The sequence below is a fragment of the Molothrus aeneus genome, chromosome 5 (assembly GCF_037042795.1).
Source record: "Molothrus aeneus isolate 106 chromosome 5, BPBGC_Maene_1.0, whole genome shotgun sequence".
Classification (NCBI taxonomy): Eukaryota; Metazoa; Chordata; class Aves; order Passeriformes; family Icteridae; genus Molothrus; species Molothrus aeneus.
In genome coordinates, this window is record NC_089650.1 from 18,305,844 (window position 1) to 18,373,996 (window position 68,153).

The following is a 68,153-nucleotide window of genomic DNA, read 5'->3' on the forward strand; positions in this document are numbered from 1 at the left end:
ATGCAATAGGCCTTGCATGGCTCCATGAAACTCAGATTAAACCAATTCTACCTCCCTGGCAGCTGGTGAGAAGGGAGACAGCAAAGTCAGTGAAAAGAGGCAAATTCAATGCTGACAGATTGCCTGTCTTTAGCCTTTCCTTTCTGTGTATCAGCCCAGTATAGTCCTTTCCCCTTTGCTTAACCACTTCCAGGAACAGGCTCTTCCTCTCCAGACCCCACAAATCCTACTGTAGTTTACCATACTATTTCCCTTCCAGATGGACACTGACCTCCCATCTCACCTTAGCCCTCTCAGCATGAATACAGAGCGTGCAGCACAAGGAGCAGGGGAAGAAGGTGTGTCCCTACTGTGACAGATGCAGTGGCTCCAGGGAACATTCAGGCTGCTGTATTGACATTACAAATGAATGCACACACCTTTGTGGTTTCATTAATGACTGTACTGAAAGATGAAGAGACATGAAAATGAATGCATCCTGCAAAAAAAGCAAAGACAAATAGAAAGTAATTTAAATAAAGCCCCAACACCAAAACAATGCACATAACAAATCTTTTGAAGTTTTGATTCTCTAAGGAAGCAAGTCCTTGTATCCAAAGAGGAGCCACCAGCATTGCTTATACATAAGACTAAGGAAATTATATGGGTGAGGCAATTGGCGAGCAGGCAAACAAGGTTCACTACACCTAAAGTCACTGTGACCTCGTGGTCACTTCCTCCACTTTTCCTGTTTAAGGGCAGCTTGGTAGCTGGTAACAGCCACAACACACAAGTGCTGTAATGTGCACAGAGAAGAGCAACACTGCCCCTGCAAAACAAGCAATAGGACTAACGAGGGCTACAAAAGTAGCACTGCCTGTATGCTGCTTCTCTTCCACAGGTGGAGAGCAGAGGTTTTAAACCAGGTCCCATTCCAGTTAATGCCAAATCATCTCAGAATCTAGGGAAAAAATATGAGAAACTGAAAGGAGTGAAGAGAGATTTATGAGTTGCAAAACTATGACAGGTAAAATTGATAATTGTTCACACAGATAAGTGCTGAATTTAATTCAGTACATAACTTGGTTGTAAGCTCATGCTCATTACTCATTCCTCTTACACTCACTGCACTTGACAAACCACAAAACTAAGTACTAAAACCCAATGAAACAAAAGAGACCCAATGAAAAAACTAAATCTAGCAGCTTGGACTGTTTTTCAGTCAGGAGAAAATAAGCAGACAAGGATGCATGGTGGAAATGAAGTGGGGAAAGCAAGGCCAGATTGGGTGGCTTCATGGGCAGTAAGTCCTTAGTACATAGCTAATCTTGCATTAAGCATAGGGAACTATACAAACATCCTAAAATATTCTGCACTGTCAAGAGCATTTTATACAGTAGTTAACTCACAGCCAAGAGGACACCTGAGGGAACATACCATGTACCCTTTTGCTGTTTCTTTCCCAGGGATGTAGGCAAAAGAATGCAAGATGCTCTGAGCAAAAGGAATAAGCAATATTTTTACAACAGTCAGACTTCAGTCTGAGACTGACTGAAGTTGCACTTCAGGTTTTAAAAGCTATAGGGATTGTTTGATTTTCTGATTCCCTTGCTACGACCTCTTATATTCCAGAGTACAAAGAAACGGTTCTGTCAAGTGTTAAGAATTTGAAGGGGTTGTGACTCTCTTAAATTTGCTATCAGCATTCTGACATTTTCCCCACCTGACCTGTTTAATCTAGGTATGTGCTCTAAAGAAATTGCTGGATTTTCTAGAAAAGCAAAAGGCTAAGCTGTCTGAAAGCACCCAATAAATGCCAATGTTTTGTGCTGGCTGGTTCCCTTTATGAACTCTGAAGAATTGAATGATTGAAATTAATTTTTCTGAGCATTTCTTTGCTGATGAAAAGTGCAGTAGAAGGGACTGTATGTTATTGTTGTTACCATTACAATTCCTATTATTATTACTATTATGTTTGTTCTGTGGGAGGAAAGAAACTTGGATGGATCTCAGCAAGGGAAGTCTGAATGATTGGTACTTCAGTAGCTTTATGTGCAAGTATCCTGCTAGATGTTCATTTTTGCAAATTCACCTGCAAATTCATTCTCTCTCATATACACACAGTCCTGACACAATCTAATACATATGAACCATCCAGCACTAAAAACATTAAACTGCAGGGGAGCTCAAATGCTTTCTCTTTCTAGGGTGCAGAATATTAAGCATACCATCCCCACCCATTTACTAGCTATCATTACCAAATGCTTGCTATCATCAAATACAAGGATAATTTAAGCTCTCAATTTTCAAAGCAATCTGAATCCCTGTTTCTTTGGGCTGCATGTAGCCTCTCCCAATCATGCTCACAGCTTCTTCTGGCTTGCTCCCATTCTGCCTCCACCTGACCCATAGGCCAGGAGCTCCCAGGAGCTGACTGATGATTCTGTTATGTCCATAGATGTTTTTGTACAGCCTGTAGCACAAGCAAGAAAGCTGCAGATTATAAAAACATGGGAACTGTGATTTTGTTGTGCTGTGCACTGTCAAATAGGGTATGAACCCATCACTGGGACCCCTAGAAACATCACCAATAAGCAAAGTAAAGGAGTAGGTCGTGTCAGGTTCAGCTCTGGCAAGATCCTGGTCATAAATGTGCAGAGGCACTTGTCCGCCGTGGTGATTCCTCCTTCAGTTATGGTCTGGAGGGCAAGGAGTGATTTTGGTTTTGCCAATAGCACACGTGTACATGCCTGAGAACATCAGCACGGGCTTTCTGCTCAGCCTGGGAGCTGGCCCTGTTGTGTTACAGCTGCTGCACTTGCAGACACTGAGCTGTGTGTACAGGCTGTACCCCTGACTTTGGATCAAACTACACTTTCACACAGCATAACAGGCATAGGCCTCTCTTCTCTTCAAATTCCTCTAGGCCTTACTGGACTGCAAATAATTACAGTCATCATTCTGTACTGGTTAGGACACAGAAGCATCAGCAGGAGCAGAAGGCGGGTCTGTAGGGGCGGGGAATGGCCTGTCTGCGGTGGGTCAGGGCTGACCCCGGCACTGGGAGCAGCAGTCTGCAGACAGACAGCATGTGACTGTGAGCAGCCTCTGCCAGAGTCACGGGGTGTCTGCCGGCACCTCAATAAAAAGGTACCTCTTGCATCAGTGGAGATGATGAGATTTAAGGTGACAGTGAAATGAGGTTTGTTGAACCTCCCATCAGGTCAGAGTGAAGAAGGGCTAACCGAGTGGGGAAAAGGATTCTTTCCTGACCTGGCTGTTTTCTGAGTTTTTTTTTAACCTCTGTCTTGAAGCCTTTGCAATAATGAATGAGCCCTTTAGAAGATGCTGGGGGCAATTTGCCTTTCTCTTGGCTGCCGCCTTTGGGCAATCGATAAGAACGGGTGCGAGGGGTGGGCGATGCCTTCGCGGGCAGTAGTCCCGAGTGGGCTGTGCAGTCGCACTTATCGCTGCCCCAGCTGTGCACTGCAGCTCCTCGGGGGATCAGTCTGAAGAGAGATGGGCCCGTTCATGTGTGTGTGCGACTAATCTCACGAAGGTGCAGGCTTTTTAATGTTTAATAACAGGATTTCACCCTTTCCCACTGACCCACCGCGGCAGCAACAAGCGGCCAACAGCCAGCCCGGGCTGCGAGCCCAGCCAGCTCAGCCTCCTACGGGCACGGACACGCGAGGGGAAGCTGTGCCGGGACCGCGCAGCGCCCGCACACACCAAGAGGAGGCTGTGCCAAGCTAGGGCGAACGTGGGCACCCCTGCACAGGTGGTGGTGGGGTCGGAGCCGGGCACAGATATCCCCCGTGTGTGTCCCCGTGTGTCCCCCGTGTGTCGCTCGGCCAAGTGGGGACGCGCTGCTCATCGATGAGCTCGGCAAGCCGGCGCCCCGCCCCGCGGGTGCCGCGTTGGAGGCGCTCGGCGCTCGGCTGGCCGGCGCTGGCGCGGGTCCCTTGTCTCCCTGTCCAAGATGGCGGCCGCGGGCGGCGGCGCGGCGGGAAGCGGCGGGGCCGAGTGAGGCGGCCGCGGTTCGTCCCCACCCAGCGGCCGCGGCTTGGCGCCGGCGGGCCTTGTCGCCGCTGGGCGGCCCCGCAGTCGGGGCACGCCCGGGCCTGCTGCAGGGGCGGAGCCGCGGGCTGGCGTGAGGCTGGAGCCCGCTCGGGTGAGGGGACGCGCGGGCGGGAGCGGGGCGGACGAGCCCGCTTTGAACGGAGGCGGCGGTGACGGGGCCCGGGCTCCGGGGGGTGTCGGAGCGCATGCGCAGGACGGGCCGGGTGCCGGTCCGTGCCCGCGGAGGGGCCGGTGCCGGGGTTGGCGCCCTCGGCTGCGCGCGGAGCTGCCGGCGGTGCCGCCTGCCCTGACGGCCCCGGCCCGGGGCGCTGGCGGCACAGGGGTGAGGGAGCCGCCTCCACAGCCAGCCGGCACCGGCACCGGGACCGAGGACCGGGGCTCCGTGCGGAGCCCCGGGGCTGCAGAAGAGCCAGGCTAGGCCTTGAACCCGCAGGCATGTGCGCTAAGGAGCGGGAGACGTGCAGGGAGAGCTTCCCCGCTGAGCCTGTGCCATCGCTGCTGAAACCCGGGAATTTGAAGCAGGGGAACCTAAGTGAGGTTTACAAGATGAGAGTGGTTATGTTTTGTATTTGCCGGATTGGAGGTCTGGGCTGTGAGCACCTTTGGGCAGTATCTACCAAGCTTTGTCCTTGCCAAGCAGATAAGATCTAAAAAGAGACTAAAAGGTATGCATGTAGGCACAAAGAAATCTTAGGCTCTCCATGTCATCCATTCATGAATGAATGTCTTCAGCTTTGTTTTGCAGAGCAGTATCTATATTAGACCCTTTCTGTCTTGAGCACAATACTCTGGTGTTGTGTGTCCTCTCAGTGAAGTCTGTCTGACAAGCAAACAGCACAAAATGTTGAAAACGTCTGGTTTAAGATCACTAGCCCACAAGTGGCAAGATGCTCTTTTTTATTGCTGAGTGCAGTGTTCTCTGCATGTACATAGGCAGTGCTCTTGTGTTTAGGTGGAATCCTTGTGTTTGCTACCAGCAATATATAATGGTCAGAACACTGTCTTGACATTCAGCAGTGGGTATTTTCTCAAAACCCGAAGAAATAGCATGTATTCCTATGAATTTAAACAGAAGCATCTCGTATGTACCCACAAGCCTGATTTAGTTGAGACTTTGTTGCATCAGTTAAGTAACCACTGTAGGATGAATGAGTTGTACATTGTCAGCCTCAGCCAGTTGTTTATAAAATCGAGTTGCATGGGGGATGTACAAGCACCAGTTCCCTGCTCCCAGAGTATTCCCGTGTAGCTTCAGTGTGGCAAGATTACCATGGCAGCTGGGATGAACAGGCTGCACGGTGTTTGTGCCTGGGTGTTTACACATGTGCACGTACACACAAACACACAAAGGCAGCTGGCAGCCATTGGATTAATCCCATAGGAGCAGAATGTCGATCTTGCTAAGCTGGTCAGTGGCTGAGGAACAAAAGCTGTTTGCTCTGGGAGAACCAGAGTGTGGCCATTCCACAGTAGCACTGTCCTGCTGCATGCCCCTAGCTGGCACAGTGGCTCCCTTAGAGGAGGCCTGAAACCTGGGGGGTAGAGGTTGGGTTGCTGCAGGCCTAGCTAAAAGGAGTGCTCATCCCCTCTCCCAGGCTGGCATTCAGAATGGCTGCAGTGGTAGCATTGGGAAGCACATCAGGAGGATACACACCTCTAATACAAAATGTGTGATCCTCTAGTAAAAAAAAAACAAAACAAACAAACAAAAAAAAAAAAAACCAAAACCAAAAAAACCCACCCACAACAAAAAAAACCCCAATAATTATTTTGTAATTTAATTCCTTCTGCCTGGTCCCTTCTTTTCCTTCACTTCATCTGAGACTCAAGGGTTTGAAATCTCTTTAAACATCCCACTCTTTGGCTCCTGACAAAAAATGGCTTTGACACAGGGTGCAGTTTTGTGTATCATGAAAATCAAACTCAGTTGTCTTCTCACCCTCTTTCTATTTTTGTAAATAAATTAGTTCAGTGATTCAGATATTTTATAAGAAAGGGTGGCATTTTCTATATTTAGAATAATACAATATCCATTTTGATTAATACACCCAAATCTATCAAGCCTGAAGAGTGACCACTCATTTCCTTTCCCACTGTCTCCCAGAGAATCCTTATTTGGTTCAGAGAAAGTTTCCCCATTTACATAGTGCTTCTTCTTTGTGGGAGGGTTATTTTCATCTCTGTTTCTCAGACCTTTTCCTATAGATGGGAACGGGGGAAGGAGCCCAGACGTGGCAGCTCATTCACAGGCTCCTGCAGGACCACCATGGCTTATGATGGCGCCAAGAAGAAAGAAGGTATGACTGCTTCATAATCTCAGAGGGATTTGCAAAAAGAATCAACAAATAATTTTTTTTGAAGGGTGCCCTTTGCAGCCCTTGCCAGGCCATGCAGTCAGAGTGGGAAAGAAGTTAGGTTGCTGTGGAGCCCTTAAATTTAACCTGGCCAAGTTACCGGACAATCCCAAGCCCTTGACTTTCAGGTGTAAAGTACTGGGATTAGAACTTGAGAGAGAAATGGGTGGTATTTCCTACTGCAGACACCCTGATTGGGAACTCTGCCACTGCAGCCTTTCTTCTCCCTGACAAGTCAATGGGACAGGGGATAATGATACATTTAGTCATGGCAACATTTCTAGATCCACTTGTCTTTAGGAAGGAACATACAGGCATTAGAGATTGGATCTGGAATGATTGTGTTAGAGCACCAAGCCCCATCCCTCTGGTCAGACAGTACAGACTGTTTGTTACCTTTCAGGCCTCTGTGCTTTTTGGGTTTTGTGCATCACTCTGTGCCAGTATCCACTGTTAGCTTATTTTATGACTGGTCCACTTGTCTGTCGTTCCTTAATGTGGTATTTCATTTCTTCCTTTTTTCCCATTTCCCATAAATCAGAGTCCCTAGAGAGTCACCGAAGTGTTGACGACGGGCTGGCACCTGGCAGGATACAGCGAGAGAAAAAGCGCTCGTACAAGGATCTTCTGCAAGAGGAGGACGAGACAGCAACTCAGGTAGAAACCCTCAGAGAAAAGGTTCAGGGTGTATGGATATGCATAAAGGTAGTGATGGGATGGGATGGGTCTCTTTTCCTTTTTTTTGATATGTTTTTTATTTAGAAATGCATGTAGAAGACAACAAGAGCAGCTAATCATGTCCTGTATTGTTCAGTAACTTTCCTGGAGAAAAGGAGGGAATCAATCCCTGATTCCAATTTTTTTGGCCTCAGAAAATGAGGTAGTAGGAGTGTTGTCCCTGTGTTGATGGGACATACCTTGCAAGTAAGAAAATGCTCTTAATAACTTCTTACACCCATTTTTAAAAATATGGTTGTGGAAATAGCCAGCAAAGGATGGACAGAATATTAACTGATGCACTGTTGTCTTCCTGATTCTGCAGACAGCCTGAAACGATAGCTCTTGAGAAGAATGAACTTGCCCTATTTACCTCTTTGGGCCCTTAACTCTTGAAATCACATAGTGGCAACTTAGGTTTCTTCAAAAACTTCTTTCCTCTTTGAGCTACAATTTCTGCTGTTAGCTCAGAGGTGGCTATCTAGTGATTTGGGGTTTTTTTTCATCTCAAAAGCAAATTTTTGTTTAAAATTAAAATCTTCTACCTTGTGGTTGGAATTCTTTAGAGGAGCTTCAATTTCTATTTCATAAATTGATCAAACCACAGATAATAATTAGGTGACATGGCATATTAAGGACAAATTTTTGTCCCATCATTCTAGTTGGTCACCTCTTTGTACCTCCTGTTACTTCTTTTTCAGCATAGTAAGCGTGAACTGCTCTCCTTTGTTTTCAAGGCTTGATAGTCTATGTATCTGAAGTTATTTCTTAGCTTTATTAAAGGGTAGATGTCAGTCTTTTATCAATTTATCAGCTGATCTTCAAGTGATGGCTTGCATTGCCCATCTCTCAACACTTTGCAAATTTGCTTTTTCTTTTATGTTGCTCCTCTCTCTTGGGGGTCTCCCTGCAGAGGTCTGTCTTTCAGTGTCCTTGGAGCCCTGTTGTGCTGCCGTGCCTACAGAAAGCTCTACGTCAATTAGGTGACCATTGTGCTGAAACCAATCCTGACTAATGATATTTTTGTATTCTCCCACCTATCTGTAACATGTGTTTCATCTTACTTTAAATCTACACTGTGTGCTCTGGGGGACAGAGTAGGTTTTCTTTTAGCATCTAGAAAGATGATACTGGTTCATACCTACAGATCCTTGATGTTACAGCAGTACAAATAACCCTTGATACCTCCTATAAATTTTTATCTGTTAATAGTCCATGTGACTCTGATATTATTTCCCTCCTTTTTGACAGCAATTTTTTTCTTCTTATTCCAGGACAGTGAGTTTTTTCCAGGGACAGAAGCTCACAAAAAGAAGAGAAAGCATTCCTCCGATGAGTTCTGCTACAGAGGTAAGGAAGTAATCAAGCAGGAGAAGGGGCTAACAGATCATGACTTTAAGGAAAGGAAGCTCTTAAACCAGTGTCATCAAGCTTTGTGGTTAGTATTTTATAGAAGGAGAATACATCAACCTGCATTAGAACAGCTAATCAGAAACCTGACACTGATCAGCACCAGACCAGCAGAAGATTAGGGAATTAAATTTTCAGAGTCTGGCTTAACAAATTGCCATGGTAGGGGGTAGAGATCTTCCATCCCTTTTTCATTGATAAGTTGTAGTTTGCTAACTCATGCCTTCACATTTGACACCGATTGCATTGAAAACTAATTATACTTACAGGTAATATAACTTCCTCTGGATTTAAAAAAATAGAATGTCTGAGATTGAAAAAGAAATGCTTCTCGGTTCAGGTACTCTCACAATTAATAAGTTGGCCGGAAAATGACAATTCAGCTCATAGAAGCTTAACACATTTAGGATTTATTATTGGTCCAGTAGAAGGAGAAAGCCAAACTGAAATTTCATCTTTCATCAAAATCTGTCTCCAGAATGAAAAAGCTCATATTTTCAACTCATTGGTTTCACCTTGGCTAAAAATGTCACAAAAACCGTGCACTTGAGGTGTAATTTCAGTTAGGTGTATTTTCATCAAAATATTTTATTTCATAAGTCACAAATGGAGTTTCACAAAACTTCAAGAACTTCCCTGCAGTCTCTCCCTTCCTTAAATTATTTGACCAGCTCAGATGTCACAGCCTCTGAATTGTGTCAGTAAGGCTGTGCTGAGATGGCTGTGGTTCTTTTTAAGCCAGGATGTAAATCTGTCACCTGTAATTGGAAGGCCCACAGGATTCTCACTTCCCTTCCTTTCCATCTTTAAGGGAATCATCTCAATGTACATTTCTTTTGATCTTTTTCAGGTGTCTCGCCTTTGGATCTACCATCAAAAAAGAAGAAAAAAGCAGCTTCTAGCCCATCCTCAGTTGATACAACCATGGATTTACTTAAGACTATCAACTCACCTTTAGCCACAAGCTCAAAGTCTTCAAAGAGGACCTCGGAAAAATCATCTCATTCTTCCTCTGGCCATTCTGAAAGCAGAAAGGAGCATCCCAAGAAGAAGCTGAGTGGGAGCAGTGGGGAGCACTCAGTGGATGACAGCAGCTCCCACAAATCTAAAAAAATGAAACCTCTTTACGTGAACACGGAGACACTTACACTTCGTGAACCTGACGGCTTGAAGATGAAGCTCATCCTTTCACCAAAAGAAAAAAGTAGTGCAGCAGATGATGATTCTTTATCCTACTCTTCAGCATCAGCAGCTGCAAAGAAATCTTCAAAGAAATCAGCTCGAGATGAGCAAGGCTCATTCCTGCTGGGGCACGACCTGCAGAGCTTCCTGAAGTCATCCCGGAAAAAGCACAAACCACCTCCAGACTCACATCCGCCTTCTGAGAGTTTTGGTGCTGACACCTCCCTTCATTCAGAGGGCCATGGAAGTGAGTACGAGGTTTCAGGTATGGAGGCACCACCAGAATCTGGTTCTTCCTCTGGTGGAGAGTTGGAGGCTGGAGAGCTGGTGATAGATGACTCCTACCGGGAAATCAAGAAGAAGAAGAAGTCCAAAAAAAGTAAGAAAAAAAAGGATAAGGAGAAACACAGAGAGAAGAAGCACTCCAAGTCTAAAAAGAGTTCTGGGCACTCTCCTGTGGCAGTAGCAGAAGTAAGAGTGTCACCACCACCTGCCAGTACCCCCTATGGTGTCCCTCCACCTCCTCCTGCTGTTTTTCACTCAGATGGTCAAGGCGAGAAGAGGAGAAAAAAGGAAGACAGGGAGAAGGACAAGTCTGAGAAATGGGAAAAGGAAAAGGAAAGAGAAAAGGAAAGAGAGAAGGAGAAGGAAAGAGAAAAAGAAAAGGAAAGAGAGAAGGAGAAGGAAAGAGAAAAAGAAAAGGAAAGAGAGAAGGAGAAGGAAAGAGAAAAAGAAAAGGAAAAAGAAAAGGAACGAGAAAAGGAAAAAGAAAAAGAAAGAGAAAAAGAAAAGGAGAGAGAAAAGGAAAGAGAAAGAGACAAAGTAAGGAAAATTTGAATTTCTTTTCAGAAAATAGAAATTGGGTGGTGGGTAATGTTGAATTAGGCACTCCATTACAAAGGCATGTTAAATTGAAACAAAGGATAACTGATACCAATTATCAATGGTTTAAGTGAAGCATATTTGGAAAAATGTGTCAGCCACTGTGATTTCTGTGTGTAGCAGAAGGAATATATGTTCCTCTGGCTTTGTGGTACAGACAGTCTTTAGCCAGTAGAGGTTCTCTGGGAAAGTTATACTTAATTTTGCTTGGTGTGGGTCATGTACCAAGCACATCTGCATCTTTTTCTAATGTGACTGGCTCTAGCTATTCCCAGGCAGACTTTTGGACTAGTGATCAAAGTTCCTGTAAAAAGGAATCAAGCTGTTACTTGAAAATTGAAGATATTTACCCATTTACTCCTGTATTCAAATGAAATTCTAATTCTAATAGACTACCATGTTCCCAGTTTTGTCCTGTCCTAGACATTCAGTTTTCCATGGTTACTGCATAAAGATATGAGTAGCAGAAGTGGTAGCTAGCATGTGAACGAGTTTACAAATGAGATAACTGTAGCTGTGTAAGTAAATGGGGAAAAAGAGTTTGTGCATGTTCAGCTAGAGAAATAATGCTTTGTATGAGGAAATGGACAGACAGAGCCCAAATCTCTTCAGCCATTATCCTATTCTGTTTTGGAATTTTTCCCTGATCATAGCTCAGCAATTGCAATACCTTGCTGTCAATGTACTGCACAGTCTCTTTTCCTGCCAAATGGAAGTACTTTGTAAGGATGCAAGGAATGGAACAAAACAATATCATGAGAACTTAATCCTTTTGACAGATCTATAATAGGTACTGTGAATAGAATAACAGATACTGGGTTTTATTATAGGTTTTAAAACTGAAATACATTACCAAAGTTGTATGTTGATCCTGAATTTAGAATAGTAGCTTGTTGAGTTTTGCAAGATAAGCCTTGTACTAAGACTGTTTCTGGCTGATTCCTGTGCTTTCATAAAGACTAAATTCAGCCAGGAGATGTAAAGGACTGCTTTTTAAGTTTTCTGACCTAAGTATCATATCTTTCTTTAAGTCTTTAATAAATGCCAAATTCCTACTAAATTGGAGAAGGTCTCATCATAATTAAAAATCTTTGTTTCCTTTCTTCTTCTGACTAGCCAAAGAAGAAAAACATGTCTGCTTATCAAGTGTTCTGTAAGGAATATCGTACAAATATTGTGTCTGAGCATCCTGGAATAGGTAAGGGAATAATCCAGCCTTCTCTTCTCTTGATTTTACACCAGTCAGATTAATTAGCAGAACATATTGTCTCCATTTCAGACCAACTTCTTAATTTTGACATAATGCAAAGAATCTGCCAATGTTATTTAGAATAAGAGATGGCAAAGGGGCTAGGAGTGGATTTCGTGGTTGTATTATAATTTTATTTTAACCAAGTTGTGAATCTAGGTAAAGAACTTGCTAACTTTTTATTTACTTAAAGAATTACCTTCATTGTTGTCACTTTCCCCTGAATACACTGTGACTTCATCTTCCTGCTATCAGCTTTTTTTTTTTTTATTTTAAAGAGTAACAGGAATGCACATTTTTAGTACAGTGTGGAGAGTTGCAGTTGTAGAATGGCTTGCTTCCTAAATGTGTGTGGAGGGGCCGGTAAATTTCCTATGTTCTCTCCAGGATTTTATGATCAAATTTGTTTTAAACATTTTTCTTTTCTTTTCTTTTCTTTTCTTTTCTTTTCTTTTCTTTTCTTTTCTTTTCTTTTCTTTTCTTTTCTTTTCTTTTCTTTTCGTTTCTTTTCGTTTCGTTTCTTTTCGTTTCTTTCTGCCAGATTTTGGAGAGCTAAGTAAAAAACTGGCAGAAGTGTGGAAGCAGCTACCTGAGAAGGATAAGTTGGTGAGTGTTTCTGTCAGATGTTTTTGGAAAATTATTTCTGTGAACTAGGTGCTTAGATGAAGAATGTGGTGGCAGCATTGCCACAATGCCTTGAAATATGTTACCTATATCCTTAAAGCATGTAAAGGTGGAAAGTATGGAAATCTTGCCCTTGCAAACATAAAAGCATTAATTTTGTTCTCATGGGATTGCTTCACCTCCTAACTATGTAACATCATTCTGCCTCCAGGTCCTGGCATCAGGTAACAAAATTACCTAATGTTATGAATCTTTCTTTTCTTACCATGGTAACTACAGACCTGGAAACAGAAAGCTCAGTATCTCCAACACAAGCAGAATAAAGCAGAGGCCACCACCGTGAAGAGAAAGGCATCATCTTCAGATGGTGCTCCAAAAATGAAAGGTAATTGTTGCACTTTATTTGTCTCATCTCTTTTCTTGGACGAGACAAATTTTTTAAGACAAATTCTTTACCTTGGGGAAGGTAGTGTTGCCTGTAGAATAAAAAACAAAGGTCCTTACTTGCTTCACCTCCTTACCTGCTTTCTCACATGACATTTAAATCATGTTTAAAGCATGACATTTAAATCACTAGTCAAATCAATTTTTCTGTGAAAGTGAGAGTGATGCCAGCATTTTTCATAAAGATTTCCTTGTCTGATTCATAGAATGGTATTGGTTTTGGCAGTTTAAGGATTGAAATGTAAAAGAAGAAGAGGCAGAAATGAGGTTCTAGTGGGATTAGTTTGCTGCTAGATAGAAGATGGGTTGTTCTTGGTTTAGCATCTCTGATGCCAAATCTCCCCAGCTGCATTCAGCTGAGGTAGACAGGTTCTGTACATGTTAAAAAAAAATTTCAAGAGTCCAGAGACTATGAGACCAGGGTAACAGAACTATTCAAGCACCTCATGCCTATGAGATTTGAACTTCAGTAACTAAATAGGCTTGTGAGTAAAAGAGTGAAAGCAAGGAATATGGAATTTTAATTAGTATGTTTTCCAGCTTCTCCAACAGGAGTGGTTTCTCCTCACAAAAAATCCCCCACCAGCACCGTGGTGGTGCCTTCCTCACCAGCCAAAGCCCCTGAGACGGATCCCATTGATGTAGCTGCACATTTACAGTTACTGGGTGAATCCCTGAGCCTCATTGGACACAGACTGCAGGAAACAGAGGTGAGCTTGTAACCAGCAATGTCACAGTGATGTCCTGTAATCCACACAATACGTTCAGGGAGATGATTGTTTTATTTTCTTAAAAGTTTAACCAGTGGTTTTCTGTTAGGAAGAGAAACTAGAGGTGGCATGCCCTGTTTCTTTGATGCATCGCTCTTTATTTTCAGTGAAATAAAAGGCCTCAGTAAACAGTAGGCAGCAGTGAAAGACGGGTGCTTTGCAGCTCTAGTCTTTGAGACCAGTTTGTAGTTCAGCAAACTCTTCAGTCTTTTCTTGCTGTAAGTTCACCTTTGATTTGGTACTTCCTTACTATTTAGTCAGTCTGGGGTCAGATTCTGTTACTGTTCTACTTTTTACAGAACTGTGACCCTTTCCCAAGAAGTTTCTTGCATGTCCTCTAGTTTTCTGGTGGTATCCAATTGCCAGTGCTTTGGATAGGGGCTACAATTATTTCAATTTACCTGGTAACATAATGTCACATTTTAATGGCTTCCTGCTATTAAATGACAGTGACTCTGTGAATGCACATTCACAGAGAACTCAGCCCAGCCTCTAAGGAGAAAATATTTTTGTCTCAAATAATGTCACTGAGTTTTATGAGTAGCATGATAATCTCACCCCACTATGCTTGCTTATTTTATCAATGGTGAAATAAATGTTCTTGCATTTTGGTTTTGGTATGACTGATTTGAGATCATGGGAGAAACAACCAGAGCCCAGAAAAGCACACATTGATATACTTTCCTGAAAGTATATCAATGACTAAAGCATTTGTTACAGGCTTAGCATTTCTTTACCTTCAAAAATAAAACAACTATTGTCATGAGGACTCATGTAGTTAACAAAATAGATGGTACAAAATGGCACAGAAAATATATTACAAAAATTTGTGGAATCAGTGTTTTATGCAACTGACAACTTTGTGGTGTTTTCTGTTGATTCCTACCTTTATCCTGCACCAGTTTGTTGACTACTGAAATCTAAAGTTTTTGAGCCAGCAGTCTCTCCAAAGCACAAGACACAGTTTTGTTACTGTGTAAATAGTGAGAGTGGACTGGAGGAGGTGAAGATACAGTATCTACATGAGAGTGGATACAGTTGAGAAAGAAGTGCAATTTCCACTACTCATCCCTATCCAATTTTTTTCTTCCCTCATTACCAGGGAATGGTGGCTGTTTCTGGAAGTTTGTCAGTACTCCTAGACTCAATCATCTGTGCTTTGGGCCCGTTGGCTTGTCTGACCACACAACTGCCTGAGTTGAATGGCTGCCCAAAACATGTTTTGGTGAGTTCTTTGTGGTTATTTTCTTTCTAGCACTGTTAATTTCAGTAGATTACAAATAGAGCTTTTTTGATTAATCAGTGTAATATAACTATAATTCCAATGCAGTAAGAAAATTTGTCTTGGTCATGGGCTTTTATAGAGAAATATTTATTGAAATTCTTACAGATATTACCGTTGTACAACATTGTGCAACCTTTTTTTCTCCCACTGGCAGCTGACCTAATATTTGTAGCATGGATTGCAGCGTGGGTAGGTCCTGTTTTAGTCATGATGGAGTCAATCAATCTAAAACAAATAAAAGTAAACCAGTATTTTTGAAAGTTCTAATTTTCCATAAAAATAAAATCACCTTCAAGCTGCTCTTTATCACACAAGCTGTTTTTCCTTCAGTAGCATAAAAACCAATTTGTGATCTCAGGATTCCTAATGTGATGGTGTAGGACCTTTTACAAGTGGCTGAAACCTTCTCTGAGAAAGGAAAAATAGTCTCTCTTAAGGAGCTGCATAACTACAGTTTCTTTTCTGCTTTAAGCTACTCTTAATATTAAGCCCTGATTTAGCAACAGCTTGTGGCATCTGTGTAGCCGGGTGTGGACATAGATTAAGATGGCAGCAGCCATCAGGAGTCATACTTCCTACAGGAGACATGAATAAAGCAGCAAAGGAGAGGAGCAAAAATAAAAAAACTACAGTCTGCAAAACTTAAGAGATTAAAAACAAATCTGGCAGAGGGGGCAACGAAAATGGGATATGAATGGACATGTCATAATAGGGCAGCCCAAACGTTTATTCATTACAAAAGTGGACTGTCAAAACAGGAAAAAAGTTGAAAATTTAGTCTGTGAACACCCACAAACTGGCTCTATGCACAAAAGCTGAGTCAGTGGGGTGTTCCCATCATAAGCCATGGAAAACCTGATGCTTTTTTTCCTTCCTGCTTGCCAAGTTTATTCAGAACAGTGACGCCACATGAGCAGTGGTGCGTTTATTAGAAACTCGATCAACTTATTGTTACAAGGAGCAATGGAGCTTTAGGTGAATTATGGCAGCTATGCTTCACTTCTGGAAAGCCCTGTTCAGAAGCTGATAATAAATCTGATTTTCACAGTCAGGTACATAACGACAGTGGTGTTCTGAGACCCAGATAAACCCCAGCAGTTGTGTTGCAATTTGTATTTGAGACAGTAGATGGCATTGCTAAATTCTAGAATCACAACTGGTGCAGATCCAGCTCCTCCATCTCTCAGTTAAAGGTGCTGCTCCTAAGGCCTCCTTCAGCTGTACAGCCACGGGCTTGAGCTTACCGAAACACTGCATCTGAAAAACATACAGCTGGGTCTTTTTTTCTGATGGACATGAGAAGGATTCCTACTCTCAGAATTCTGTTACGTTTTCCAAGAAAAACTGAAGGACACTTCTTTTTGCCATCTGACACCCTGTTAGAGGTGATCAATGGGCAGCTTTGATTGTCTCATCCTATGATAACTTGTAACCCAAGTAATTGTGCTTAGTACCCTCACCTGTGCCATTTTTCAGAGATGTTGAGTTATTACCTGACACTAAAAACCACCGAATTTCTTTTCCCAGTCAAACACACTAGACAACATTGCCTACATCATGCCTGGACTTTGATGGGAAAGGATCCTGGGATGTACTCAGCCTCTGTGTAACTGACTTGTGTATGTGCACTATGCCAACGTTCCTGAGGGGCTCCATGTGGAGGCTTTTAAAGTTTTATATGTGTATAGTATATACATAGGATTATAACTATTTGAGTTCTATTTTATGAAAAGTTGTGAACTTAAGCTGAGAAAACCCTTTTGTGTCGGTGGTGAAATGTCCTCCAGTGTGAAAGTATTTTGTATGAAGAATTCAGAAAGCTTTTGAGATATTTGCCTTAAATTCAGATTTAGTGGGGGAAGCAAACAGAGAATGAACTTCTCAATATAAACAAGAAAGCTGTCACCATGAGAAGGGTCTTTGAAACAGGTGGCCCGGAGAGGTTCTTGACTCTCCTTCCTTGATGATATTCAAAAACCGAATGAGCAGCCTGCTGTAGTTGGACTTGCTTTAAGCAGGGAGATGGACCCGATGATCTCCTGCTGTCCCTGCCTAAACTAAAATATTCTGATATTCTGTGGGCAGGTAGAGATGATACATATTGGACCAGGGAATAGAACTGAATTCTTCACCAGCCCTATTTGTAACTATTTCTGTTTAAAACACACTTCTTGAGGGAAAAGCTGGATAGCTTTTCGCCTCTTGGTCACTTTATCCAACCCCCACGCCTGTCAGTACTAACTGAAAGTTGTCAGTGTTGGCTGGCTGGTCTGCTAGCTGGTATTTGAAGTGAAGTAGATGACAAGAAGTTTATATTTTCCTTGTGGACTCAAATCATTATTAGCACAATGTATCAACCCATTGCATTGGCTTGAGAGAATGAACCTCCTGCTGATTTTTCCACGGCATGGTCAGCCTGCTTTGATGGAAAGGAGTAGAGAAGCAGATGGGAAAAACTTGGATTGCTTCTGCCCATCTTGCACCTGTTTTGTGAAATGGCTCATCCACCACCTCTCTCACCAGCACTATTGCAGGAGCTGTGGTGCTGCTGCAAGGCAGTGACCAGTGGTCAGTTTGAGGCAGTTATGGCCAAGGAAGGCATATGTGGGTTGATTGGACTGGTTTCCCTTCCTTCCAGCCACATACTTGGAGTTTGGTTTTCTGCTCCTCTGGAAGAGGAGCAGCAGGAGAACACTTGATTCCTGTTTAGGCTTTTGTCTGTGTGTATGTATGTGTATGTGGTGTTCATATCACATGTATTTAACTTTTACCAATATCTGTAACAGATTTTAATTTATCCTGTATATTTCTCTGTGTGTGTGTATATATTTATATATATATACATAATTTAAAAGCAAAAATTCCTCCCTCAGCCAACAGTGTGTGAAAAATGTGAATCAAGTTTGTCTCACTTCCTGCAGGAATCAACTCTATGTATAGTAGTAAGCATGGGCATTGTGTAAAGAAACACCAGGAAGATTCTAAGAGTTTGTAGAAACAGGCTGTCTTGTGAAGGTGGGCAGAACAACTGAAATATCATTTGACTCAGGCCTTATCAGCTCTGTAACAGGAAAGTTTTAAAATTAGAGACGAGGCATTTTTTACTTCCAAGTAAGTCTAGCTTCTGTTTTTTAGGACAGTTGAAAGTGAGCTGTCCTTCATTGTGGCTGAGTCCCAAATCAGAAGTAAATTAAATCCTGGGGTGTGGAGGATTTTTCTCCCCATGCCTCTTTGCCACGTATTCCCCAGATGTGCCTGTACAAGGTAGTCTGTCTCTTACAGAACTTTTCTCAGTGCAGTGAGGGGTTTTCTCAGCAGAGGAGGCACAGAAGGTTCTTAGTCCACCAGGCCAGAACACATGTTTTAACAGCTTAGGACAAATCCCAGTGAGCCTGGAAATAGGAAGGGCCCAGGAGGGAGGCAGTCCAGTCCTGCTTCAGATCCTGGCCCACACTAAAGCATCTGCTGTTGTGAGCAGCACAAAATAACTGGTTCTTTCCAGCCCTTCACAGTTGGAGCATTGTGGTGAAGGGGTAGATCTGCTTTTGAAGAAACAGAAGGGGATCAACCTTAGCTTTGTCCTCTGTACAAGTGAAAACTCTTGAAGAGTGAAAAACACATACCCTGGTGTATTGTATTTTTATTAAAATTTGTACACTTTGTATAATCTGTATCTTGTGGTATTTGGTACTATAAGGAAACTTTGTCAAGACTTAGCAGTTTTTATATTTTTGTTATTTCTTTGCTGTTTGGTCCAGATTACATTAAAATTATACACAGACTTTTTTGTACTGTACTTACAATATAATTTTTTTTAAAACTTCTGGAGTATTGTCATTTATTTATGGCATTTGCTGTTCTCTGCAGCTGTTGTTACTACTTGTATTTACTGTTTCTCAGCAAAACACATCCAATCCTAACCCTCCTAAACTCACTCACTTGGCAGGCAAGCTGTACTGTTTCCAGCAACACCAGTCACCCAAATTATCACTCAGGTTCCTGACTGCTTGGGACCCCCCAGAAGGGAGATGTAGCATGGAGCACTGCAGGTAACACCAGGGCATTTGTCTTCCCTGCTGCCTCACCTCAGTTCAGCTTCCTGGCGTTCAGGTGACACCAGTCCACGGGACTCAGGTGTGTGATGCAGGAAGTCAGGCGTGGCAGCGTTAGACCAGGATTTGTGCTGGTTATTAACACGTCCCCATTTTCCAGATATGGGTGTTGGTTGATTGCAGCCTCAGCTTAGGCAGGGCAGTTGCTTAGGCCAGGAGCACATCCCAGAACGTGCCAACCACCTGGGTAGAGTCACAGGATGGTTTGGGTTGGAAGGGACCTAAGATCATTTCCAACACCCCTGCCACAGAGACACTTTCCACAAAAAATTTGCTCAAAGCCCCATCCAACCTGGCCTGGAAGACTTCCAAGGATGGACATCCACAACTCGGCAACCTGTCCCAGTGCCTCACCACCCTCACAGTAAAGAATTTCTTCCTAACTCCTACTGGGAGTATCGGGAGTCCTTCCTACTCACACCGGGCTATGGAAAACTAAAAACCCATCGCCACAGGCTCTCCGGGCTTTGGGCATCGCTCAGGCTCGCGGGTGTCCTGCACGAGCTCGGCGTGGTTGCAGAAAGCGGCGGCGGCTCTCGGCGGGAGCCCCTCGGTTCCTGCGCCCGGGGCTGAGGACCAGCGGGACCAGGGACGCGTCGGCTTGCACACGGCCCTACCCCGGCAGCCGCGGCCGCCCCGCGCCTCCCTCAGCCCGTGGCACGGCGGGGCCGGTCCGGGCGGCGGCCGGTGGCGTCACAGCGGGGCCCGGCGGGGCCCGCCCCGGCCGGCGCGCGGTCACGTGAGCGGCGGCGGCGGCAGCGTCAGCTGATCGCGGCGCGGCGGCGGCGGCGATGGACTTTCTGCTGGGGAACCCCTTCAGCTCCCCCGTGGGGCAGCGCATCGGTGAGAGCCGCATCCGCGCCCCCCGACCCTCCCCGCGCCCCCGCTCCCCCGTCCGGCCCCGCGCCCCCGAGGCGTCACCGGACCCTTCCTCGGGGAAACGCCGGCCCCCGCCTCCGCGGCGGGACCAGCAGCGCGCTGGCCAATCAGGAGAGAGTTCTGCTCTGACTGACGGGTGTTGCGGACCAATAGCGAGCGCGCAGCCCGAGGCGGCTCCGTCGGGGGCCCCGCCAGCCAATCCGTGCGCGAGGGGGTCTCGGGGTGGCGAGGTGAAGTTTGCTCATTTAAAGGGGCCGCAGGCCGGTGGTCCGCGCCACGCCCCCTGCATCGCCGAGCCCCGTGATTGGCTTGGGGCCATTCCCGCCCGCGCCTCTTCGGGGGCTTCGGGCAGCTGCTGATTGGCTGGGCTCCAGCCAGGGCAGCCTATCGCGGCCGGGCGGGAACGGGGCGCGTGAGCCGCGGTGGCACGAGGGGCGGCCTCGAGAGCCCGGGGCTGTGGGACGGGGTCAGTGAAGGCTGTGGGGACAGCGGGGCTGTGGGGACAGCGGGGCTGTGGAACGGGGTCAGTGAAGGCTGTGGGGACAGCGGGGCTGTGGGGACAGCGGGGCTGTGGGACGGGGTCAGTGAAGGCTGTGGGGGAAGCGGGGCTGTGGAACAGGGTCAGTGAAGGCTGTGGGGACAGCGGGGCTGTGGGACGGGGTCAGTGAAGGCTGTGGGGACAGCGGGGCTGTGGAACAGGGTCAGTGAAGGCTGTGGGGGAAGCGGGGCTGTGGAACAGGGTCAGTGAAGGCTGTGGGGACAGCGGGGCTGTGGGACGGGGTCAGTGAAGGCTGTGGGGACAGCGGGGCTGTGGGACGGGGTCAGTGAAGGCTGCGGGGACAGCGGGGCTGCGGGGACAGCCGGGCTGTGGGGACAGCAGGGCTGCGGGCACAGTGGGGCTGCGGGGACAGCAGGGCTGTGGGACGAGGTCAGTGAGGGCTGCGGGGACAGCGGGGCTGTGGGGACAGCAGGGCTGTGGGGGCAGCGGGGCTGTGGGGGCAGTGGGGCTGCGGGGACAGCAGGGCTGTAGGACGGGGTCAGTGAGGGCTGTGGGCACAGCGGGGCTGTGGGATGGGGTCAGCCAGGGCTGTGGGGACAGCACACTTGTGGGGACAGCAGCCTCAGGCTGGGCTTGCCCAGTGGGACCAGTGTCCCCTACCCGAAGGACTCAAGCACTGGGCAGCTGGGGGTGTTTGCCTGCCCTGAGCCTCCCCGCACTGAGCTGTGGGACAAGCGGAGCCTGGCAGGGCCATGCCCTGGCTCCTGCAGCACGAGCTCTTCCATCTGGCTGTGGCTCACAGCATGGAGCACCAGCTCCCGCAATGAACACAGCACCCACCCTTTGCCCTGGCAGACCCATGGGCACATGTTGGGTGTCCTGCAGTGCCTGTGCTCAGGGCAGATGGGGAACATGGGAGAAGGATGTGGCCTGAGAAAGTGGAGCAGAGATGCCACAGTTAGAGAGAAGAAGACCGTCAACAGCCGCACTGGTGTCAGAGCAGGGATGCAGTTCTTAAAATGCTTAGAATGAAGACTCTCTGTTCCTGTGTTGTATTGCCTAAGAGCCTTGAAGTTGTGCTTGAAGGCTGATGCCTATTTAAACTCTCCACTTGTGAGTTCATGCACTTGCTCATTCTTGCTGTTCACTGCTTGTCAGACCTTTGTTGTTTGCTGTGAACATCCGGTCCCACATTCAGTCTTTTTGGTGTCCTTGTATGGGTGAATAGGAGGCTGTGCCTGGGGTGGGAACAGAGCAAGCAGCTGCTTTAATTAATGCTTTTATTATAATGATTTTAGAGGCTACCCTAAAACTTTCCCAAAGTGTGTCCAGGGCATTGTGATGTGCCACTCTGGTGTTGGGACAGATAGGTGAGATCCATTACAGCCAGGTGGTGGAAGGATCATCAGGGAAGACTTTGTGTTATCAAAATCCTCCAGATGATCTTCAATATACCCCCAGAACATCACATGTTTAATCACATGTTCTAGGAGAAGCCGTCTCCTGCCCTTTCCTGAATGAATGCTCTTTGTTCCCTCAGTGAGTGTATCAGATATGTCCTTGTGTTTGGGTAGAGGCAATCTGAAAGTTGCCTCACAGATCTTCTGGTCAGTTTAGTAACCAGATTGTAAGTGGGTTATACCTCTAGGCTTTGTTTCAATTAAATAAGGGATTCCCAAGCAACAAACCAACAGCAAAGAAGAGGAAAAAAGAAAAGATATTTCAAAAGTTTCCGAGAGGAGGTGAGAAGCAGAGGTGTGATTCTAGGGAGTTCTTACTGGCTGGGGGTTTACTGGGGCTATGGAAGTCCAAAGAAGTGGAGGAATTACAGCACATGAGAAAGGAACTCTCTGGAGGACTTGAAAGGGGTGGTGATTGAAAATATGAATATGAACATTGCCTATCAACATTCTGGGGATGTGGATAAATGCTATCTACCCTGCTTAATTTGGGACGCAAACATGACTTCCCCAAACTCGTTTGGTAGGTCTGTGTCAGCTGCATGTCCAACCCCTGAGCCTGATCACCAAACCTGCACAGTGCTGCTGCCCTGGGCTGTCTGCAGAAAGATAATGCTCCGTCCTTGTAAATTATTTGGGCAAAGTCACGTATGCTTGATATAGCTTATAAAGTCTAAAATAGCTTTAGATGAAGGCTAAGGAAAAAAAAAAGTCCTCTGTGGCCACTGCAGCAACATTCTCAAATTCCTTCATTAATGTTAATCTAGTAAGACCCATTTATTTTGCTGACTAGGAAAGCAATGCTCAGATAATCTCAGTGATCTGTCAGAGAATGAGTCAGTTGCAGAGGAGTAGGTTTTCTAGTTTCTTACTCACAGTTCTGAGATTTAGTCACAAAAGTTGCCTCTCCTGTTTTTGCACTGTGATGTCTCTTCCCAGGAGGAATACAGACTCAGTTGTTTGGGATTTTTTGTATTTGCTTCTGTTGTGTGGTGGGTTTTTTTAAACACCAGTGGGAAAATTTCCAAAGAGTGATAAAGCATCATAGTTCAGATTCCCCTCTGGAAAGGGAAATCCACTATGCCTCCATCTAGGAGCTAAGAGAAGCTTTTTTCCATTTTCAAAATGGAAAATCTAATTCCAAGGAGGTGAATTGTCTCTAAGTGAGAGAATGGAGAAGAAACCACCACGTGAGCTCTCTCCTCACCCTGGAAGTCTAAAATAACTAGTAATTATAGCAATACCAAAAGGGACACAGGCAGGTTATTTCAGTGAGTGAGGGCAGCAGGCAAGGGATAGAAGTAACGGTGTAGCACAGAGATGACACAGATGTTTTTTATGGACAGGGGTTATTTTAAGCATGAGGACCAGGAAAAGTCAAGGCTGTAAAGAGGGAGCAAGTAAGTAAGGCTCCTGGGTGAGGAAGAGAGGCAGATGCAAAACAATATACAAGAAGAATCACCACAACCTTTTGGATCCCACCTTGCAGGTGTTGCTGCACCCCTCTGTGGGTCCCTGCAAGGTTGTGCTTCTCAAAAAGTCATTGCCTTGTCTTCTGTGCCTCCTCTGTCTGGAGTAAAAGGGGCAAACACAGCAGTTGAAGAGTCACTTGATCCCTGAGAATTTGAGCTGATTCACAGGAAAGGAGCAGGAGTTCAGAGACACACATACCCCACACCACTGTGTCAGCACAGTCTGTGTCCATCACCATCCTTGAATTAGGTTTGGAGCCGTATCTCTGGTCGCTCTAGAATGCACGCTGTGCTCTCGGGCTTTGGGGGAAGGATACAGCTAAATGGTGAAGTCCTGACAGAGCTGGTGCTGAAGTTCCCTCAAGGGGAGTAAAAGCATGAGGCTTGTACAGGATGCTGATTTGGGCCTGTGAGTTTGTGAACTGAAATGAAGTTGGAAGAAGGGATATCTTGCATTCCTTTCTGCTGAGCCTAAGCTGTCTCATGCCATGAACTGCTGGTGTCCTCAAACGCCTGTTGAAATGGGTGAGAAGGTGCTTGATGCTTTGCTGAGGAACTTAGAGCCAGCAAGAAGCACTGCAGGGAGCATGGTTTGCCCCCCACTTGGAGGAGGGGCAGAGCATATCATAGGCAAAGGATTTCTGAGCAGCATCTGGCTGGTTATGGGTGCTTCAGGTCTGGGATGAGGAGCAAAGGGGACAGGAGCCTGCACAATACCTTCTGTCACTGGCTCCTGTACTTCCCCACACTTCTGCAGTGCCAGTGTGCTGCTGCAGGGACAGCTGAGTGGGATCCCCAGCTGCACAGTGTGCTCTCCCCTGCCACCAGGGCAGACATAATAACCTTGAAAAGAAGCAAACTTGTGAAATGTACTCATAGCACAAAGCAGTGTACAGATCCTTTGCACCAGTTATGCCAAGTGTTTGGAGTTCTTCATTATCTGCTGGTTCCAAATAACTTTTATCACCTAGCTGCAGTCAGCAGGAGCACATCCAGTGCCATGCAGGAAAAGAGCCCATGGTCTGGTTCAACCAGTACCACAGTCCTGCACAGTTTTGGGTCCATCTGAGCAATTTGTGAAGCAGCAGACTGGAATCAGACAAACCCCAATGCTGTCACACCCGGGGAGCTGGACTGGCTGCCAAAACGATGTGGCTTTGGAGCAGCCCCATGAAGGGCCTCCTGTACATTCAGCAGACGATGGTTTGGGGCTTGGATGGGGAATGGCATTTGCAGGCTCACGATAACCTCTGCCAGGGGAATTCCCTGCTGCAGGTCAGGCTCAGCTGGTAACACACACAAGTAGATGCTGCCTGATGACCACCAGGCAGAGTGCTGGGTGTGTGACAGTGCCCTGCCTCCTGTGCTTGCTCTTTTTAGGGACTTGTCGCTGTCCCCAGCCATCCCAGGCTCAGATTTCGTGTGGAGCAGACAGCTCATGTGCTAATTACAGCTCATGAAATGGGGCCAGCCACCCTGATCCTTCATGTGACTAATTAAACTTTGTTTCCTTCCCTTCTGCAGGCTTTACAGAAGGGCAAAGTTCAGGATTTTGGAGAAAACTCCATATCTTACTAGGCTTGGACAGCCCCTTACAGCTTGGAAGAGAGCAAGGAGGATTAGAAGGGCATTAGCTCCAGCTTTCCCAATGCCAGCTAGGCCAGGCCTTAATTTGTACTGGGTAAATTCAAGCCTTTTGTCCTTGGAATTGCCTCAGGGTCACATTCCTGTTTTCCGTATGCTCTAATACTGCTCTTCCAGCTTTGCATTTTGTGACCCTGTGTTGTGTTTATGGCAGGTTTGGTGCTTTCCTGCAGCTCTCCCTTGATGAGTGTATGAACTGGGGTGATGGCAGCAGGATGGCCACGACATTGTGGGGTAACAGGGGCAGGGTGTGTCACTTCTGAGGAAGCCCAGTTTTCCCCTAAATGGCCAGGCAGGTGAAGGAACACACATGGTTTATTTACATTCCTTTCTGAAAAGCAAACCTGCTGCTTGACCTTGGTAGGATTGGTGCATTTGGAGGGAAAGGGTGGTGGGGAGCAGGTTACAGTGTGCCACCAAATATTGGGAAGTGAGGAAAGGGTGTTTGCAGATTAAATTCATGTTTGTGTACAATGCGATGGAAGGTTGGGGAGATTTGAACAGCAAGGATTGATGGTTAAATGCAGGTTTTATTTTGTCCTTTGTTTTTTCTGTAGCTCAGAGCTTCCAAGCAGGCTCAGCCCTGTTCCCAAGTTGTGGGTTTTTCCTTCCATGTGCAGTGAGAAGAGTGGATGTAGACTTCACTTTCAGCAGAGCAACCCCTGTGTAGTGGATTTCTGTGATTCATTGCCAGTGGCAGCAAACAGTGCAGGGAAACTTCTGACTTGTTCAAACCATGATGTGTCATGAGCAGGGGATCCTGGAGGAGAGTGCAAGTGAGGGGGGCTTTGTGACCACATGATCCAAACCCATCAGACTGACCTTAGCTGCAACCTGCTTGCCAGCACGGCTGCTGTCCCAGGGCAGGAGGAAACCTGGAGCTCTGTACTGTGTCCTGATCCCAAAGGAACCCCAGTGGAAAATATTTTCCCTCATGTGTTACCACAGTTTCCCCCATTGGCTGGTACATGCCCTGGTGCACCAGATATGTCTATTGCCCTGGATGTATTCTCCACCGGATCACCCAGTGCAATCCTTCCTCCTGTGCCTCACTGAGGAAGCTTGGATCTGCCAGAGATAAGGATCCCTATGTAAAGTTAATACTCAAAGTGACAAAAGTTTACCTGAATCAAGGAGCCTTAAGGTTATTCCAGTAATAGCCAGACCTTTGGAAAGGTGGAAGAGCATCAAGAACAGTATGCCACTCTCCTTCCCTGTCTGCCCTCTTCCATCTGGCTGTGGCCACAATGTCATCACCATAATCACTGTGTAATCAATGCATTCTGTAACCAAGAGAAAAGGTGGTGGCTGGATTGTGATAAGATGCAGATAGCTTCACACTGTGGTGTGCAATCTGTGGGAGGGACACGTGTAAGAGGCTGCATTGCACAGTGCTGTGAATAGCTCTGTGCCTGACCCTAAACAGGACATGATGGATGTGCTTACCCAGGCAGGAGTTAAAAAATCTTCTTCCTGTGTTACGGCCTTATCTCAGTACTGTGTGAATGGGCATTTGATTTCATTCCTACACAGGGATCATTAGCTGCTGGGTCAAAAGCAGAAAAAGGCAGCTCTGCAGAGGAAGGACCTCTCTAAAGGGGTAGAGGACCCACAGCAGCGAGGGAGAGCCGCAGATTTTGCAGGGACAGCAGTTTTGAAAATGCAGGCATTTCTGTAAGTACCTTGCTGGGACTGAGCTCTCCTGAAGAGCACCTGGTAAGTGCTGAACAGGTCTGGCCAGTTTTAATTCTCTTGCCCCAGTGCTAAGTCAAGAGTTTTGTAGGATGAGAGAGCTGGAAAGGATGGTTCTTGTCATCTGCTTGCCATTAGCTGTGTCTGTGTTTCCCTGTGGTCTTGGGAGTGCCTGGGTCCTTCTGGCCCCACTGGCCATTCTCTACTGGTGGTGTTCCTGAAGGCATCAGTCAATGGCATAGCTAGGACTGAGACGTGGATGATTACAGGGTGGAGACACTGGTGCTCCCAGTAATAGCTGCTCATTTCCCAAATCTCTGCCTTGAATAAATAACATCAAGGCTGACTGAGGAATTCCTAATTAAAGGGGACACAATCAAAGCTGGAACAATATTGCTTCGACTTCAGCCTGCAGTTTGCTTCTGCCCACACTTCCTAGAGGCCAGAAGTTCAGGGGAAAGGTGTAAATATTAAACAAGAGAAAACCTGCTTTGGTTTTCTATGTTTGCTTGTTTGTTTTTATAGAGCTGGTGTACAAAAAAAAGGGGGACTGATTCTTTTGTCTCCTTAAGTGGTACAAACCAAGAATTGGAGCTATTGGCATTAGATCTGTATCAGGGTGAGTGGGCTGAACTCAACAGTTTCTGGCCTTGCAGGAACAAAGCAAATAAGCCCCCTTTTCCTTAGCTGTGGAGCTGAAGTTATGCTGAGCCCCTTCCCTTCATGTGCAGGGCACCAGAGGTCACACAGAGTCTGTTTGTAGTGTCAGTAGCATTGGTGGCATGGGCAAAGCTGGGCACCCACCATCCCAGCAGTGTGCTCTGCCATGGTGACACCTAGTGGGGAGCACTTGGTGACCCAGAATTTGCACATGAATTTGCCTCCTTATATTTTGTAGTGGCAGCAAGGGAGAAGCAGGCTGGGGTCTGGGGTCTTGTGGGAGCTTAAGAGTGCCAGGGCTACTCTTCACCTTGATTTCTGTTTTCCAGAGAGAGCTACCGATGGGTCCCTGCGGAGTGAGGATTGGGCTCTCAACATGGAGATCTGTGACATCATTAACGAGACTGAAGAAGGGTAAGGGAGCTGGCAAGGGCCCATATTCAGTGGCAGGTCCCTGAATTCCCTATAACACCACATCCCTAGGCTGCAGTAGTAGCATGCACTGCTGGAGGTAATAAGCTAGGCTTCCCAACAATCCCTGAGACAAGACTCTGCTAGGAGACCTAGAGACGTAGAAAAGCTGTCAGAGCATTTATTAGATGCTTTTCTATAATCTTGGTGTGCCAAGAGCCATTCAAACAGGCCTTCAGGGTCCCCAGACAGCCCTCTGTTCAAGCCAGGCTGCCTCCCACCTCCAGAAGGCATATTTGCATTTCTTCCACTTTGATTTATTCCCCCTTCATACCCTTCTCTTTCTCTCCTCTGGGAATGTAAAAATCTAAAGGCTGGTGACTGAGAGAAGAGGGGGAAATCTCAGGCTGCTATTCAGTCCTTTTACTGTGCCAGTCTTTCTTGGGCTTCTTCTCAGGTATTTTCATGTACAGTCACTCAAAAACACACGAAGTGGGTGGGGGAGCTCTTTTCTCCCTCTCCCTACAGGGAGATGTTCATCCATCTGCCAGACTTGTTAACTCAGGAGCTGGGGATTTGCCACTGAATTCAAGGGAGAATGCTCCTTCTCACAGTGGAGATGTCAGGAGCAGCATGTAAAAAAGAAGGTGCTACATGGAATAAAACATGTAGGTTTTACTCCTGCTGTCCTACCCCACAGTGATGTTGACAGAGGATTAGCAAGCCCAGTTTTCAGCTTCACATGTATGGAAACAAAGTCAAACACCTCTACTTACAGATCTGTCACCACTCCTTTTCCACTATCCCCACGGTGCAAATACATCTGTCTCTGTCCACAGTTCTCAGGCCTGAGCTGTGGCTGCTTTCAGGTCTGGGCACCTGATAACACAGCTGGACAGGCTCTCCCATTGTCCTGCTAAGGCCCATCCACTGACACCAGGCTGCCCCACAGGCCAATACACTTCTGCCCTCCTCACTGAGTCAGTGTCTTCACCCCACTTTTCTCCTCCAGCACCGCTGCTCTTCCAGCTCAGCTTCTCTTCCTGTGCTCTGAATCTGGTTCATTTGTGCCCTCTTAAGACCACAGTGGACTGAGACCATGGTGTTTCTCCCCTCTGAGGATGGTTAATGAGGGCCTGCTATACTGTTGCTCTCTTACCCACCTGCCCCATACAAGCAAGATTTTGCCAGTGTGTGTCTCCTGCAGCTTTTGAGCATCCTTCTCTCTGGGGAAATGTTAAATAGCTCCTCTTTGAGTAACACAGGAATTGCTGCAGATTGGTCTCTCCTTCCTGTTTGTAACCCATGCCAAGCTTTTCTGTGATCTCCTCCTCTTCAGTCTCTCTGCCATGGGATTTTGCTCTACCCCCCAGGAGTGTGTTTCTAGCATTGGTTTTAGTCTGTTCTCTCTTGTGTCCTGAACACCTTGACCTGTGGCCGACATCAGCACAGAGGCCTCTAATTTCAGTAATAGCACTCAGGGACATGGCTTAATGGTGGACTTTGCAGTGTTAGGTCTATGGTTGGACTCAATGACCCTAAAAGGTCTTTTCCAACCTAAATGATTCTATGATCAGCCAACCTCACTCCTCTTGCAGAACCACAAGCAAAAGCTGCTTTACCAATCACTGCTTCAAGCCATGCTGAAAACATGGTGAAGAGGGACACCTGCTGAGTATGAGGCATCCAGAACCTGTGGCTGTTCTGCTTTGCCTCAACCTTTTGATGATCTTTCTTCATCTCATTTTTTCTCCTTCAGGCCCAAAGATGCATTCCGAGCCATTAAGAAGAGAATTATAGGGAATAAGAACTTCCATGAAGTTATGCTGGCTTTGACGGTGAGCAGTAGGGGTCTTTCTCTTCTCTGTGATACCCTGCTGTAAAGCTGAGTGCTGAACAAAGGTTTTAGCATACATGCTGAACAGACTCATGTACCTAAAGCCAATAAGGCTAACACATGAGGACAGAGAAGGCTACAGCTAATGCTTTATTGCCTTCGAAGGTCCTGGAGACCTGCGTCAAGAACTGCGGCCATCGTTTCCACGTCCTTGTGTCCAGCCAGGACTTTGTAGAAGGTGTCCTAGTGAGAACAATCCTGCCAAAGAACAATCCACCTGCCATAGTGCATGACAAGGTGCTGACCCTCATCCAGGTGAGCCAAGAAGTGTGAGCATCTGCACCATGCAGACAGTATGTGTCTTTAGGTGTTTGTACAGAAGGCTGTTGTACATGCTGATGGGCTGTACTGTCTCTTTCTCCCCAGTCCTGGGCAGATGCCTTCCGCAGCTCTCCAGACTTGACTGGTGTCGTTGCTGTCTATGAAGACCTGAGACGGAAGGGTTTGGAGTTCCCTATGACTGATCTGGACATGCTGTCACCTATTCACACACCACAGAGGGTATGGGAGCACTGCTGAAGAGAAGAATGTTGGGCAGCTGCCATTCTGGAGCAATGAGGGGATTTCAGGAACTCTGTCTTGAATTTAGAGGATTTTTGGGTGTGAAATGTGAGAAGCTCCAGGACAGCCAAGAGCTGTTGGGACCAGTTGGGGAGCTGCCATCAATATTTCTCCTCTAGTTGCACTGTCCTGCCAAGTGTGTGTGTCTAACATTTCCTTCTCTCTGTCACTTTCCCCACCTTTGTAGACTGTGTATAGCTCCAACTCTCAATCTGGACAGACCTCACCTGCAGTCAACTCCCCTCAGCAGATGGAGTCCATCCTCCACCCTGTCACCCTGCCCCCTGGGAGAGGCACATCCAGCGACGCGCCCATCACACCCACACCAGAGCAGGTGAGTTGGCACAAGTCCCAGAATATTGCTGACTCTTCCTGTGTTTGAAGCTATTTCACAGACACTGTTCTGGGACTGCAGTACTGGTCCTGCCCCAGCCTCTGTCTTCACAGAGCTGTTCCTCTAAAGTACAGTCTTTTGAGAGCTCCCCAGAGCTCCATTGTGGTCACAGTGATGAACTGGGATACTGCAACCAACATTTCCCTAAGACAGGGCTGCTTGCAGGTAGAGGGAAGTGGGGTGCTGAGACATGATGCCTCCTTATCATCTTTGTTTATCTTGCCTCACTGCTTACTTTATATGAATCAACCCTATCTGGCTATGTGGTTTCCAAAGGCTTGGGCTTCCTCACTTGTTTCCCCATCCTCTTTTCTTCTTCCTCACCCTGACTTCATACGACACCATGTTCAGCACCAAACCCCTAGCTGTCAGCATTCCCTTGCAGAACAGAGGGTAGAAACTGTTCTAAAGAGGCTCAGCAGCAGCTTGTAAACCAGAGGACTAAAGCTTCAACTGCACACTTAGCTGAGGCTCTCCTGTTGAATAGGAATTAATTGTTTTCCCCTGTCTTACACCACTTTGGAAATTAAACCATTTAAATGGCTACCACATGGGAGCTGTTAGCTGAGGAGAGATTTGAATCATACCAGCAGCATGTGCTGGCTATTAAAAATCAAGGCTAGACTGGCGGCCAAGATCCCAGGTGAGGGCCTGGCATCTGCTACCAGCAAATGAATTTGATGTTAAGTCATGGAGGGGTTGCCTGCTGGGAGCTCCTGAGAGCTAAAATAAGTGGTGACAAATGAACTCCCCAGTGGCTGTGAACAGGTATGCACACACACCATTCCCTGCCTTCAGAGCTACCTCAGCCATGTCCCCAGCCTCCCCTGGCAGAGCTGTCACTCCACTTCGTTTTTGCAGATCGGGAAGCTGCGCAGTGAGCTGGAAGTGGTGAATGGGAACACAAAGGTGATGTCGGAGATGTTAACAGAGCTGGTGCCATCCCAGGCCGAGCCTTCTGACCTGGAGCTGCTGCAAGTAAGGAACACTGGGCAGGGTGGAGGGCTGGCACATGCAGCACAATTTAGCAGTGACTTGATGGACTGAGGCCCAATGCATGCCAGGTGTGGGGAACAACTGGACAGTTTAGTGTGGGGCTTATCAGGGAATGAAAGGATAAGGGAAACACAAGGACGGTAGAGTTTCAATGGTGGATGAAAATTGCATTGCCAAGGCTGGAATTATTTCACAAGGGAGTTTGTAGTCCACAAGGGCCTTTCTTTCTGGGTGATGTGTAATACAAAAAGCATACAATTATTCCATGTAAAGCTTAGACTCAATTTACCTCTCACACCAAATATTTGTTGCCCATCAGCAGTTCCTGATAGATTCCAGTAGCCTCTGGAATCTGTGTTCCAGTCAGAATTCCAAATTTGTGAGTGCTCAGCCGTACTGTGACCTTTGTGGGTGGTGACTTGCCCTGCTTTGAACAGGAGCTGAATCGGACATGCAGAGCCATGCAGCAGCGAGTCCTGGAGCTGATTCCCCGTGTCCTCCATGAGCAACTCACTGAGGAGCTGCTCCTCATCAATGACAACCTCAATAATGTGTTTCTGCGCCATGAAAGGTACCTCTCTCCTCCCCTCTCTTCCCTGCTCTCCCACAAGACTTTACTGCCCTTGAAGGCTGCCTATCCCACCCTTTTGATCTGCTCAAGAGTATAATACTTGAGACGTATCAGTCTGTATCATCCATCTTTGAGAACAAAGCCAAATGTTCTCAATTTTTGCTGACTGAGTCCTGCCCCTTCAAAGCTGCTGTGTAAGTTCCTGATGGGGTATAAAGATGTCCCTGTGGCATAACCCAAAAGAAGGAGGCAACTGCGTGGAAAGAGCTCGTTTTCTAGCTCTGAGAGAGATGAAGACAGAAAGGAATTGCCTAGATGGGATCAGCACTGCTTTTTTTTTCTTCCATTTCAACAAACACATCTTTGCTAGTTCATCCCCAGATGAACTGTAAAGGAGAGCTGTTAGTTACAAGTAACTGTGGAAGGTCCTAAGAAGCTTTCTCACACCACCTCTCAGGAGACATCAATTCTATGGGTCTTACTGTGGTATCTTGAGGGGAAATTGGGCACTGAGCCATAGTTCCCCTTTCCTAGTGGGTAGGAAAGGGCAGACTGTGTCAAGTCTTACAAAAAATCTCTTGGGCTGTGGGTGAATGAGCCCACACTACTGAAATGCATGCTGTCACCTTTCCTGCAGGTTCGAGCGACTTCGGACAGGACAGCCTGTTAAGGTAACTCAGAGCAACTGCCCCTCTCTGCAGCTTGGTTTGCATCCTGCAGGTCTAGCAATGCCCTGCTGACTTGCAGGGAGGTTCAGTCTGCCCCATTTAGAAATGGTGGGCTTTGCTTTCCCAACCAAGCTGCACCAGAGCACCTGGTACATGGGACACTCCATTTCCACTGCAAACCTCACCTTCCCTGCCCGAAGAGCAAGAGCAAAGCAGCAGCAGTTATAGTTATTGAATAATGAGATTCCAATTCCCATATGAGCCTACTCTGAGCACTACCCTGTCCTCTGAACCAGCATTCACCCTACTTACTGACATCCAGCAGAGCTAGGAGGCTGGCTACCCAGGCATATGCTGCCCTGGGACACTATTCCTAGCCAGTTCTCTGATCACTGCCCCTCTTCTCCCTCTTCACAGCTGATATCTTTCAATGGGTGCAGAAGGGCTTTCCTCTCCAGTATCAATGAGCTAGGATTGTAGGGTCAGGGTATCCAAGCTTCAGAAACTCTCCACCATCTTCTTTTTTCTTCTTCCAAAGGCACCAAATGAGGCAGAGAACAGCTTGATTGACCTGGGACCCAATACTCCTTCAGCACCGAAACAGCCTGAAGTCACCAGCAACCTTTCCTCTCAGCTGGCTGGAATGAGTGTGTTGCTATGTGGTTTTCCCCTCAGTCGTTCTCCTGTGCTGCTTTGAAAATCCTTTCCTGCCCTTGAAGCATCTCCCAAAATTAATAAGTCAGATTCCTAGTGTAACCTAGAGAAATGCCATGTGTTTTCAGCTAACAAATTCATGAAGAAACTTGTATATGCCCCAAGGCACTCAAGCATATGTCTTGGCATCCTCACCTCACATAGTGCAGGAGGTGGCCATGACTTAAGAAGGATCTCAGCATTAGTCTGTGGCTAAGGACCTGGCCTTTGGCAAGACTGGGGATAAAGTTGCTCCTTCTGCAATGCCTGGCAGCATTGCTTACTTGCCTCTCTTGCTGTGTGGTGTCAGGTTCACCACTGAGGTCTGAAAGAAGTAGAGCAGTTGAAGCTATGCTGCAAAGGCAGCCATGAGCATATTGGGCCCAGGACCCAGGATTTGACAGGTCGTTTACTCAAAAAACCTGAGGGGTCCTGGGAGTTCTTCAAGACATACCAACAGCCTACGTAGCACTGCCTAGATGCAGTTGCAGAAAATTGGCACCAGACTGTTTTTACAGACAAGCCAGCTGAGATATTTTTCAAGTCAAGTGTTTTTCGGATGATGTCTGAGTCACAAAAATCCACTCATCTGTCTCAGAGGTGCTTGCCCAGAAGCACGGGTTATTTTCTTCCAGAAGTTATGGAGCAATTCCCTCCAGAGTTGTCTAAGATGGTCAGGAACATCTAGCCTCCAGCATCAGTAAATTCATGCTGCTGCTTCTGTCTGAAACTGAGCCAAAAAATATCGACTGAGTGGGCAAAGAAATGCCTTCTGTTACTTTCCCCACAACTGCACACATGCATAGACTGTGCTGCAGCTGAGGAGCAGGATGGAGGAGTGGGCCTAGAGTAGTTTAGCCTGTTCTGATGACAGTTTTCCATCCAGCACTCTCCAAGCCCACAGTCCTCCCTTTACTGTTCTGTGCTGCCTGCTCACCCTGCTCTCTCTCCCACAGACCTGGGCTCAAGCAGTGTGAGTGCAGGGCTGCACTCCCTCGACACTTCTGGCAAGCTGGAGGAAGACTTTGACATGTTTGCCCTGACCCGTGGCAGCTCGCTGGCTGAGCAGCGCAAAGGGTGAGTGGAACAGTTTGCTCTGTCCTTTCTGCCTTCTTGCAAAGGACAAGGGCTCAGGGAAAATGGGGCTACACCCCGACCAGCAGCAGTTCCTGGAAGACAGCAGGATGAAACAGAAATGCACTCTTCACACACACAGTGTTTGTAGCATGACCTCTGTGCTCCCAGTCCTTTTTCCTGCTTCCATCATCTCCCCTTCATGGTGTCCTCTGGGCATGGGGAGAAGGAATTGGTCTCCCACATGTTCTGGGAGATTCAGTGTCTGGGAATGAAGGTGCGAAGTGGGACTAGCTCAGTTTTCTTGTTTGCCTCTGAAGTCATCTGTCCTGACTGGGGTGATGTTGAATTTGGGAATTGCTGAGTACTGATTCAGCCTAACAGAGTATTGAGCTGGAGTGCAGGAAGAGTGCAGTCAGTTGTGGCTTGCAAGAGGGCACTGTTCTGTGCTTCAGCTTCCCTGTTGGCAAGTGGGACCGATGTTTCTTCTTCCATGGTGCATTTGTAAAGCACTAAGAGCTGGGTCTCCATAGTGCTGGCTGAACTAAAGAGACCTTCTCCACTGCAGAGTGGATTCCTGAATCCTTGTTCTGGAGGAGCTGGCAAGAGCTGTGCTGACCAGATCCCCTGGGTTTATAGACTGTGGCTGATCTCACGCTGCTTTGCCTGGCAGAGCCATTCACTGCTCTCCATAGAGTACCAAGCAGTAGAGCCCACGGGCCCATCACTGCCTCCAGCCCTCCAAGGCCTGTGCTCCTGCACTCCTGCAGCCACTGGAGTGCCTTGTTCTGCAGCTGGCCATTAGCAAGTTAAGGTCTCCTAATGATGTCTCCTTCCATTCCTCTGCCTCAGACTGCTTCTGGTAAATGTGGTGGGGAAACCCATGGCCTACACATGACTTCATGTGTTTTGTCCCTGGGTTTCCCCACTGCTTTTACTGTGGGTTGTGCTGCCTGAGGACAGAGGCAGTCCAGCACAAAAACAGTTGTATCAACAGCACCCAGTCTGGGGCTGAAACCAGAGCCACTGGTATGTGTTCAGTGCTGGAGTTCTGGACAGAAGTGGAATTGTATCCTCTCTGCTGTAGCACAGTCCTTAACAGGCCGAGGCTTATGATCTCTGCACAAGTAACAAGACATCTTCTATTTATTCCTGCCTGCACTTGTACTCCTGCCAGGTAACCTCTAGTGGCTCAGGCTTCACATTTCACTGAGAGCCTCTGCTCTCAGTGTCTCCCTCCACTTGAACAGACCTATTGCTCTACAGCTCCCGAACAGGACGTGCTGGCAGAGCCTCTGGGGTTTGTTCTTGACACCCCATGCTTCATGTGTGTCTCAGTGAGGGAGTGCTTAAGGCACTTCAAGCCTTTCCTGCCATTCTTCCTCATCAGTGGCATGATAGCAGCGCTGTACTTCATCCTGGATGCCATTGTCCACAGCGGCCCCTTCACTGATGAGCACTTCTTTGAGAAGTTTGAGCGGCGGTGGCCCAAGCCCCTGGCCCCCAACAAAAACAGCTCCACTTGATGGTCTGCTGGATCTGTGGGATTGGGCCTGGGAGCAGCTGGAGAGGAAACTTGTGGAGAGTTTCTGTGAAAGGCTTCATTTTCCTAGCATGGAGAGTTTTCCCCACTCGGCATGGATCAAACGGTGATGTGTGGCATTGTCACGTGCAGTAACAGCCTAGAGGGGACACAGGATTGGGATGAGGGAAATTATGGGTGAGACATGTCTGTGTGTGAAAAGAGGTTGCTGTAATGGTGCATTTGGAGACTTGGAAGCAACACTAAGCTCTTCTGATCATCCAGTCTCACCTATGGCCAGCATAGCCAGTGAACCTCTGCCACCATCACTTCTCACGTGGTATTAGTTAAAGAGCTGGTTTTGAGCTGTTTGTGTGTGTGAAGATAGATGAGTATGTAGGTGAGGGCCTGTCGCTCAAGTCCTTTCTGAAATATCTGTAATATTCTGTTCAGTCTGTGTTAGTTTTTTCTCTTTATAGTCCACCCCAAAGAAGGTGAAGGTTGTGGTTAATGCACCTAGCTCTGTAAGTCTGTGTCTTGGTTTTCATGTAAGTCCTTGTCATCCTTCTGTCACTGTGCCAGGGCTGTCCTGTTGTATCCCACAATGTTCCAGTGAGTAGATTGGTCTGTTTTGTGGTGGGCTACACCTATAACAAGGGCTTTGCATACTTTTCTAGAAGCTCTTGGTAGCAGAATGACAAGGCATGAAAAGTTGTGCAGTCATTTAGGAGTTCCTGCTCTTCACTCTCAGGCATCTCATCAGCCTGTTGTCTCCCTCTCTGATTCCAGGGTAAAGTATGAAGACCCCCAAGCCACCAAAGGCCTTGCTGGTGCCCTGGATGCCCGGCAGCAGAACACGGGAGCGGTAAGTGGCCACAGCTTTTACTGCATCACCAGGAATGGGAGTAACCTCCTGGCTCACAAAGGAAGTAAGGGTGCTGTCTGTTGGGAAAAAGTAAAGTGATGATAACTCCCAGTCTCCACCAACCTGCATTTCCTAGCTGGGCTGCATTCTTTAAAGCCCTGAGGTGAGGAACTGTGAAAAGTCTGGGGTTGCCTCAGACAGTTGAAGGATGTCCCTCCCCAGGGAAACTTCCACCTGGAAACGTATGTTTTATTCCTCTTCAGTAGATTTCCATGTCCAGTCACCTTCTCTCCACAATCAGAGAAGTAGGCCACCAGTATCAGTATATTCTTTCCCCCACCTTAACCCCACTGCCTCCCCTCTCCCTCACACTGCAATGCAGACTCTCTGTCATCCAGGGGGAGTCTGGTGCCTCTAGTGATGGAGCCCAGCTGACAAAGTGGATGATGCGTCAAGGAATGGTGAGATCTGAGGTGGTGGAGGGCCAGCAGGGAGGGAGGAGGCTGGGGCTGCTGAAACAGAAGCATCACTGGCACAGCACATGAGGATGCACAGCAGACATCAGCAGATACTGCTAACTGAAATGGAGCAACCCTGGGCTGGGCCGGTAGTGGAGACTAGGCTGGGAAGGAAGCAGGCAGTGTGCCAGTCCTTCCTCAAGTAAACATATGTGTAGGAAAAATCCTAGGAGCTCTGAGGCCAAGAGAGCATGTGCCACTCTGAGCTAGAGGATGGCCTGTTTTGGGGTGGGTGTCTGAGGCAGAGGCAATAGCTGGTGGCATCATCAGGGTGGCTGCTGCCATTCATTCTCCTTGCAGACTCTCCTTCTTAACACAAGGTGCCTTGTTTGAAGGAAAACACATTCTGACTTTAACCCTGTTGAAGGCCTCCTCCTGTAACTAATGATTGAGCTTTCAGGCATTTGAATTTGGTCTTTTGGCAGCAGGAATTCCTGCAATTACATTCCCTCAGGCACACAGAGGCTTTGACGCTCCTGGGTCTGAGGCTTGTTAGCCTGTCTTCCTATAATGGGCACGGCCCAAGCTGATGTCTGCTCTAGGAAGTTTCCCCACATGCTGTACAGTTGGCTTGAATGCACTTCTACCCCAAAGAGATCCTCTCTGGGCAGCCAGTTTGCTTTGAAACTTCCCTAATCTCACACATCCTCTTCCATTCCCATTTGTCCATCTGCCAGCTGTGATAACTATCTGTGCTTGCTCCCTGGTTTGAGGAAATCTGTCTTTGGTACAAAGGTGTTGCTCTTTTTCTTGGTCTTGGTGTTTCCTGAGGGCAAGGGAGCTATATATATTAGAAAACTAATAAATAAATTCCCACAAATACTCTCTCATTCTTCTGCTTGGGGAGCCTCTAGCAAGGACTGCTTCTTGCTCAGCTTTGTTCAGGAGCTCATGACTGGAGAAAAGGATCTGGGGTTTTGAATCAGACTTTGTTTCTTTCAAGGTTACCTCTGTCCACTAGGAATATGTCTCTTTGCTGTTTAAATTGACCAGGGCTATGAATTCTTCTGAGCTAGCCTCATCCCTACTGGAAGTAAAATTTAATTGTAGATGACTTCCTGTTTGATGGGTCCGTTTCAGTAGTTTGGTGTGATATCAAATCCTGCTGTGCTCCATGATCATACCAGGGAATCAGTTCTTGGAAGGTGTCTTTCCCCCTTTGTGTGCTGTCAGACCTGGCACCTCCAATATCTTCAGCATTGCAGACTTTGACATCAGACTGTCACTGGTTTGTAGAGGGAGAAGGTGTAGAGAAATGCATGTCTCTTGTTCTCTGGCTGCCTACACAAGCAGACAACTTCCACCTAGTGGGTCCTCACCAAAAAGCAAAGTCTGGTCCAGTCCTAAAATCCCAAAGCCAACCACCAAACCACAGATGCTTTTAATGGCATGTATCCTGGAAACTGCGTGTCTGGGCATGGATGGGACAGAGGAAGCAGGTAAGCAATGGCACAGATATCTGGGGAGAGCTTTGTAGTGGCACTAGCTGGATTTGGATGGGCCTGAGCTGACTGAACAATGGAGTGAGAGGCTGAGCTTCTGAGTTGGGCTTTCTTTTTGCATTGCAAATCCATTCCAGTGGATTTACTGGAACATCCTCTATTTTCTTGGCCTCACTGCCCTTTTTCTTTCTGTCCCAGGTACCAGTTCCTCAAGCCAATTTCATGGAAGACATAGAAAAGTGGCTCTCCACTGATGTGGTAAGTGAGGGGCTGCCTTCTTGGAGCCAGCAGTCCTGCTGGAGTTTCCTGTGGGGCTGGACTTCAGGCAGTGTATAACAGCACTGTCATCGCTGAATGTGTGGCACAGACTGCTGGGAGGGACCAGGGAAAGAAAAGCCAGGGACACGGGCTTTGGGATACCACAACAGCATCATCAGCCTTCTGGGAGCCATAGCTAATGAACTGAGGGCCCCTCCAACATGTCTGTACTGTGGAAGTGGGGGAAACACTGTCCTGTCTCTCTGTGTGCAAAGAATCACATCTGTGAGATGCTACTTTACCTACCTTCTTTCTAACCATGCCCTTCTCCTTCTCTGCTAGGGAGAATCAGAGGATCCAAAAGGTGTCACCAGTGAAGGTGAGATGTGCCAGCCAGCCCTTGTCTTTAACTGTTCCTAGCAGCACCTTGGCTCTTCCACAGACCTCCCTCTTTGTTAATGCTCTGCTCTTCTCTTGCCCTCAGAGTTTGACAAATTTCTGGAAGAGCGAGCAAAAGTTGCAGACCGCCTCCCCACTTTGTCCAGCTCCTCAGCAGGGACGTCCCTCTCCCCTCCTGCTGCCAGCCAACATCGGAAGCAAGCAAAGGAAGATGATGCTATGTTTGCCTTGTGAATGCTATGGACTGGTGTGCTGTGGAGCAAGAGGCTGTGTGTGCTGTTTTGCTTGCCTCCAACCAGGGGCCAGCAGAGGAAGGACTCTGTCCCCTTCCTCCATTCTCTTCCTGTTTTACCTTTGAGTTGTTTTTATTTTTAAGCTACTTTCAGACTTCAGATAATCTTTGTTGTGTTTAGGGATATCATACAGTAGACTTGTAAAGGGGGTTTCAAAGCTGCTAGAGAATGTGGTAGTTGTGGGCTTTTCTTTTTATGGTACAGAGTGGGCAAAGCAGAAGAAGCTCTGGAAGAAGCTCCCCCATCCTACTCTCCAGTGAGGTAGGTTAGAGATCTTGCCCAAGAAACAGGAGAGGCTGCAGTCTGCTGCTGAAATCATTCCTGCCTGCCTCTTTCCTCACCCCTCCCCTAGAATGTATCTCCAGCCCCCCTGCCTGCCAGTGTTAGACTGGAAAGCAAGGGGATGTGAAGCATTACTGGTGGCCGAGGAGGAACACTAATAATGGTAGAGGGACCCTGTTGCTCTAACCTCTCTTGCACAAGTGCTTGTGGTATGCAACACCTTCCCACTCACAACCCCTTCTCTTCCTCGCCTCCCTTTCCCCATCAGTTTATTCAGAATCCTGCCCACAGCCCAGATGTTTCCATTGCACGGCAGCCAGTCGTCCAAGCCCTTGGCAGCTCACAGGACTGCAAGCGGTACCCCAGGCTGAAGGGGCTCTCTCCCATAGGGCAGGATGTGCCTTCAGCAAACTATTTGCAGTTAATTTAATTCTCCATTATCCTACTTTTATCCCAGTGCAATCCTACCTCCCTCTCTCCCTTCCACTGATGCCTTCCACCACATTGCGCTGTGGTGTGGGGAGTCCCTCTGAGCCAGGCCAATGCTACAGACTCCCTTGGGATGGCTGTGTGTGCCAGGGTCACAGAGCTGCGTCCCCCTAAAGCAGGAGGCCCTTCCATCAGCATTGTTACACCAGTGGGAACATGCTGTTGCTGCAGAAGCTTGTTCAGCTAGTGAGCACAGAGGGGAAGTGAGACATCAGTCATCTCATGTCAGTAGAACAGCCCTGCAGCAGCCAGAAGTTCATCTGCACATGGGGAGAAAAACCCTTCAGAGCAAACTGCACTTGCTGCCCACTTGTAAATGAAAGGCAGGGAGGAGGGTGCCAAGCTCAGGGCTCCTGCTCATGGGATTTCTTTTTGAGTGTGGGAGAGTTGTCTTTTTTTACTGCACATTAAAGGAGCAAAGACTTGAGCCTCCCTTGAAGGCATGGTGTGTACTGTCAGTGCTGGGGTGGGGAGGGGAGGATGCTGTGGGGAGAAGAGGGATGAAACCATGCAGCCACATTTGCTTTCCATGAAAAGGCAAGGGCACTGGTGCTGAGAGGAGAACAGCATGGGGGCTGAGGGTGCTCCCTGCTTTTTACTACAGTCTTGTGGGGAGGTGATTACAGGCCATCTCAAAATAGCAAGAGGGTGAGCTACCTCCTCTCCTTTCCCTCTGTGTCTTGTGACCACATCTGAATACCCACCTTGCAGCCCATAAGTCACTTATAAAGACATGCAAGAAATACATTTGCTACTAAAGGGCCTTCTGGTATCCACAGGACATCCTCAGTTGTCCCTATACCATCTCTCCAGTGTCATCCTCAGTTGTTCCTATACCACCTCTCCAGTGTCCAGCTGAGTGGGAGCTGTGGGAGGGATCCTTTAAAGGAAGCTGAGTGGATTTGAGAATGTCATCTGAAAAAAGGCAAAAGGGCTGAGCTTCCCCTGCTGGAGCACGTGCAGGAGAGGAAGCAAGAGCAGGGTCATGATGGAACACAGGCTGGTTCTGTAACTGTGGGGCCAGAAAGGCCTCCAGAAGAAGCAAGGCCAAGCCCATTGGCCAGTTCCTGGCCTCGGGCTGCCTGCCTCAGCTGGGAAGGAAGGACTCCTGGTGCCCCATCAGCATTTGTGCACCGTACCAGCCTGTTCACACTGGTGATGCTTTAACACTGGTTCATGCCTCTCAGTGCCTCCAGCTCCCTCAGAGCACTCCCTGCAAATTCCCTGAAAGGAGAAACAAAGACATCCTGAGTGAATGAATATCTTGAGTATGGGGAGTTCAAACTCCTTCTTACTGCCTCTGGGATGCCCTGAGCCCACGTCAGGACAAAGACCCCATCTTCACCCTCACCTTGTTTTTAATTCCCCAAGCAGCCAGCACAGGACCCGGCAAAGGCAAGAGGGAGCCGTCCCCAAGGAAGACTTGAGTGCAGTAGAGAGGGGTTGCTGTTATTTTTGTCAAGGGACAAACAGATGGAAAGCATTTTTGGTGTCTGCCAAGCGAGGTCAGTTAGAATCGATGGCCAACAGGTGAAAATTGAGAGTGCTGCTTGTGGCTCCTGGGGTGAGCCTGTCCCCTCTCAACTGTGCAGCCAGCCATGGTGACAGTGCTTTCCACTGAGATTTATCCAACAGTGACAATGTAGCTCTTTTTCAAGGATGAAGGCATGGAAAGATTCCAAATTAGTACTGTCATACTTGTTGTAGATTATACCAGTAATAGCTTGAATAATTTTGCAAGGTTTCTTTTGAGAAGGAACTTTGGAAAAAAACCAAAAACCTGCTAGTTCTGCAAGGGGTCATTTTAATGAGTGGCTGGGCACTTCACATTGGCAAAAACTGCTTCATGATTGCAAAAAAGAAAAAAAAATGACAGCACTGTAAGGAATTCTTTTAAATGCCTTTCCCTTTTTAAGTTTTCTGATGTTGTTTTAGAAAGAACGGCGCTGCTCGCTCTGACCACCAGATGGCTGTGGTCCCTCGCACACCCAGCCCGGGCTTCCCGATTACAGAGAATAGCCCCTCTCTCCCTTGGCAGTGACCTGCTTAAGGCTCTGCCACCTCCGGGGACAGAAACAAAACAAAGTTTTTCCGTAATATTCTAATTTCCGTAATAGTCTAATATTATGCTGCAACCATCAGCCCTGTGCGGCCCCGCACAGCGACTACTCCAGAACATGGATTCATCCACACGTTGTGACTGCACTGAGGATGGGAAGGGGTGCTCATGCTCTGCCTAGGCATCCATTAATAACCACTCTGGGAACAGGATCCTGACCTGGACAGATATTTTGCATGACCCAGAACAGCTGTTGCTATGCCAGATGAAGAAAGACATAACTTCCTTGTACTGGGTCAGAGTTGCTTGACATCTCTAAAAACTAAATATACACTAAAAGTTAATGAGAATTTCCATGATGTTTGGGTAGCGTGATATTGGGCATGCCAGCATCACATTCATACAGGCAAAAAATTACATGTTTCTCTTTTACCAACCACTAACCTCCAAATAGTATGTGAATTTTTTTTAAAGGGTGATAACAAAAAAATATCCTGATTTCCCACAGCATTGTCTCGCAAAGTCAGCACAGAAGTGTCCCAAGTCAGTTCACTGGGAAGGCTGTTCTCCATTCCACAGGACTTTCATGTTGCTTTGCCATGTCAAAACTTCCTCAAAGCTTATTCTGAATAACAAAATTCTCCCTCCCTTCACAAAATGAGAATAAAGCCACTTCCCCTTTCCCTTAGATTACTGTTGGTGCTGCTAAGGGTGGATGAAGACAATACAAACAAATGAGAGGAAAAGTAGGTGCTGCAGTGCTCAGGAGCAAGGGAAGAGAGATGGCCACTGCCAGGATCATTCCCCATGAGTCCAAGTGTGCTGCAGTGCTGTCTCCAGCAGCCTTCCTGCAAGGCTGGACATTGGCTCTAGCCAGGCAGTCTTGGATGGGGGTGCAGGGGTTGCTACACTGTGCCAACAGAGAGGCTGAGGGCTCAGCCCTGCCAGGGAGAGTCCTGGGGGCTCTGCAGCAGGGATTTTCTTGGGGGGATCAGGAATTCCCTTGCAGCACAGAAAAGCTGCATGTGCCTGTATCCAGGCACTTGTTTCCCTGGCCAGTCTAGGCAGAAAAGTGTGGATGAGGCACGAAGCAAATTTGACAGCAGGGTGAGGCAAGGACACGGCTTTCCTGTGGCTTATGGGGAGTTTCTTTCACCAGCACAGAGTGGTAGGAAAATCTGTGTTTAGAAAGGTTGCCGTGAGGCACTTCACTGGTATTTTTAGCTGCTTGAAAAAAAAAAAAAAAAAAAAAAAAAAAAAAAAAAAAAAGCTTAAATGCCAGATCAGTCTCAGTGAGAAGGAGGTGGCAATTTCTCTGAGCTCTTTAGCAGTCTTAGTCCAAAAAAGAAGAAAACAAAAAAAGGAAATTTAAAAAGTCAAGGTGTGGGTGATCTGCCAGCAGTGCCCTGCTGCCCCTGGGCAGGGACACGGTTTGTGCTGGCATGCACACCATGAACCACCAGCTCCAGCTGGGCAATCAGGGGGTGGCTCACCCCACACCAGGCAATTTCAGTCTCACCACTTGCCGAGTACCTTTGGTCCCTCTCGGCCTCTGCCAGACCACACCCAGCAATCGAACAGTTCAATTCAAATCCCACGTCGCCTTGGTAATGATTATTTAGCTAAAGAGCTGCCGCCACCGCCCCGAGGTCCTGCTGTGCCCAGCACTGCTCAGGGGAAGGGCTGAGCCCAAAGCCCTGGTTCCTCGGTGCCTGGGATGCCGGGCAATGCATCCCCCCAAAAAGGGGGTGTCTGGCTCTTTTGCTGTACCAGCTGCAGTCCGTAAGCTCCATAGCACACAGGGCTCTCCAATGCTGAGCCCAGTCTGCCCTAAACTAAGGTCTTTGAAGTAATATCTGCCCTTTCAAACCCTTCTTTGAGTTATTTCTCTTCGTCAGCATGTATCTGTCACCCTCCCAAGACAGAGAGCAGCTCGGTGGAGTAAATAAGGTCCTGCCTGCCTGCCCTGGAGTGATCTTTAGTAATAAGTGAAGGAGGCAGCACAGTCTGTGCCACAGACACTCTGTGTGTGTCTTGAGCCACTTAAATTTGGCACATCCCGAATGCCAGTCTCTAAAATGGATTAATTCCCATACATTGTTCCTGGGTTTGCTGTTTTGCACCAGCACAGGTGAAAGCCAGTGCCCATCCGGCACCCCGGAGTTCCTATGCCTTGATTCCCCCGTACAGAGCGGAGACTGTCCAGGTCCCGCAGCAGACGGACACGGCAATCCTCCGTGTCCCCGGGTCAGAGAGGGCTGCAGCTTTCCCAGCCTGGAACACCAGCTTTTCCAACCCTACTGCCTGACCCGGGGCGGCTCTGGGAAGGACAGCAGAAAGGGGAACACTCGGTGGCTGCAAGTGATGCCGCACGTTCCGCCAGGGCGTGAGCCCCCAAACCCGGAGCGGGCTCCCGCTGGTGCTGAGTCACCTTTTCCCAGCTGGGCGTGCTGCTGAGTCAGGGTCAGGCCGGGCCGATGCTGAGTCAGCTGTGCGAGGGGCTCTGCTGAGTCACGGAGCGCTGCACCTCGGGCTGTTCGTGCAGGGCGGTGACTCCGCTGCGCTGAGATTGCAGCTGCTGCTCCTGGCCCCGCTCCCTGTGCTCCGGAACACTGGAGAAATCTCCAGAAACAGCCCCTTCCTGCGGCCCAGCACTTCTCCTGTACCCTGGACTAGGGAACCACGCACAGGTGATTTGGAAACCTTGCGGGGAGGGGGGACTTGGGTCTCACTTTCTGTGCGAAACTTGGCTTCCCGTTCCTCCTCCTGAGAAAAGGGTGTGAGCAGTGTGGTACAAGGTCCTCTTTGTTGCATATGTGTGATTTTTCAAATCCAAAGTTTCACGGTTTGTTCTGTCTCACAGTCAGGGCACAGTTTTGTTTTCCATGGTTGTGGCACTGAAACAAAGGAGGCAGCAGCACCGACTGAAACAGTTGCACAAATGGAATTTTTATTTGCAAACTGTGCCCCATTCCCTTCCACACCTCCCTTTGGCTGCCAAAGCAGCTCCTAGCTGGACGCAGGATTGATTCCCATGACCACCAAGACTCTAGGAAGCATGGCGGGCTCTATGCACCCTCTCCCAAAATTTCAGCCCAGTGTACCCATTACCTGCTGTGTGCTTAAGGTCACTGCCTGACTCTGGTCAGGCCCATGCCTTGCAGGGCACTTGCTCTCTTCTCCCTCCTTCTCCCTGCTCTGTTTCCAGACAGCCCAGGCTCTCTCCTTGCTCACAGCCATGTGCTGGAGACACCAATGTGCTGCAGCACACATATACCCATACATCTATGAAAATATTTATTGTAATCTGCATTTCCTATTTTTGTCATGCTGGTTCATTTATCCTGGGAAATTTGCCTGTGCCTCCATCTCCCACCACACTGTTTTCCAGGGTTCCCGTGTGGGGGGTTGCCTAGCACAGCCATGCCTGGCTATACAACCCTCCAAAGATACCAGCAGTGCCAGCCCCATGGACAGCTGCAGTGCCTGGGCTCTCCATAGGGATTTCCAGTGCACTGAACTCTCGACCTCCTTTTTCTCCACCTGTATCTTTGATCTAGACTGGGATTTTTAGATGCTGAGAGAGCAGGGAGCGCAGTCAGTTCTGCCAAGGTGGGGCTGGGAGAGGTAATCTCCCTTTGGTAAACACAAATTAACACACAGGATGTCCCTGTACACTCCAGCACAGACTCCCTTCTCCAGCAAGTCATTTTAAGCAGTTACTGTAACTCCTTTTTCCCCTAGCATTACACAGCAAATCCTGGTCCTGAGTGATGATTCAGCTGCCTGGTTTGCACTCAGCATTCCGAGGCAGCTGCATTTTGCTGTGTCACGGTCTGAGAGAGCCCATGAGCCCCTCTGAGCTGGCCAAGGCCGGTTTTCCCCACGGAAGCCGAGCTGAGCCGCTGGAGCTGCCTGCCAGAGCCCAGCGCGGAACAGCACTGCCCACAAGGGACTCAGAGAGCTGACTTGGCATCCCGTGACTGCCTGTGTAACTAGACATTTCTGGCCATAAATCTACTGGCAAAACAGGCTGTTAATGTACAAAAAGGAGAAAATTCCTCACTTCCCTGTTCCACATGGAAACACTGACCCCTCAATAACTTTCTGTTGTTTTTAACCATTCATCTCCCATCTCGTGACTAAGCATTTTCTCAGGGGCTGGGATGTACAGACAGGCTTTTAAGCCCAGCAAGAATTTTTACAAATACCTTGCCCGAGGCTACTTTATTCATCTTTGCTAGAAATCCCCTGGGCAGTTTTGCTGGTGTCCTCACAGTGAGTAGCTCTGGCAGCACCCAGCCACAGCTCCTGGAAGGGCAGGAGACAGCAGGGCTTCTGGCAGGGACAGTGGAGACCACAGCTCTGAGACTTTAGTGATATTCAAGCAGAATTTCCTAGTGACCTGGATGTGGGCTGGCCTCTGATTTCCCATGGCCCTCTGTGCTCTGGGAGCAGTTTGCTCTTTCCACTAAAGCACTCACCTCCCTCCCCATTCATTGCTCTCAAGTGCCAACTCCCAGAGTTTTCTTTGAGGAAGAGATGGTCCCTCAGAAATCCCTGCTGGCACATTGGCTCCCTCGGTGGCACTGACCTCCCACCCATCATAAAGCAACAGCACAGCAGAAGCAATCCAAGCCCCTGCTGCACAACGCGGCGGGGGCCAGAAAGCTCCAGGCCAGCAACTGCAAAGATGATGACACCCCACTTTCAGTTCTCCTTCCATCTTGCTGCAGGGCATTTGGGCCTTTCCAGAGAGATAGGCTGTCTCACAACTGCTCCATGCCAAGAAACCCAAATCAGAGAGAAATCAGACAGCATAAATCATTTATGGGGCATGGCTTGCTTGTCTCACCTTTGCAAATCCCCTGGCAGAGGTGAGCTGCATCTCTTGTGACTTGCCCAGGGGAAGGTAAAGCCCCAAGAGCCAGAGGAGGTACTGCTCCATGTCCTGGGACAGTATGGTTACAAGCCAGAAAACCTACCTGGAATGGTAGCAACATGACTAGAGACCCTCTCTTTCTTCCCCCAGTCTGACTCAGACCTACCATAAAGGGAAAAGAACTTTGGGATATATCTTCTATAGGGCCTCCAAGCATGCAGCTTCTTGGAAGAAGGCAGGTGGGCACTCTGGGGACAAAATCATTGGCTTGAAAGCACCCATAAAGTCCTTGGGAAGAACTGGGTGCATTGCCAGGGCTGCAGGTAAAAGGAGGGGCAGGGCTGGAGGATTGGATTTTTTTCATGGTATTTCACAAACTGAATAATACACTCTCATAATATAATTCTTATTCTCATGTAATTTCCATATATTCCCTACTTCACTAGAACTAGAGGTTCAATTTGTGCTCCAGCTTCCCCTGTCAGAATAGGACTCACTGATAAATGACAGAAAACAAGAGTTTTAAGGAGTTATGCCAGAGGGAAGCATTCATTTTAGGGCTGTTCCTGTGGCAAACTGTAGTTTCAATGTTTTCAGGAGGGACTGGCCCTGGGGCTGTCTGCTCTACACATGGACTCTGCATTCTCAGGAGATGTTTGGGGCTTTGTCACACTTGCTTTGAAGGTTCAAGACATCCTGATAAATTTATTTTACCTTCCAGAAAAGCAAGCAAGTTGTCTGCAGTGGCATGGGGGTAAGAATGGAACATCAGCTTTTGTCAGCATGCACTGTTGCTTTAAAAGACAAAAGCAAGACAGGAAAAGTCTGGCTGAGTCAGGATGGAAATGCTGAGTAATCCTTCCTGAACACTGCATGCCAGATGTCTGCTGGAGTAAAAAAAATAAGTGTGGAAGGATACTCTTTCCAGAAGAACCTTTTAACTTACAGCCCCCAGGCCTGCTGGGGCCGGTGTGGGTGCAGTGACAGGGAGACAGGCGAGGTGCTGGCTTTGGATGGCAGCACCCACAGAGAGGGTAGCTGCAGAGGGACAGCAGATGCCACAGCCCTTCTCCTTCCACCCAGGCTCTGCCTCCCCACCACCCCCTGCACCACCGTACCAGGGAGGTTCTCACACCCACAGAAGCAGGGGAATGGTGGCTCTAGGTGCCCTGCTTTTTTGGGCTGAGCACAAATGTGTGCTTTTCCAAAGTACACCCAGCCAGTGCATCACCTGCCCCTGCTAGCCCAGCTTCCAGCATAGTTACAGGTGGGAAAGAAGGGCCCAGCATCATCTGCTGGCTGTTTCACTGACCACTTTATAAAAAGAAAAAAAAAAACCAACAAAAAAAAACCCAGCAGAGAAACACCTACTGGGAGAAGCACCATATCCAACTCCTTTCCCAAATCAGAGGAATTATTTGCCTTTGAAAGTCCCTGCAGATTTCCTCAGTGTCCCTCAAGTCCTGTATGATATCTTTTCAGCTACCCCAGCCTCCTGGGAATCTAGGAGATGGGTGTACTATTTTCCTGAATTGCCCTGCATGCTGATGTGGTGACGACAGGAGCCAGCTGTCAAACACATCCAATGCCATTGTTTCCATGAGCAGGAGAGCATGGAAGGGCTTTTGCTGTGCATGGGTGCTGGCACACCTGTGCTGGCTCTGTGCAAAGTGACAGGGCAAGGGGGAGCTGCACAAGGGCAGGTCTGGCACCAGCAGGCCAGAGCTGGTGGTGCCTGAGCACAGCCACAGGAGATGGGATGGTTATACCTGAGCTGTGCCCGAGCAGGTGAGGGTCAGGGCTGGATTAGCTCTCCAGGCAGAGTGCAAGGCACACAGACTGGGGTGCAGGGCGAGGAGGCTGCCCTCTGTGCCCCAGGCATCAGCTCTGTAAATCCACCCTCTTTGTCCAACCCTGCCGTGCGCAGGACAAGGAGCACCTCTGGCAATACCCGGGCTCTGTCTGCCACGGGCAAGGCACTGAAAGGGTTACAGAGCCAAGCACCCTCAAAAGAGAAGTTTCTGGACGTCCTCTGGTTTTTGCTTAGTAATCAGGATGCATCTGGTGACTTCCTCCTGGTTCCTGGGGGCTGGGGCCAGGAGGGGTGTCAGCGGGCTGGGAGGGAAGTGCTGCTGTGTTGTAAGAAGTTTGTGCTGCTCTGAGGTCAGCGCTCCTGCTCACGTGGCCTGGCACTATAAAGCTGGATTGGGACAGGCTGCCCAGCTCAGAGCCTCACTGTCCTGGGAGCTGGAAGGAAGGAGCAAAGCACCAGCAACAGCAGGGAAGCAGAGGAGTGGAGAAACATGGAAACTTCCCAGTCACACAACTCCGAGAGGTGAGAGCGGGACGGGAGTGAGAGGGAAGTTTTCTCAGAGGAGTGTTGTGTTTCTTGCCTTGCTTTTAGGAATGCTGTTCCTGTTCCTGCTCTGCAGGGAAAGGCATGCTGCTGCCTCCACCTCTGGATGGAGTCTGTCAGTCTTCCTTGCTCGGGACACTGTTTGGAAAGCTGGTGCTCTCTGGGTCTCATCCACATCTCTCAGGAACGCTCTGCTCCTTTTTCTGCCACCCCAGGCTCCCCCTTTTGTCCTAGAGAGCAAAGATCTGTTTTGTCAGAGGAGACAGCACTAATACCTGTTTCACTGTTCTTCCCCAGGATGTCCACAGACCTGTCAGAACTGCTGAAGGAAGCTACCAAGGAGGTGCACGAGCAGGCAGAGAACACACCGTTCATGAGGAACTTCCAGAAGGGGCAGGTGTCACTCCAGGAGTTTAAGGTACTTCAGCAGCATTGCTTGGGGATGGGAATTCCTCACCAGATAGATCAGATGGAGACTGAGAGGAGACTAAAGGGGGCAGGATGGGGTCAGTACAGGGGAGGAGGATGAGGACATGATGTATCAGCATCTCCTATGAAAAACATTAAACTTCTGCACCCTGAGGTGTTACTGGCTCCCCCTGCAGAAGGTGGCAAAGGACTCTGCATATCACAATGGGCAGCCAAGCTGAAACAGGAGAAAAAAGACAGAGGTTGATGGGACTAATGCTATTGCTTTTCTCTTGCTTCATAAATCCCTGCATGTTATTATTGCCACTCATAGTTAATGGAGATAGAACTATGTTCAGATACTTGAGCAGCTGAAATGCCCAAAAGAGGGAGAATTCTGTATTTACAACACTCTAAGCAGCTGCAACTAGAAATAATGATGGGATGGTGAGAAAGTGAGGATGTGGGATCATTGCTGGCACTGAACTTTGCATTGTCACTTGAGTTATACCACAGCTGAGATCATGAACAATAACTCAAAACCAGACTGAGTTTGAGCAATCTGTGTCTGCTGCTAACAAGTAGGAGCCTGTTGCTTTTTTCAAGATAAAAGAGAAACATTTCCACATATTAACCTAACCTGGCTAGATACAATTCCTGGGATCTGAGCCACACAACAAAGCAAAGAGCAAAACCAAAACAAACACCTGGGCTAGAAATTCCTGAGAGGCTATAGGAAGTGACACATGGACTTGCAAACAACAGCTACCAATTCAACCTGTGGCTTAATTACTTTGTTGTTGGATTGTTCCTTGGCAAATAAATCCACAGAATTAGGAAAAAGACTGCTTATTTCTGACAGATGGTATTCAGAATACTTAGCCAAGCATAAATTCAATCTCAGGTGCTGACTTCCTGCTGTAAGAAATATGGCATTGGTTAGGCAGTGATCTTTGACACAGGCAAGCTGTAAAAAGACCTTCAGGAATAAAACTTTGTTTCTTAGATGATTTTTACATGCTGACAGTTGAATGAGATGGGACATGGATTTTAAAATTTAACAAGTGTCTAAAAGCCATGTTTCTCATTAAACCACTACCTGCCTCTGAAAACAATCAGCTGAGCTACATTTTTGCTTAATTTGGAAGGCAATGTTCCCATGTTTTGTTTCTTTTCCGGTAAGCTGGGTAACAGGTTACTGTTTAATAAACTGTTTTTGTTTACTCTCTTGGCAGACCTATATATCTGGCCTGCTACGTGACCCCCCAGATGGTGGATATTTGTTTCCACAACCAGTCACTGCCCATGTGCTTATCAAAGTCCTATTTTCTGGCACAATGGGGCAAGGTTGAAACAGGAACTCTCTCATTGCAGAACTGACTGCTTTGTGAGAAAGTAAACAGCTTTCTCTCCTGTGAGCAACATAATCCCCCTAACCCAAACCTGACTCAGCTCTACTGCAACACCTTCATCTTTTACCATTTGCTGCTCACAAGGGGTCCCAGGGTAAGGAAGGGGTTGTGTAGGTGTAACAGCCTCTGAAAACAGAATGCCTGGGGAAGGAAAGAACACAGCTATATTGTCTCAGATCACATGGAAAAGTTGGCAGATAGAAGAAAGTATCACATAAGCTGGGAAAAACAACAATAACAATGGTTTCAAAATAGAGGGGAGAACACAGCCTCTCAGCACTCCTTCACAAAGACATCTTTCAGAGGCAGGCTGGGCTTCCAGATCCCTTTTATCTTGTCTCCCTGGGGCAACTGAGGAGGCAACCCCACTTGCACGCCTAAGTGAGCAGAGTGGTGGTGCCTCAGTTCCCAGGACGGTGGGATGCTGACAGGATGAATATGTTGAACAATAACCAGGGTGTGTCATCATCTCACAAGGCCCCACAAAGGGAAGCCACATTTTGGAGCATTCAAATTTTAACAATGTACCAGAAAGGATACCTTTGGGAATACCCTTTCTATTGACTGAGGGAACGGGAAGAGACCAGGAATGCTTAAACAGGGCTCCAGTTCACATCACACCAAGCTGCCAGACTTTAACTTGAAGGCAAGGCAGTGACTTCAGAGCAAGTAAGACCAATACCTGCTGGAAAGGGCTCACCTGATTGCTATCTCAAGCAGAAGGGAAGGGCTAAACAGTGTCTCCCTGTACCTTGCACTGTTTTCCACGTGGGAAATCTGCAACATCACAGATGTTTGTGACTCATAGTGGGTGTGCCCACGAGTACCTTTATTGTTAGTACAATTTGTCTCACAGACTTGAAAATGACAAAGAGATGCACCTATAGCTCACCCTCTTTCTTCTCTTTTAGCTGGTTACAGCATCCCTGTACTTCATCTACTCTGCTCTGGAGGAAGAGATTGAACGTAACAAGAACAATCCCGTTTATGCCCCTCTGTATTTTCCGGCCGAGCTGCACCGCAAAGCTGCCCTGGAGGAAGACTTGAAGTATTTCTACGGCCGAAACTGGAGGGAAGAGATCCCCTGTCCTGAGGCTACTCAGAAATACGTCGAGAGGCTCCACTACATAGGCAAGAACGAGCCAGAGCTCCTGGTGGCCCATGCCTACACTCGCTACTTGGGAGACCTGTCAGGGGGGCAGGTGCTGAAGAAAATTGCCCAGAAGGCTCTCCAGCTGCCCAGCACTGGGGAAGGGCTGGCTTTCTTCACCTTTGATGGGGTCTCCAATGCCACCAAGTTCAAGCAGCTCTATCGCTCCCGCATGAATGCTCTCGAGATGGACCTTGCCACGAAGAAAAGAGTCACGGAGGAGGCCAAGAAAGCATTCCTGTTAAATATACGGGTGAGTAACAACCAGCCAGCCCTGCCAGCCCACATCCTCTCTCAAACAAGAAAATAGCTACGGGGGAAATACAAGGCCAGTGTTTGCACTGGGCAGCTTATGAGAAGTTGCGGATCAGGGTGAGCAGGTCAGAGTTGGATGGCCATGTTCTCCAACCTGGCAGCCAAATAAAACAATGGTCTCTGAAAAGCTCTTCTCCCTCCCTTAGTGTTTGAATCCAGTCTCTTCTATGTGTCACTATTCAGATATGAATGAGGGTTAATACTGGGAGTGGGGATTACTACATAGTATCCTATGCCTCTGTGGTGATGTTACACAGATCCACTGTGCACTCTGACTAGGTGAGAGGCACCTTGCTTTCCTTCCCATCAGAAGGTGGGCAATAGCCTTCTCCTTAGCTGAAAGCTTCAGGGAGAACCTGCAAAGAGAACAAGGAGTTTGAAAGACATCCTCTTGACCTCACAGACAACTTTTGCTCCATGCAAAATGTGCCAGGAGACTTAGACTGAAACCTCGTGTCTTCCTCTAGTTCCTAAAGTGCCTGGGGAAGGGGCAGGGGGTCCAGGGAAAGAACAAGAGGACGCCACATAATGAGACAGTGTTTCTTGTCCTCAGGTGTTCGAGGCACTGCAGGAGCTGGTGTCCAAGGGCCAGGAGAATGGTCACCCTGTGCAGCCACAGGCAGAGCTGCTTCGCACGAGGAATGTCAACAAATCACACCAGCACGGTAAGACACTTCCAAGGGCAGGTGCTTCACAGTGCTCCTTCCTTCCCTCCTCCTCCCCTCCTCTGTCCTTGTTTGTAAAAGCCATTGGGAAACAAGCATGAGGTGCTTGCCCCATCTCTTCTCCAGCCATCAGCAGGCAGTGCAAGGAGAGGCACTGCTGTATGCAGAACTTCTTCTAGACATGGCAGAGCAAGGATAATACATGTGGGCTCTTCAAAAAGTGTGTCAGGGAGGAAGCTTTACAAAAAGAGACTCCTCTCTCCACCTCTAGGGCTTTAACAAATGTAAGGTTCCTTCACCACAGAGAAAACTGACCTTGAGTTCACAGAAGCAAGGGCATCAATTTTGGGTGCTGCAGATCAGCCGTGGTGCTATGATGCTGACAGAAGGTTCTTCTGGACACAGTCCTATCCAGCAGCCTGTCCTTTTCGACTGTATCTCCCTCTGATCATTTTCCTGCCTCCCAGAAGTATTGCTGAAAACACTGCAGAGAGTGTGCTGGGTTTACAGTGAGCACTGCTCTGGATGGTGGAATGTAATCAGGCCTGTACCTGAGTGAGGAGTGAGCTCAGATGTTTACAGAGCAGAGTAGTTTCCATGAGGACACACAATTCAAATAAAAAATGGCCTACCCATTCTGAAACTAAAATGGAGATTTGTTTTCAGTGCATCCTGGATTGAACTACAGTTTTTCCATGGCAAAGATGAAAAGCAAACATTACCTTAAGCATCTCTGGATAGTGAAGCTTAAAGCAGCTTCTGTGGGAAAGGCATTAAAAGTTGTCTGTGAAACATTGCCATTCCTTTCCCAATACATGCATACAAGTAAGATTTTCAGAAAAATTTGGTGTTGGAAGAGGAATCCCATCCTGAAGTCGTACTGCAGAAATTGCTTGGAGTGCTGAAGACTGTTCAAGGTCTTTAGATGCTGAACTAATTAAATCAGTGAGAAGTAGGACAGAAAATTCCTTTTAAAATCCTGGCTTCAGTATTTGTCTGTCTTCTGCACATATCAGGGGTTCGATGGAGCTGGGCAGTGCACGTGTAAGCCTGTAAGGAGACAAGGGAAGAGGGTGGTGGTCACCTACAGGCAGAGGGGCTGTGGGCCTTTGTGATTCCCAGGTCAAGTCTGCTGCTTCCCCTCTCCACTGGGAGAGCAGAACCTGCTGCCACTGTTTCTCCCAGCTGGGCTCTGGGCTTTCTCCTTCTTCCCTGGACAAATCCAGCAGGGTGTGCTCTGGCACTAGGGAGAGCAAACACTGCACCTTAGCAGCTTCTTGCCACAAACTCTTCTCACTTGTCTTTATTTGCTTCTTCTCCCAATTTGATGTAGGTGCAGCAGCTGGGAAGGGAAGCGAGAGGACAAAGCTGAGGAGCGCAGACACGACCGGCACGCCCTCCCTGCTGCGGTGGGTCGTGGCGCTCAGCTGCCTCGCCATGACGGTCGCCGTGGGCTTGTTTGCCATGTGAAAAAGCAGGACCTTCACCTTCTCTTTGTGACTTCCCTCACCCTGAACTAATCCACCTTCCCCAGTCCTTGTGAGAGAAATTACCCCTGACTGGGTACTGTGATCTTGGTTCTGCCACTAATACTAGGAGACTTTTCTCCCCGGAAATCAAAGAGTGCTGTAAGGGGGTTCAGGCAAAGTTTCTCCTGTGCTTGGTGTGAGCTCTTCTCAGAGACTAACTTTATCACCAAAAACCAAGGGTGCAAAAGGCTAAAAGCAATGGCCATGAATTGTCATTGCTTTACAGAGTGCCTACAAAAACCCTACAGGATCAGAAACACAGCTTTGGCATCTGTCTTTCCTCAGAAAGATGGAGTTCCTTGGAGCTCTGTTTGCTCAGATTTTTTATACTGCTAGATAATACTGTGATCACTTTCTCTGTGGAGCCACATGCTCCCATGGGTTCATTTTACATGACATTAGTAGGTCTTTTTTATTTCTTTTTCCCATTATTTTTGTCTTTGAAAAACAAAAGACAGTTGTTGGGCATACAGTGTCATTCTTGTCTGGTTGTATAATTTATACACATAATAAATGTCAATGTAAAGTCTTTGAGCCTGGTGTTTCCTATTATTAAAGCCTTACCTGGGGAAAAAGGAGGTGTCTTTCTTCCTCCTGGCTTTATGTCTTTTGGAGCTGCTGCCTGCACAGACACAACAATAGACAGAAGTGGGAGCCAGACTCTGCTCCCACTCACTGCTAACAATAACCTGTTCTAAGCTGGGGCAGGTTCCTTCAGCTCCTGCACATTGCTCTATTTCTAGAAACAGCACGAAATTCAGTGAGCGTTCAGAGTATTTATAGGGGGTGGAAGTGGCACATAAGTGCTGGTTGCTATTCTGTCACAAGCAAAATGTGATGGGACCCTCAGCTGGTTAAAACCAGGAAGCTTTCCCTGAACTGCCAGCAAAGGGCTGCATTGCCTCTGCAACAGCTTCAGCTGGAATCAGAATTGCCACGTGTGTTTTCACCTCCCAAAAGTTAAAGGCATCCCAGGTTTTGGTCAAGGTGGCTGAAAGGGAGGCATCAAGAACACAACCACTGCCCTCACCCTCACTTCCAGGACTTGGCACACAGGTGGCCTTGCTAAAGGCACTCCAAACACACAGCACTGCTGGAGCAGCCCATGCACACAGCTTGCTTTCCTTGCCTTTTGCTGAGGCACATCTGGAGGGCTGGGTTTGTGCCCAGCCACAGGCCCTGCCTGCTCCAGGAGCTCTCCCAGAACAGGAGAGGCTGCAGTTGGGTATGGCACTGCAGGTACTGACAAAAGTGCTGTGTTATCACCCAGAAAGCCTCTGTGATCAACCTGTCTCTGTGATGTGCCTGTTCTGGCTGTGACCTTAATCCCAAAGAAACATGTTCCTACTGATCTGTTTTAATGAACTGAACGTGCTCAAAGAACAAGAATCAGAAGGCAGGTCCTGCTGAGAATGAGCAGTGGGAAAACAGGACTGTTATCATTCTCAGGCTCTTTTCTACTCTGCATCCCTTTAACAGTTCTCTATTTGGATCCACCTGCCAGAAAAAATAGTTAATTCTTGAAAAAGATAGTTGGGTGTTTGAAGAGCAGGAATTTTGCTTGATAGCTATTTAAATACAACAACTTGTTCATTCAGATTTGAACTAAGTTCTACCTATTGAGCCACTCTAAACCACCCCAACTAAACCATTTTGTTCATTCAAACATGATCAGGAAGCTCAGATCCCAAAGAGACAAACAAATGCCCATGAGCTCAGAAACACACTGCACCACACTCAGCCCCTCTCCTCAGAGAGCCTGACTGCAACTTCAAAGCTGGAAAATATGGGTTCTGACAGGTATCATACCCTCCCTGCTCATGCCGGGAGAGAGATGGTGCTTTGGGTATCTCACAGCCATTGCTGTCACACATAGAAGATTCCAGACTGAGCCTCAAGTCCGCAGAAATGGAGACCAAGGCTTTGTTTGTACCTGTCTATGATCTGTATGAGTACACCTGGTTTCTGTGCAGCAATGACACACTCTTCATTTCCCGCGGGCTGCAGCTGAACCCTCCCTTGCCACGCACTCCCAGCTCGCTCTGCATTAGGGCGCGCTTTACCACGTTTCGGAAGGGCCAAACTGCGCATCCAGCGACCTGCCAGCCTTCCCCCCAAGTTCACAAACAGCCAGGAGGAAGGCATCCCGGAGGACTCGTGTCCTGCGGCCCTGAAGCACTGAGGGGCCCCGGCTGTCCCAGGAGCCTGAAGAGTGATTAATCCACTGTATTCCCGCACCGCCCGCGATGGTATCGCCCGCTCCCCCTCCGCGCCCCGCCGCAATGGTGCGGCCCGCCCGCCATTTCGCTTCCCCCCGCCCTTCGCTCCCAGATTTCGCGCCACACCGCTGAGGGCGGGCAGGGGGCGGAGCGCCCCGGCCAATCAGCGGCGGCAGAGGCGCCGCGCGCTCCCTCTCGGGGCGGGGGCGAGGGGGCGGCTGCGGCCCAATCAGCGGCGGCGCGCGGCGGGCGGGCCAATCGTAGCGCGCGGCGGCGGAGGCAGCGCGCGCTCCCTGCCCCGGTTTGGTTTCCGCCGCGCGCCGGTTTTGCCGCGAAAAAGTTGGGAGCGGGCTCCGGTGGGGAGCGAGGTACGGAGCGGCGGGGATCGGGATCGGGGTGGGGTCGGGATCGGGGTGGGGTCGGGATCGGAGTCGGAGTCGGGATCGGGGTCGGAGTCGGGGTCGGGGTCCGGTTGTCCCTGGGGCATTGCGGGGAAAGAGCGCGGCCCGTGCGTGGGGCGCGGCGCGGGGCACTCGGCTGGGGCCATCCCGCGGGGCACTGGGTGCGGGCGGGGGAAGGAGGCGGCCGGGGCTGAGCCAGCGCTCCCGCCCCGCAGCGGAGCAGCGGCCGCGATGTCCGGCTTCGACGACCCCGGGATTTACTACAGCGACAGTTTCGGGGGAGACGCGTCCGTGGACGAGGGGCAGGTTCGGAAGTCGCAGCTGCAGAAGCGGTTCAAGGAGTTCCTGCGGCAGTACCGGGTGGGCACGGACCGGACGGGCTTCACTTTCAAATACAGGTGCTGCTGTGGCCCCTTTTCTCCTTCTGAGCCTTGCCCATCCCCACCTGCACATCCAGTCCGCTCTTAACCTCCCTCCTGCAGTGCACACCCCACAAACAAAGTAGCCACTCTGTCTCTTCTCGTCGGCCATAAAAAGCTCAGTATTAAGAGGTGTTTGTGTTTAACGTGACAGAAAGGCAGAGGTCTGGTGTTGTCACAAATTTTTAGGCAGCCAGCCAGTGGAAAAGATAGCAATAGAGGGATCCACACTGCCAGGCTTGCACTTAGTTCTGAGATTCAAGGTCTGTGTTTGAAGTTGTAGTGCTCTCTGGTTTGGAGAATTTTCTGTGTCTATTAAATCAGTGCACCACTCTGCACGTATGCCTTCCAGCTCTATGAAGTTCCTTTGGCCACCTTTTGCTTATGCAGTTCAGAGACACAGCTCAACACGTTGAAAAAACATGGAGATACATCATAATCAGGGTTAGAACAGGCTTTTGCCTCTGAATTTCAATAATCCTGGCATTTGTAAGGAAAATGTTGTCTGTTCTGTTATTACTGCCTTTGCTTTAAACCACATCTTAGGTATAGTAATTATTATCCTACATGCAGGTTTTTTCTCCCTGTTTATCTGGTCATGTAACTCCAGTAAATACTTCACATTGCCACTGCAGCACTGGTGTCCCTGGTCTTGTGTCACCTTTCAAAGTGGGCTTGGGTGAAAGGTTGCCCAGCTTCCCCTGTGCTTCTCCTGGAACTCACCTGATTTTCCCTGCTTGCTTTCCAAACCGAGGACTCCCAGCAGAGCCTGCCTTTTCTGATCCCTGCTTGACTGATGCTTTCTGCCCTGCAAACCTTTGCTGTTTCCTGCCTTACAGGGATGAGCTCAAGCGGCATTACAACCTGGGGCAGTACTGGGTGGAGGTGGAGATGGAAGACTTGGCCAGCTTTGACGAAGATCTCGCAGACTATTTGTACAAGCAGCCAACAGAGCACCTGCAGCTGGTAAGCATGGGGGTTGGCAACCCAAAATATTGTCACGAGAGCAGCTCTGATGTTCTGCTGTAACAGACCCACTGATAGCTAGCCCATTGCTCCCTCTCTAGTTGGAAGAAGCAGCAAAAGAAGTTGCAGATGAGGTCACTCGTCCTCGTCCCTCAGGGGAGGAGACTCTCCAGGACATCCAAGTGATGCTGAGGTCGGATGCCAACGCGGCCAACATCCGCAGCCTGAAGGTGAGTGAAGTGTGTGGTGTGATTGCAGGGGAGCTTTGGGGATCTGGTCTCATGGCTCAAGACAGGTTATTGCCATTCGTTTGAGGGTTCCCAGGGAGTCCCCAGGGGCCCCCTAAACTGTAAGTTCCCTGGTAGCAGCAGGCAGGCAAGGAGACTCCACGCAGCTTCTGAGGGGGCTAATTAGGTGAGGGTTTATTGGGGGTCCCACCCCCAGGAGCAGCAAGGTTTCTGGGGGAGAAGGGGGAAAGGGGAAGAGTGGAAGAGCCTAGGTAGAAAAGGGCCAAGAGAGAGCCTCGTCTCCCTCGCACAGTTTTACAGGGAGATTCAAAGTGAGCACGGAATAAGCCTTGGGCCAATGAGATTACAGATACATGCTACTTCAGGGGAGGATCCCAGGCTTGGAATAAACTGTACATTTTCGAGGAGTGAGACAGAGCATACCATTTAAATAAAATGTAACACCACAACAGGTCACTCACTAATTTACAAGCATGGTTACTCTGCAGCTCAAATCTGACTGCAGAGGGCTGTTATTGCTGGTTCCTGCTGCAGGGACGTTATTGCTGTTGGTGGTGCTCTGTACAGAGTGTGCTGTCCTTTGCTCTCATGCTTTGTAGTTTCCTATCCATCTTCCACTGATGCTTTTCTCACCTTCCCTTCGCCTTTGCCTTTTCAGTCTGACCAGATGTCCCACCTTGTGAAGATCCCTGGGATTGTAATTGCAGCAACCCCTGTGAGAGCCAAGGCCACCAGAATCACCATCCAGTGCCGCAGCTGCCGCAACACCATCAGCAACATCGCCGTGCGCCCGGGCCTGGAGGGCTACGCCCTGCCCAGGAAGTGCAACACGTAAGGACCAACAGGCTGGAGGGCCAGAAAAGACTGCATTCCCTCTTCCTGCTCCTGCTGCGTCCCATGCATTGCAGAATCCCTGTTCCACAAGGCAGCAGGATCTGCATGGCTCTGCCTGCACCCTTTGTGCTGCCCCTGGGCCAGTGTGCAGTTCTGGCTGGCAAGTTCTAGCTGTCCCTCTGTGGGCGTGCTGCTTCTGACGCTGCACAGTCAGTGCTGCATGCAGCGTTGAGTGACCGTGTCCAGGGAGTTCTTCTTATTCATAGGGAGTTTCGCCTGTTGTGCCTAAAGGTTCATTCCTGCCTCCAGCTGTCCCATAATGCTAAGTTGCTCTACTCTTTTCCAAACCAACTCCTTGCTTCTACGTTCCCACTCCTGAGGGGGCTGTTTTGTGTTACCTTCCTTAGGGATGCTTTTCTGCTGGCCTTTTTATCCTGCTTTACAGCTCCTGGTGCCTCTGAGAACTGTGAGCATTAGACTGCCATTGTGCTGCAGCTCTCGAGGCAACCACTCCTGGTGGGTTGTGTCTTTGGGCTCATACCTGCCAGTATTTATTTTCTGCACCTGAACTCTAATGCAGCTTGAGAGGGGTTTGGGCTAGGGATCATTCCCAATGTGTGTGGTCTGTACAGCACCTCGTTCCTGATCCCTGACTGCATGAGTGCATCTGCTCTCTGGTGTTGCCCTACCTGAAAGCCCTGCATGGAGTCAGGCATCAGTTGTGCCACTCTGAGACAGCAGCAGGACGTGGAGCTGCTCTTTGTCTCAGAGAACTTGTAATCTAGCTAGGCAGATATGGCTTGAGAGACTGGGAGGTGGATGTCAGCCTTGTCACATTGCTAATTGCTTTCTCACCAGAAACCACTTAACATTTGCTTCGTGCATGAGGTTGTAAAGAAAAACGCCCTGCCGTGTAACTGAGTCTGTGCTGCTACCCTCTGTGTAATTAATGAATTAGAGCTAGCAGAGGAGGGGTGGGAGGAAGGGAGAGTGCTCAGACAAGTGTCACCCTGCTCTGGCTTGTTCTCATGTACACATTTGGCACTTGTAGAAGACAAGACAGAGGGCTTGCTGGCCTTTGGTCTGGCCCCATGTGTCTGCCCTTAGCTGCTGATGTGGCACTGCTTGGAAGGGCAGCTGTCCCTTGCTGTCGCTGCTGTCCCCTCCACAGGTGCGCTCCAAGGGGCGGCTCCTCGGTGCTAACAGCCTCCCCTGACTGATCTCTCTGCACAGAGAACAAGCTGGCCGCCCAAGGTGCCCTCTGGACCCTTACTTTATCATGCCAGATAAGTGCAAGTGCGTGGATTTCCAGGTCCTGAAACTACAGGAGTCTCCAGATGCCGTGCCACACGGGGAGATGCCCCGGCACTTGCAGCTCTACTGTGACAGGTACTGGCACAGCCCTCCCACCCTGCCCCTGCTGGCTGGCTCTGCTGCCATCCTTTCCCACCACCATCCTCTGCCTGTCTCCTCTTAGGTACCTGTGTGACAAAGTTGTCCCAGGGAACAGAGTCACTATCATGGGGATCTACTCCATCAAGAAATCTGCACAGGGCAAGAACAAAAGCCATTACAATGTGGGGGTGGGCATCCGGAGCGCTTACATCCGCGTGGTGGGCATCCAGGTGGACACGGAAGGCTCAGGTGAGGGCTGCTTTTGGTGTGCATTTGGTCTGTGTTGGTAGCCTGGTGTTGGGAGACACTTCCCACCCTGTTCCTGAACAAGGAAGTGATCCCTCAGCAAGAACTGTTTGAAATCACAGCCTTCATCCTTCTCTGCTGTTTATGTTCAAGCCATTCCAGGGTCTGACTTGTCCTGGGCTCTCTGTAGTCATGTCCTGTAAGGCTTTTTCCCAGTCATATTAAATGAGGAGGTCTCAGCCTGGGTCCTCCAGGGCTAAGCCATCCCTGAGGATCCCAGCTGAAGTCCCTGGTTAAGACTGTATTTAAAACGTGGTCCTGACTGTAATTCTCCCTCTGGTTCCTGCAGAGCTGCTTTGCTCAAAATCCTTGCTTTTTCTTATCAGCCTCTAAGGACACAGCAGCCTGCCTTGTTGGGTTAGCAGATGCTTGCCCTCTCCACCCTTCCTACCTGGTGGCACTTGGCATGATTTTCAAGAGGGGATTTTGGTTGTAGTGTGCAAGGGGGGAATGATACAGTTTCCTCTAAGACCTCTATTTGTTCACTTTTGCATCATTCCCCTCATCCCTGTACAGGACATGGCTTCAGTGGCTCGGTGACCCCTCAAGAAGAGGAGGAACTTCGTCGCCTTGCTGCCATGCCCAACATCTATGAGACCATTGCCAAGAGCATCGCGCCCTCCATCTACGGCAGCACTGACATCAAGAAGGCCATCGCCTGCCTCTTGTTTGGGGGCTCCCGCAAGAGGTGGGGAAGAGTCAGCCCTGGTTTCCAAAGTCAGTGTTTTGTTATCAAAATAAACGCTCACCATCTCTCTTCCCTCTCTTCTCCCAACCCCATCACTCCAGGCTCCCGGATGGCCTGACCCGCAGAGGGGACATCAACTTGCTGATGCTGGGGGACCCTGGCACGGCCAAATCCCAACTGCTGAAGTTTGTTGAGAAGTGTTCGCCCATTGGGGTATGTGGCTTGAGGTGCCCACTTGTAGTGCGCCCCTTTTCTCTCTTCTGCTCCTTGTCTAGCCCCAGAGACAAGACCGTGGTCATGGCAGACACCTGCTTGTGCATCCACAGGCAGACTTGCTGGCAGAGGCACGAACTGCCATTTCCAGTACTAGCCTAGAAGGGATGGGCAGTGAGGGAGGGAAGGTGAAGAAGGTCATGCCTTTTATTATGCTGTGAGCCAGGCTGTTACCATATGTCCAAAGACGTGCCTGGTGCTGCTGTTTATTGTTAAGACTTGATCAGCAGAGGGGCTGGCTGGTCAGGACAAATTAAGTTGACTGCATCTCAGGCACGGACCTCCAGCCTGAGCCCAGGCATAGAATTATGTTTTCAGCTGTGTTTTTTTGTAGTCTCTATTAAACTCAGCCTCTGACTGTATTGTTCCCTCCAGGGGCAAACAAAGCTAATGCAGCAGCCCACCAAACAATGAATCACTCCCTCTTCTGTACTTAATATCTGTGTTTGTGTCTGCATGCCCTCCGGTGTGTCACAGCTGCTTAGTCTGAGGCTTGGGATGAGGCAATAGCCCTGCTCTTCACCCATCACATCTGCTTTTTACATGTGCTGAGGGCTTTTCTTGGAGGTTCTTCCCTCAGGAGCTCTGGATTTTGTGGTGCCAGGGATGTTTTGTCTCTCAGCTGGAGCAGTGGCCTCCTGGGTGCTGCTGCAGCTGATGCCCTGTCCCTTTCCTTGTTCCACGTGTCACTAGGTGTACACCTCAGGAAAAGGCAGCAGTGCTGCTGGCTTGACAGCCTCAGTGATCCGTGACCCTGTCTCCAGGAATTTCTTCATGGAGGGAGGAGCCATGGTGCTGGCAGACGGAGGAGTGGTGTGCATCGATGAGTTCGACAAGGTACCTGTGGGGCTGCCTGTGGGAGTGGGAAGGAGAGCCCTTGGGATGCCAGCCTGTCCCAGCAGAGCCCAGAGCTGCAGGAGGAAGGGCAACTCCGCTGACACTCCCTCACTTCCTTCCAGGGAAGGTTGGGGATGGGGTTGCAAGGAAATTCAGTTGCATCCTGCCTGCTTGGGCAGAGGTCCTCACAGGCCTTTATGTGGGGGGTCACTTCAGTAAGTGTGTGGCAGAGGTGACTGATGGTGACTTTTTCTCCTTGCCTGGTTTCTCTCACCTGGGATGCGAAGATGCGGGAGGATGACCGTGTGGCCATCCATGAGGCGATGGAGCAGCAGACCATCTCCATTGCCAAGGTGAGCTGTGGATTGAGCATGCTGCCCTGAGGTGGGAATCTGAGAGCCCTGCAACCAGTGGCCACACATCTTTTGCCAGAACTGCCCATTTTAGAGCCCAGGCAGTGGTATTGATGGTTGCTGGTGTCGCTGATCTGAGAGCAGTCAGCCCTGCCTGGAGGCTTTGGCCAGCCTGAACTTCATGGCTTCTCCTTGCTGCTGGCTGTCAGGCTGTACCTGCAAACCCATGCTTTGTGCCAGAGCTGCCCAGAAGGACTCAGCCCTGTCTGCCCAGTGTTTGTGTCTCAGATCACAAACGTGGGGTGAGGTCTCCTCTGTCTCTGCCCTCGACAAGAGGTTTTAAATGAAATTACTCAGTGCTCAAGTCTCAGCTGAAGCCACTCCCCTTTCAGAAGGACATGTGGGTCCTGTCCCACCATTACAGAGCAACTGAGTGCTACTTATGGGGCTTTATTTAAATGCAAGTGATTACAGTGAGTCCTTGAAAATGGCTTTCAACCTTTCACTGAATAATGACCTGCTGTGACATGGAGGGGGTCTTGACACCATCCTTTTTTTTTTGCCTTCACCCACAGGCAGGAATCACAACCACACTCAACTCCCGCTGCTCAGTTCTTGCAGCTGCCAACTCCGTCTTTGGGCGCTGGGATGATACCAAGGGCGAGGAGAACATTGATTTTATGCCCACCATCCTGTCCCGATTTGACATGATCTTCATCGTTAAGGATGAGCACAATGAGGAGCGAGACATGGTGCGTGGAGCCACGGGTGCAGCTGGGACTCAGGGTGCCCCTTTCTTTGGGAGGAGGAGGAGGCAGGGCCTTCCTGCTCTCTGACTGCCTTCTGCTTTCCCAGACGCTGGCCAAGCACGTGATGGCCTTACACGTGAGTGCCTTGACGCAGACCCAGGCCGTGGAGGGCGAGATCGAGCTGAACAAGCTGAAGAAGCTCATCTCCTTCTGTCGGACGTGAGTGTCGGGCGTGCCTTTGGCACCCCCGGGCTGCGCAGTGGGAGGCAGTGGTGAGAGGCAAAGCACCCGGCACTCTGGGTGCCCTTTCTCTTAACTCCTGCTTGGGAAAAGGGTGCAAGAGGAGCTCTCAGTGGTGCTGCAGCACCCAGGGAAGGGAGGGGTGCCCGGGGGACCCTCCCCTTGGGCGCTGGCTCCAGCTGGTATCCCCCTTGCAGGAAGTGTGGCCCTCGGCTGTCGGCAGGGGCAGCGGAGAAGCTGAAGAACCGCTACATCCTGATGCGCAGCGGCACCCGCCAGCACGAGCAGGAGAGCGACCGCCGCTCCAGCATCCCCATCACTGTCCGGTGAGCAGCACCCCCTCCTCGCCCCCAGCGCCTCTGGGGCTAGGGCTCTGTTACTGGGCTCATCCAGGAAGGGGCTGTCGCAGTGCTGGGCTGTGAGGGTGTGGCCCCGAGCCCTGAAAGTGCTGTGGGGGGAGGCAGGAGGTGCATGGAGTGGGAGAGGTGGGGATGTCTGGAATTGGGGGGGAAGAAAACATCCCTGAAGCTGCAGTAGAAAGCAGGGAATGTCTCTGGTGGCTGCAGGCAGCTGGAGGCCATTGTGCGCATTGCCGAGTCCTTGGCGAAGATGAGGCTCCAGCCCTTTGCCACCGAGACAGACGTGGAGGAGGCCCTGCGGCTCTTCCACGTGTCCACGCTCGATGCGGCCATGTCGGGCAGCCTGTCAGGTGAGGAGGAGATACTCTCTACTGGGGGTAGGAGAGACATGCTGGACCTGGCTGCTCAGGGCAGGCAGAGACAAGTTCCTCTCTCAGGACCTGGCTGTCAGGGGCAGGTGCTGGCCCTGCTTCCTGAGCAAAGACAAAGGAATGCTTTGGGCAGCAAGGGGCCATCGTGGGACTGTGCCTCACAGGGAGGGCAAAGGCAGACACTGAGGATCTCCTGTGCTGCCCAGGGAAGGGCTGGTCTGGCCCCTTGTGGTCTCAAGGGCAAAATCTGGTGCTGGACGTGGTTCCCTCATTCAGTTCTGTGGTTGGAGCTCCACAGCCTTTTACAGTGGAGTTGTTAGTGGGTTCCCTAAAGTCTGTAAGCTGTGCAGGTGTGGTGGGAGACACAGGAGCTGAGCACTGTGTCCTGGAGGGTGACAGCTGGGCAGCACAGAGAGCTCACTCAGTGTCTCCCTGCAGGGGCAGAAGGCTTCACAACACAGGAGGACCAAGAGATGCTGTCCCGCATTGAGAAGCAGCTCAAGCGCCGCTTCGCCATCGGCTCCCAGGTGTCCGAGCACAGCATTGTCCAGGACTTCATGCGCCAGGTGGGCCAGGGACCCATAGAGGGCTGGGCTCCAGGGAAAACCAGGGATCCCAGGCTGCTGTTGGGGGCATGAAACCCCTTCCTCAAGGGCGGACTGGTGAACCTTTTGGTCATGCTTTAGAAGTTGTGTGTAGGGAATGGTGTGCAATGTGATTGCAGAGTTTAAGGAGACTGAGGTAATTTTCTGCAAAACCTCTGAGGGCTGGGGCTGTTTGGGGTCCTACCCTTGAAACCAGAACTGTTGAATTTATGACACTGGCTGCAGTCAGATCTGAAATAAGGAAAGCATCAGTGTCTTGGGCTATTGGGCTTGCTCTTTTAGAGAGTCCTAGCCAGGCTTTGGCAGAGGTTGCTCCTGTTGGCTATTCCATGCTGGCTCATGTTCCCCCACTCTCTCCCTTTGCAGAAGTACCCAGAACACGCCATCTACAAGGTGCTGCAGCTGATGATGCGGCGGGGGGAGATCCAGCACCGCATGCAGCGCAAGGTCCTGTACCGCATCAAGTGACCTCCCTGTCCCAGGCTCCAGGAGGGAACTGCTGCTGCTGACACTGCCCAGGAGCAGGCAGAGTGTCCCTGGGAGCTGGGGCCTGCTCCTGAAAGAAGCTTTTCCTTGGGGAGCCCAAAAGCCCCAGGCCTCCATCTTGAACCAGGGTTTGTGGTGGTCAGGGTGTCCCTTGTATGCTCTGTTGCTGTGTCATGTCCATGTTTCTTTGAACTTTAAAAGCTTTTAATTTGTATTAAAATAAAACTTGATATTGGTAGCTTGGGGTCTTTGCCCGTGAGGGGCAGAGGGGATGGATCCCTTTCCTCCTTTGAAGGGGGGTGCAGGATTTTGGATAGAAAGGTGTCCCTCCTGCCTGCCCTCCCTTATGCACTTACTCTCACTCAGGCTCCAGCCTCATGGGTAGCACCAGCAGCCCTGAAGCCAGAAACTCATTTCTCACTCAGGGTTTGTCTATTAAGGCATGAAGCCTGTTGGCACAAGCTGTCCAGTTGGGCTCAGCAGTGCAGGAGGCACTTTACCACTCCCTGTGTGCAGTCTTCTACTTTCTTCCCCCTCAGCCAGTGGCAGTGAAGGAAATTATTTGCTGTTTGTTCCCTGCTCTTTGCTAATCCCTCTTTGCTTTATTCCAGGGCTGCAGCAGGGACACTCTCTAGCCTGCAGTGTTAAAGGGCTGTGTGAAAGTTTTGCTTGAGGCATGGGCAGAGTTCCCTGCTTGCTCCAGTGAGGATGGAGATGAAGGATAAATCCCCATGAGCTGTGTGCTGTCCTCCAAGTAGTCCCTGCCACCTCCTCCTTTATGCCAGTGGCCTTGGGGAAGATTGTCCCACACACTGGGAGCCTCTCCTGGACACTGCCCCAGGGTGCCCTTGTGCAGCTACTCACCCTTCTGCATTTGCAGCACAACCTTGCACTTAAA

At 48.9% G+C, this 68,153-nt stretch overlaps 4 protein-coding genes across 7 annotated transcripts; all 4 read left to right on the forward strand.

Annotated features, from left to right (window-relative positions):
- The first annotated feature begins 4,051 nt into the window (after positions 1-4,051).
- HMGXB4 (HMG-box containing 4) lies at positions 4,052-18,799 on the forward strand. 3 transcript variants are annotated; one of them, XM_066549662.1, is made up of 11 exons: positions 4,054-4,153; positions 6,254-6,359; positions 6,958-7,073; positions 8,408-8,483; positions 9,394-10,547; positions 11,724-11,805; positions 12,398-12,462; positions 12,760-12,865; positions 13,465-13,634; positions 14,797-14,919; positions 16,507-18,799. In XM_066549662.1, the coding sequence occupies exons 2-11, from the start codon at positions 6,329-6,331 to the stop codon at positions 16,549-16,551; spliced, it is 1,968 nt and encodes a 655-aa protein (XP_066405759.1). In that variant the 5' UTR covers positions 4,054-4,153; positions 6,254-6,328; the 3' UTR covers positions 16,552-18,799. The 3 variants fall into 3 exon arrangements, with proteins under 3 accessions (XP_066405761.1, XP_066405759.1, XP_066405760.1); XM_066549664.1 differs by lacking the exon at positions 6,254-6,359 and having other exon boundaries at positions 4,052-4,153; XM_066549663.1 differs by lacking the exon at positions 4,054-4,153 and having other exon boundaries at positions 5,766-6,359.
- Positions 18,800-19,822: 1,023 nt separating this feature from the next.
- TOM1 (target of myb1 membrane trafficking protein) lies at positions 19,823-41,169 on the forward strand. The gene is made up of 15 exons (XM_066550408.1): positions 19,823-19,934; positions 27,727-27,811; positions 29,568-29,646; positions 29,811-29,960; positions 30,072-30,206; positions 30,454-30,600; positions 31,522-31,638; positions 32,094-32,227; positions 32,865-32,898; positions 33,434-33,542; positions 34,545-34,665; positions 36,974-37,049; positions 39,208-39,267; positions 39,610-39,646; positions 39,752-41,169. Exons 1-15 carry the CDS (start codon positions 19,883-19,885, stop codon positions 39,898-39,900), a joined length of 1,485 nt encoding a protein of 494 aa, XP_066406505.1. The 5' UTR covers positions 19,823-19,882; the 3' UTR covers positions 39,901-41,169.
- Positions 41,170-49,873: 8,704 nt separating this feature from the next.
- HMOX1 (heme oxygenase 1) lies at positions 49,874-56,035 on the forward strand. Of its 2 annotated transcripts, XM_066549764.1 has the most exons (5): positions 49,874-50,006; positions 50,325-50,445; positions 52,759-53,250; positions 53,866-53,977; positions 55,311-56,035. In XM_066549764.1, the coding sequence occupies exons 1-5, from the start codon at positions 49,975-49,977 to the stop codon at positions 55,445-55,447; spliced, it is 894 nt and encodes a 297-aa protein (XP_066405861.1). In that variant the 5' UTR covers positions 49,874-49,974; the 3' UTR covers positions 55,448-56,035. The 2 variants fall into 2 exon arrangements, with proteins under 2 accessions (XP_066405861.1, XP_066405860.1); XM_066549763.1 differs by lacking the exon at positions 49,874-50,006 and having other exon boundaries at positions 50,134-50,445.
- A 2,002-nt stretch (positions 56,036-58,037) lies between these two features.
- Positions 58,038-67,493, forward strand: MCM5 (minichromosome maintenance complex component 5). The gene is made up of 17 exons (XM_066550190.1): positions 58,038-58,093; positions 58,342-58,524; positions 59,385-59,511; positions 59,613-59,741; positions 60,418-60,590; positions 61,827-61,982; positions 62,071-62,237; positions 62,811-62,982; positions 63,084-63,195; positions 63,949-64,092; positions 64,380-64,445; positions 65,021-65,197; positions 65,301-65,413; positions 65,632-65,760; positions 66,001-66,143; positions 66,603-66,730; positions 67,136-67,493. The coding sequence occupies exons 2-17, from the start codon at positions 58,358-58,360 to the stop codon at positions 67,235-67,237; spliced, it is 2,205 nt and encodes a 734-aa protein (XP_066406287.1). The 5' UTR covers positions 58,038-58,093; positions 58,342-58,357; the 3' UTR covers positions 67,238-67,493.
- Positions 67,494-68,153: the final 660 nt, after the last annotated feature.

What these genes read in the sequence shown, in the direction of transcription:
- TOM1 (XM_066550408.1), top strand. Translation starts at nt 19,883, where the DNA reads ATGGACTTTCTGCTGGGGAACCCCTTCAGCTCCCCCGTGGGGCAGCGC. An exon ending in GTGTTTCTGCGCCATGAAAG is followed by an intron (nt 32,228 to 32,864) that starts GTACCTCTCTCC and finishes CCTTTCCTGCAG; the next exon opens with GTTCGAGCGACTTCGGACAG. An exon ending in AGTGGCTCTCCACTGATGTG is followed by an intron (nt 39,268 to 39,609) that starts GTAAGTGAGGGG and finishes CTTCTCTGCTAG; the next exon opens with GGAGAATCAGAGGATCCAAA.
- HMGXB4 (XM_066549662.1), top strand. Translation starts at nt 6,329, where the DNA reads ATGGCTTATGATGGCGCCAAGAAGAAAGAAG. An exon ending in AGGACGAGACAGCAACTCAG is followed by an intron (nt 7,074 to 8,407) that starts GTAGAAACCCTC and finishes TTCTTATTCCAG; the next exon opens with GACAGTGAGTTTTTTCCAGG. An exon ending in ACAGACTGCAGGAAACAGAG is followed by an intron (nt 13,635 to 14,796) that starts GTGAGCTTGTAA and finishes CCTCATTACCAG; the next exon opens with GGAATGGTGGCTGTTTCTGG.
- MCM5 (XM_066550190.1), top strand. Translation starts at nt 58,358, where the DNA reads ATGTCCGGCTTCGACGACCCCGGGATTTACTACAGCGACAGTTTCGGG. An exon ending in CAACAGAGCACCTGCAGCTG is followed by an intron (nt 59,512 to 59,612) that starts GTAAGCATGGGG and finishes CTCCCTCTCTAG; the next exon opens with TTGGAAGAAGCAGCAAAAGA. An exon ending in CATGTCGGGCAGCCTGTCAG is followed by an intron (nt 66,144 to 66,602) that starts GTGAGGAGGAGA and finishes GTCTCCCTGCAG; the next exon opens with GGGCAGAAGGCTTCACAACA.
- HMOX1 (XM_066549763.1), top strand. Translation starts at nt 50,134, where the DNA reads ATGGAGTCTGTCAGTCTTCCTTGCTCGGGACACTGTTTGGAAAGCTGG. An exon ending in CATTCCTGTTAAATATACGG is followed by an intron (nt 53,251 to 53,865) that starts GTGAGTAACAAC and finishes TCTTGTCCTCAG; the next exon opens with GTGTTCGAGGCACTGCAGGA. An exon ending in CAACAAATCACACCAGCACG is followed by an intron (nt 53,978 to 55,310) that starts GTAAGACACTTC and finishes AATTTGATGTAG; the next exon opens with GTGCAGCAGCTGGGAAGGGA.